Source organism: Chamaea fasciata, unplaced genomic scaffold (assembly GCF_029207755.1).
Source record: "Chamaea fasciata isolate MVZ Bird 193981 ecotype frontalis unplaced genomic scaffold, bChaFas1.0.hap1 SCAF_9, whole genome shotgun sequence".
In the NCBI taxonomy this organism is placed as follows: Eukaryota; Metazoa; Chordata; class Aves; order Passeriformes; family Sylviidae; genus Chamaea; species Chamaea fasciata.
In genome coordinates, this window is record NW_027094094.1 from 5,085,838 (window position 1) to 5,157,926 (window position 72,089).

The following is a 72,089-nucleotide window of genomic DNA, read 5'->3' on the forward strand; positions in this document are numbered from 1 at the left end:
GAGGGAGGTGTCAATGTGTGGTGTGCCAAACACGTGCTATCTCTGGCAGGAAAGATTTTTGAAAGATTTTCCTGCCAGCAATAACTGAGCTGAGATGCTGCTCTGGAATGCAAGAGCTGCCCTATTACAGTGATTGCTCTGCCACTGGTCATTAACATTCATCAGTAAATATTAATGCAGGCTACTTGGCCAACTTTCCAAGTAATTGATGCATGTTCTTTCTTGGGTGTTTCCAGACTTATCACTCTGGGGACTCAATTTTCAGTTTTCATTTTTAATCTGTGCTGGGTAATTCAGGACAAATTAAATGTAGAGGAAATAAAAGCTGATTGCACATTAACTGTTGGTAAAAACTCCAGAGGTACAGAAGCACCACTTAGGAAGCCAAAATTTACAGCTCCTGCCAAAACCCATCTGGTGCTTCTGCTGTCCAGGAGGCAGAATCCTCTGGAGCACAGGATGTCTGTGCCCAGGCTGCCCTAGGCAGTGCTGCTCCCCAGCTCTCTGTTCCTCAGGGTCTTCACTTTTGCAAACCCTTCCTTCTCCAGAGGCACAGGAATGATCTGTTTTCACAGCACCATTCAGGCTTTCTCTGAGTGGAACTTCCATAAGCAAGCTACAAAATGTGCTGTCGTGAAAGTGTCAGTCGTTGAGCATTTAGTTTTGCTTTTATGATGTGATATTCCCTTTAAAACGCTCTGTTCTTATGGTCACATGAGAAATACTGATGTCACCTGCAAGGGTTGACTGGGTAAATGGAACATGATTGGTTCTATGAAATTTAATATACAAGAAAAAAAAATAGAGATGCCTCTCCTCTAGTGCAGAGGTACTCAGACAGGTAGTTCCATTCTGCACTGCCTTGCTTCCTGGTTTTTTGTTTGTTTTTTTTTTTTTTATTTTCTCTTCATCTCAAGCTTTGCCAGGTATTTTACAGGTTCAGGGTCAGATTTCTTGCTGCAGTCACATTGTATAACGCTATTTTACTTTACACATTGCTCTGATTTCAATTTTAGCTAGAGAGGAAAAAAAAAAAAAAAAAAGCCATCTTAACCATATCCTAAAGGGCCTGGAGCTGGGAGCCAGGGAGTCATTACAGGACATCCATCCAGCCAGGGACAGACAGATTCATTTGCAAATGAGCAACCCAAATTCAGCCTGCGTGGTTTGAGGGATGGAAAAAAGTTTGCAGGATAATTTATTTGTGTCATTGTCTGCAGCTTTCCAGATGTTCTTGTCCTGGAGCATACACAGAGGAGAAGCTCCCAAATACATCAATAAAATAGTTGAGAGATGTTTTTCTGCTAGGAGGTATGAAGCTGAAAAAAATTAAAGGTGTTCTTCCAGAAGCGATTTAAATTAATGAACGACTTCAGATCAAGGCCAGAGGGAGGGAAAAATGTCAGCACAGTCCTTCCTGCTTGTATGGAGGTCGAGCAGGTCTCTAAGCACAGGTAGGGAAATAAAAGAGGCTTTCCCAAGGGATGGGGTGTACTTCCCTGAATGCCCAGGCTACCCCAGGGTTAGCTCTGTAATGCTCAGTGCAAATAAATTCTCTCTAAGCTGATGATATTCATGCAAACATTGTGTGAAATACTGCCACACATCCAGCATGGCACAAATATTTTCCTTAGAATGCACCATGTGAAAGAGGAAGGCGTTTTCACTGGACTCATTTGAACAAATAATTGAGAAAAGAACAAACCAAAAACTAGCTCCTGCCTGTTGGAGTTTAATGCCAGGAGAGTGGAAGGAAAGATGAGAGCTGCTTTCATCCCTCAAGCTCTTTCATGTCCTTTGGATGGTATCAGGGTTTTTATCAATAAAATCAGAAAAAATAACCCCCATAGGTAGTAAATGTGATTCAAGCCGTGTTCAACCCAGATGAACATCTTTCCCCCACCTGCATTCACTGGGCAGCAGGAAAGAGTAAGAGCCTATATTAGACCTCGAGTACCAGTTTGAATAATTGACATTAAGATTTGTTGAAATGGAACAATTTGACTGACCCACTTTCGGACTTCAGGCGAGTTTATCTCATGCAAAGAGCTATTTTGAGTTTATGATGAGGTTTTTAGGAGCTCTGTCATGCCTGCCAGCTCATCTTCCCACAGACAAATTCACAGAAAACAATGCACAGTATTAATGCCAGGATCCCCAAACTTGATTTGGCCTCCACTGATTTCAGCAGCGATCAAAGTCCTTTCTCCTAATCACCACATTAATTTCAATATAAACTTTTCACTGGCAGGTTTGTAGGCAGGTATCTGCATTTGTCCTAATCAGGGATTCACTTGCAGCTGTAGGTTTAAAACTTCCTCTAGAGAAGTTGAAGTACAGAGTTGTCTGTTGGCTATAAAAAAACCCCCGAAACCTCATTGAAGGGCCTGATGTTGATGGAAACCTGGCTCAGCCCCTGCTCACATGAGCCAGTTCCAGCCTCTCTGGATAGAACCTGAACTGCTCAGCTGTGCCCTGCACTGCCGAAAGCCAAACAGAAACCATCGTTTAAAATAGTGAGAGCTTTGCAGGGGAATCTCACTCGCTCAAATAATCACCTTGGGGGATCACTGTTTAATAACAGAGAGCAGTCGCTGCACACTACAGATACTGAGAGACCGTTTTAAAAAGCCTCACACCTGAAAGCTCGGCTTCTAGACTTTTTTCCTGTGTCACAGCCCTAGCTCACGAAAGTTGCTGGGGGCACTAATGCAAGGGTTTAGAAATGACAAAACATAAAAAACCAAACATAATTTAGCCTGAAGAAAAGCACGGTGTGTTTCCTGAAAGCACATTACCGGACCATAAAATATGAGTTGTTATGCTACACTGAGGGCAGGGATAGAAGAGAAAAGTGTCTGTGAATGTCTCTACTTCCCTGAGCATTGTGTGATTAGCTGCCCCCTTTGAACCTAACCTTTATTCCTTTAACAAACCCAGAGAGTCAATTACACCTCTTTTCTCCCTTTGAAACTAAGTGAAAATTCACCCGGACGGGGAAGTGACAGAAAAGCTTTTAGTCTACTTCAGCTGACAACAAGATGTATTTTTGTCCCACTCTCTCTCAGCAAAGCCATTGAAATTCATGTCATGGGATGGTTTTAGATCCTACTGCACCTGTTAGTTCTGGTGTTTAAACAAATTCTGCACGATGCTGATGTACCTGGGTGAATATCAGCAAAGGCAGAGCAGAGGAAAGCAAACTCACAGCCCCTCATGCAGGATTTATTCCCCCAGCTTTGGAGGGGGTTACAGCTCACGTAAAATTCTGAGCAGTAATATTAATGGTTGCACTGACTCTGGCTATTTACTGCATTATCACAACATAACAAGGGAGTCTTGCTATGATTTACCTTGTAAGCACCTTTCTTCATGGCTTCATTTACGGCTTTATAAATGCTTCTTATTGCATAGCCATTACCAGTGCCATTAAACTCATTTAACCATGCTCTCACCACTGCACTTTTACAGAAAGATGGCAGAGGAAGTAGTGTAACTTTTCCTCTTTATGTTTGCAAGGACAGCATTATGGCAAAACATGTATTTACTTGCATAATAGTTCTTTCTAAATCCTGGGAAAAAAAAGTATTAAATACTGTAATTATTAAATAAATACATGTTCAAAAACCCAGTTGGCTTCTTCAGTATAATCATTTGATAAAAGTAAGGCTGGGAGAGATTTATAATATTGATTGGTTATTAGCCAGTACACCTAGAGTTAAAAGCCAGCCTTTTTTAATGTCAGATAAGAGAACACAAACATTGGTTAGAAGAAAAAAAAAGGGATGAAAAAGTTTCTTAGGTGATAATTCTCCTTCCCCCTGCTGCAGAAACGTCCAACAAAGTAAGGGCCATACAGAAACAAGGTCAATATTTCTGCTCCCCCCTTCACCCACAGCACATAAGCTGCCCCACAGTCTCTCCACGTTAAACCATGCAGTGCTTAAACTTCACAAATTCTCAACTGGAATGCGCTCACAACTGATCTATTTCCATTTCCTTTGGGAAATCCCAAATACAGCAGAGGTTGCTTTCATCCCCTCATGGAAAACATAAATCCACTTACTGATAAAGAATTTCTGTGGCACCTCTTCCTGCCCCATCCACCAGCCCTCTGTGCCTCTCCTGCCAGCTCTTCCTCCAAATACTGCTGCAGGAGTTGGGTTTTTCTGTGACAACCCTCATTCCCCATTAGCCTGAACCGAATACTGAGATCAGCTGCGCTTGCCCCTTTTGGGGTCAGTAGCACAGGAGTTTTATTTCAGTATTTCAAAAGAGGAGACTACAGCTGATGCTGAAAATAAACTGGTCAAAAATGGAAATGAAACTATTTTCCCATCAGGAGAATTCACAGAAGCATTAGTGTTGCGCTGAAATTCCAAGGGAGATTATTCACACCATAATGGAATTAGGGAAGGAGCAAATTAGGAAGGAACAAGTCACCCACTCAAGAATAACCCTGTTACTCTGGGCACTTTCTGATGTGAGGAGGTTGGAAGCCTCAAATAGCAAGGGTGAAAATTATTCTCCCACAGTCTTTATATACTGAGATGTAACAAGAGATTATGTTTTTTCCATTAGCACATTCTTATCATGATGAGTTTTGTTTACACGTGAAATTAAAAATATTTCCCGACCTTTATGAAAGGGAATTCCTGTTTCCCAAACAAGCCTCAGAAATATGATCTCTATCCCTTTACTCCGTGCAATGACTTGTTTGAAGAAGCCAGCTCCAGTCTTTTCCACACTCAGTGATCCACAGGATGTTTGAGTTGCCTTATCTTTGTTGAACAATGCTGCAGATATGAATTCCATCACATTCACTCCCTAGACGAGTTTACACCTCTCAGATTAGAGTGACATTGTGACACTGCTGTAATGTTCTTTTCCCCTTCCTTTTGTACGGTGTTATATTGGTTTCAGCAGGAGCCCACATCTGAAACTTGCATTGTGGCTTCAATCTGTTGGACTGGGGATGAAGATGAAATGGGTTTTTGTATTCACAAATGCTCTGTAATGCTGATAAGGGGTGATGTGAACAGAATACAGACTGACACAACAGAATTCTGTATTAAGTCTGCCTGGTAAAGGAGATATTTTTCAACAGTCTGCCAAGTAGCAAGAAATGATTTGTAAATACCACCCTCAATAGAGTGGGGACTCTTCTCCTAATAACCCTGACACACACACAAAAAAATTAATAAAAAGCTCAAGGAGACTTTTAACAATAATCTGACCCTTGGGAGCCTTCAGAGCCACCTGCCCAGTGTGTCCAGCAAGGGGCACTGGGAAAACCTGCTGGAACTAATAAATCAAACTTCTCCTGGCTTAGATCTCTTCCAGCAATTATGTGATGGGCTTGGATCTCAATTAGCAGCTCTTCTCTCTTAATCTGAATGGTGTCAGGTCACTTCGAGAGTGATGCTGACCAGAATGTTTGGAATTGTTTTCTCCAAACCAGAGGTGTGGCAGGGGACTCACCAGTCCCTCACGCATCTCCCACATCAGGTGTGAGTTTGCTGAGCCTGTAACCTGAGAAATGGGAAGAACAGAGATCTGCTTTGGCTCCAGCTGTGAATCAGGGGTAAAATTCACCTGAATTCGAGAGTGAAAGTGCGTTTGGAAACTTCCCTTTACTGACCACCTCTTCTCGCTGCAACACTAAGAACTGTAAAAGCCTTAAAATTCTTTAAAATGCCCTTTGGCTTAAAAAGGGAGAAGTTCTGTGTATTGGACAATGGCAACCTGAGCTCTCCTAAGAGCTTGTCTGGATTCAGCTGGGCAATTCTGCAATGACATCTGGTCCTTTGTAGAGCTGCACTGTGTTGTGGGTGCATGTTGCTTGTATATAATGCACTAATTAGATATGGAAAATCAAATTCAGATGAAAAGAAAGGAAGACAGACACCATCCAGAAGGTGTGTGCATGTCACCATCAATTCTCTTCCCCTTCTTATCACCAGGAGAGAGGAAGAAAGGCTGCTCTGCAAATGGAAAGAACCAGGGATCCAAAGGAGCTCAGACAACACAGAGATTTGGGTTGTAATTAAAAAGTACAATTATATTTGTGAACAAAAGGCCAAATAAAAGCAAGCCATAGATAATTACTGGAATAAAAAACAGACTGTCCTTGTGCCTGGCCCCATCTACTCCTAGAAATAAACTTGTTTCAGACCACGTTAAAATCCAGTAGCTTGGCAGAATAATGCATGGCTGCTGCAAATCTGCCCAGTGAAATTAAGAGCTTTTTTGGCAAACTAACAAAGAGACTCGCTCCAAAGGTTTAAGGTTTATGGCGCTGCTTCAATCGTGTTTCATGCTTGACTTTCTGCAGTCCTCCTGAACTGGCTGAATGCATCACTCCCTTGTTTTTACCAAGGCAAAGTACTGGCTGAGGATTTTCTATTTCACGCCCCATTCCTACCTTGCTACTCAGACTACCTAATGTGGGTTATCCCAAATGCCTCCTGCTTTTCCCTTTGAAAGATTTTTTTTTTTCCCAGAAAAGAATAATAGACAGGTATTCACTTCTGTAATTTCAGCATACATCTGTTGCAGCTCAGGTGTTTTTATTACAGTTATCTGGGTTCAAACAAGGTCCAAAGTCTGGACCAGTGTGAATGCTGATTTTTATTTTTTTTTTTGGTTATTTCTGCAAGTTAAAGCAAAAATCCTGTAGCATCTGCAAAAAGAATATCAGTTAATTCAGCGCATCAGGAGTTACCCACCCAGTCTTGTCATTTTAATTTAATACATGTTGAGCAGATTTTAATTTAATGGCAAAATGATAATGTTTCTTCTCTCTTCAGAGCAAGTTCCTGAGCAGGGAGTAATTTGCACACCTGTAGAACAGGAGTACTCTATATAATAAACTGAATTAAACTGGGTGCATCCTAGTGGAAACTTCTAATTTAGTTTTAGCCTCTTAGGACAGCAATGTAAGCATTCTGCTTATCAGACAAGTATGGAGTGTACTCTGAGATAGCAGGTGAGACTCTGTATCTTGTAAAGATGGGTAAGAGTAATAAGAAATTTGATTTCACATAATGCCTGTGGGTGCTCCTCCTAACTGTCCAACAACATGGTCCTGCTTAGCAATTTTAAGACAAAAAATTTAAGATTGTGAGGAAAATCCATGTGAAGGCTTTATTCCACGTACAGGATGAGATGCGCTCAGTGATCCAGAGCAGCTCTCCCAAGGTCATTAGAATTTTAGTACTACAAAACAAAAATATGGCTTTTTCATAGGTTTGGGTGTTGCACCCCTCCCTCCCCCCCAGTCCACAGCAAAGTATTTTTTGCCATGTCTAGGAAGAAGGAAAATGAGGTTCTCTTTTCACATTAAATATAATTTTTTTGTTCTATGCACAGGGAAGAAAAAATAGAGAGCCAAATTAGAAAAAGCAACAAAATCTGACTGAATCAGCACAAACACTCTATTCCTAACCCAATGCCTGAGATTTGCATTCACTGTGGGGACGTTTTGCTGGTTCCCAGTCTCATGGTTTCAGGATAACCCTGCTGTGTTTGATTCCATATTGTTCTCCTGTTCTAGTCTAAGCACATTTGTTGTTAAATATGGCACTTGCAGTGTTATTTGGGATATGGAACGGGACCAGGGAAAGGGACCCGTTGTGTTTTAGCTGGGTAACAATGACAGAATTTCAGCCTTGCAGACTAACACTGAACCTTTGCCTGGAGGAAAGCTGAAGAACATTATTTTGGTTAAAGGTGGGAGGCTGTTCCATTTTAATAGCATCAGTAATAATTGTTTATCAGTACCACTGTTTCTTTAGGGCTTTTTTGTGTGTGTGTGTGTGTGATGCTCAACGTGATTTATTAATGAAAACCACTTGCTAAATTATATTTTTCTCAAAAAAATGATAACACGCAGATGTACAAACCCACATTCATGTGTTGTTTTATTGGTGCATTACAACATTACATGTCCTTCACACTGAGAAAGCATGAGATTAAAATACATTGATCCACAAAAATGCCTTCCCTACGCTGACTTTGCACTGGTGATTGTGGCACCTACAGATCCCTCCACAAGTTTCATTCCATTAAGTCTTTCATAATTTTAATTGCCTTTTAATCAAACCTTTTACATTGTCTACTTCATGACTCTAGATTTAATTATTCCCATTAAAATGTGTTATTCTTTGCTGCTTTTCCGAGGTCACCAATTACTCTTGCAATTTCAGGTTTTATGCTGTATTACACTCCATGTCCCAATCCTTCAACAGCCACTACTCACTTGAGGGCTGTATGAGCTTTTCCTCATCCCAAAGACAGCTTGTCTGTACCAAAAGCCATTAAAATACTGAGAATGTGTACAGCACACTTAGAAGGCCCCACTCCATTTTCAGAATAAGCCAGATCTATATAAAAACATGCAAAATGCTCTATGCATCAGTATTAAACTTCTAATTTTGATTGAAGATTTTTTTTTTTAAACATTTGCATATAACCTGGAAGACTAGGGTTCCTGCTGAAAGAAAGAGCTAATGGCTAAGCCTTACCCTGACTCTGGGGCTTTCAGTAATCCTCCCACATGGAGTAATAGAAAACTATATTTGTTACAGAATTCTGTAGGATGGTTTAAAAACTTTGTAGGAAGATTAAATCTCCATTGAACTCTGTGGATTTCTAGAATAAGATCTCAACCACGCCAGAGGAGTGTTCTGTCAAATCCAGTGCAAATGCCAAACAATTTTGCTTTGCTGCTGCTGGCATTGTGAATTACTGTATATTCACCAGGAAAACCACAGCTAAGTTCAACTGCCTCTGCTGTAGAGCTCAGAATTCTGTAAGTGAGACATCCTCCCTCTGACACAGTTAAACTGTACCAGCTTTGCAAGGCCTGATTTCTACAGAACCTCCCGGGTTCACTCCTGTTACATTCTGTTCCTTAATGTCACTTACATTTAGAGGGTATTTATAGCCATTTCCAAATACCATTTAAGTTTATACACAGTAAGGTTGCATCCTCTTGTACACAGTTATTAGGCTTAGTTTTAATGGGACCCTAATTTACTTGCTTTTTATAAAAATTCAAGTGTTGCCAATCAGGAAGCAGCTCTTCTCCAAAAAGAAAAAAAAAATCTACAAAGCTTAGCTTTGAGGAAAGTAAATGACAAGCCTTACATAAAGACACTGAGCTGTTTGAATCACAAACTGTCTACGAGGCCGATGCATATTCCAACAGGAACACAGAAATTATAATCATGGCAGCAGTCTCCTCCAGTCTGAAGCACCGTAATTGTGGTCGTTGATCAACATTATCTTGATTGCTCCAAGAAATGTTCAACTGCCAGGGTGTGGGCTGGAATATTTTGCCTGCATTTTTTCACAGGATACCTAAGGAGAGAAAAACCTGGAATCTGACATTCTGCCATCCCAAAGGTACATCATCTCACAGGAATGTGATGTATACTGCATAGTGCATACGCAACAAACAGAATCCCACTGATAATAAATTAACTTACGTCACACACCCATCAACCTCCTCCACACCAACAGTGGTTTGATTCAGGTGAGTTACAATTCAGGTACCTTGGCAAGCACCATGCCCAAGAGCATGGTGAGCCGAAAATGTGGGATGGGATAGGTGGAAAACTGTCGCCAGCCTTCCTCTGGATGTGTTACAGTGCTGGAAAACCACCACAAGCATTCGTGGTTGTGTGCCCAAAGTCACGAATGAGAATCTTTGCATTTCCTCAGATCACCAATGCTGCAGTGAGTCACTACACAAGAATGAACATGGCACACCGAGATCCACAGAAAACTTTGTGTTTCTTTATCCTCCCAGTTTTAGGGGGTTTTAAACATCTGTTTGAAAGACTTCAGCTTGTTAAATGCAATGGGTGTTCTTTCCTTTCGATTTGTTTTGACGGTAAATACTGCAAGACTTCTCAAAAAATTGCTGATGATGCAATACCAGGTTTCTAATCCATCCTGGATGTTGCTCTTAGTAGGTAATTTTAACAGCATGGAATTTCTTGAACGTGAGAATCATCCTGTGGAACTACTAATGCGCAAGGCTTGGCTCTTACAAGCACTTCACCATCCACACCTTTCGCCTTCTTAGTCATTAGTAGCTCAGAATGACCTTGGCAAAACTTGACATGTCAGAAGGCAGCAAGATAAACGCAAGGATGATGCCCTAAATTATCAAATTACAGATGTTGAACACCTGATGAAAAGTGCTCTGTGTACTCGCCACCCATCGAAATCAATGAGTGCTGAAGATGACCAGAACTTTGTAGAAGATATTCAGTACTTCAGAAAATCTGTTTCCAGATCTAGTATATGCTCAACCACATCTCAAAATCACTCTCTTAACCATTCCCCGCACGAGTTTAATAATGTTCTCTCCCCTTCCCTCGAGTAGTTCTACCTGTTTGCAGTAGACTGAAAACAGATAATTCAGCAAGTCAGTATGAACTGAAAATTTAACTTTAAAAGTATGATGGTATCATGGCATTAAAAATAAAATATTTAAATTCCCTTTATAAAAAGGAAAGAAACCAAAGAAAAAAATGTACAGTAAGAACCACTGTTAAGAGACCAGTTTGGAGGAAATGTGAGAAGGCTAAAAGTTCATTCTGCACATTTCTCAAAGTCATACGGGACCTTCAGTTATTCCCTCCAGAGGCAGCCCAGTAGCATTGTCTGCTGTAGGTCTCTCTTCCTTCTTCACTGAGTTCTGATCCAGCAGGCTGACGTAAGATTTGTGACAGGCTGTATTACCCAGAGGAGGGTAGTGCTGTCTGTAGCAAATATAAGCAAAAATGAGGCCAATGATCCCTCCAACGAAAGCATCTGGAGGGAAAAAAAAAGGAACAAAACCAGAAGCACGTTACCAGGGAAAGAGCAGCCAGCAGTGACAATTGCAAATAAAAGACATTTGGTTGACGTGAAAGTGTTTAACACAGAAAATGTGAATTCTGAATTTTCCTCAAGAATTTGGAACCACAATAAATATCACAAATACCACAATCACACCAGACACATAATATCAGTCCTTGGGGGGCTTGTGTAATATTGTGAACACCCAGATTGTAGATGGTTGGCTAAGTTTTGGGAGATAAACACTAGGAATAGAACAACCTCCATGGGGTATCAAACACTCCTGATGTTCCAGATCACAGCTGACCATTTGTGGGTCGGCAACCCATGGATCTTCTCCCACTTACAAAAGCAGACTGCCAAGAACAATTTCAAGCTGGATGAATTCTTACCAAAAGCACCTCAAACGTCAAAGACTAAGCATGCCTGTTAACTGATATAATACCTTTTGAATATCTTTCTTTGATGTTTTTTTACTACCCCATATTCCTATCAGAAAATAAAGATAAAAAAAGTCTATTGGATGAGATATTTTCAGTTCTCACACACAGGCAATTTTAAATTTTCTATGGAGGATTCCTTCTGTTTCTGGCTCTGCCTCTTACTAAAATACTCACCTCACCTTGTGTTTCATTTACAATCAACGAGAGAAATATTTCACTGAAAATACACGCTCTGTGAAAGCCTCAGATTTAACACAAAGAATAATGAAGTGAGGCAAAAGGCACTGGTTAAAATATGAGCTGATAACACATTTTATTTTAACAAGACTGATTCAGCCCCACATCAGCTCTGTATACCTGTGTTTCCATTCTTTCAATTTCAAAAACCCGAGTGTAATGAAAATGGTGAATCACTGAGTTTACTGGCAAAGAAGGGTAAGTCAATACAAGTTATTTTTGCCTAAAGTCCTTAAATACAGATTAAATACTCTGGTTTCTCAGTGTGATTTTTATTACAGCAAACATGTCGTTCAGTTTTCAATGCGTAATAGTTTGTAATCATCAGAGGAGTGAGATGCTTTTTAGCAAGAATGGCTAGGGCAAGAAAAGGCAAGAAAATCTGAAAAATTTATTACTGAGGTGGATAAATATAAGAAATGTAACTGTAAGTCACATTTGAGGAACAGGACTACATGGAATGACCCCGGAGATGCCTCCTAATCCTATGTTCTCTTCCTCCACACAAAAGAACATAATGAATCTATCACAAATTAATGTAACAGGGGCTCAAACCAGAATTTAAAAGGTGATTGTGTGCAGACAGTAACTTATCCTACCCACACTGGAAGCTGACTGATTTCATCAGCCTGTTCCTACCAAACTATAATGGTATTAAAAGTACTGAGGGCAAGAATTTTCACTGCACAGCATCAATCAACTTGTAAGAAACTTAGTTATTGCGACAAGATTAATTTGCTATAAACCTTTGTTGGGTGCAATTCTCAAATTATCCTACTTTGACTGAATAGTGTTCCAGCTGCTTTTTTTCTTTTGCTTAACAATCAGGTCAAGCCTATGATTACTATTTTTAATCATGGAGAAACACCAGACTTTTCAAGTCCTCTTTAAGTTCCCTGGGATTTTAAGGCTTGCTGAAAATTTGCCCAGATAATTTCTTTTAAAACCTTTACACAAATTATGCAACTCTGGACCTCAGCTTGGGCGCCACAGTAATAGAAATTCACTACATGATTTATGCCAAAAGTTTCTGTCTTACTGACCTTACTTGACTGGGGGTAATAAACAAAAAACACAGCTATTTTAACTCCTGTTTTCGAAAAAAAAAAAAAAAAGACAAACCCTATTCTGTCTTTTGTTTAATTTCATGGTAGGAATAACTGTCCTCTCTTTATTTTTTCCTTTTTCCCCCGCTTTGTCTGTAAAAGAAAAAAGAATATTCTTTCATTCTCTGTAGTTAACTTCACTTTTTTCCATACAAACTTCTCCCTTATTCCATGAGTAAATTAATATTTTCAGAATTATAAGCCTGTACAGGAGCTTATATATTGGGAATTGATATATTCAGGAAATCAGGATTCTCAGTGAAATATCCTAATACTCACTAATAGCAACACTGAAGCCTTGAATATCACTCTCTCCGGCCAAACTGAAGGGAGCTCATAAAGCTCTCATAATACTGATGTTGTAAGCACGCTCAATGGGTTTTTAATGCAGGGACACTCCACTCCATCTTTCACCCGCACTCTGCTAAGTCTTGGACTCAAAACTAATGGTCCCTTCTCATTTCCCACAGCACAGTTAAGGCTCCAGCACAAAGCCACCATAAATAATTTACCACAATTAGCTAACTCTGCTGAGCATAAAAGCCAAGGCCTGAGGTTCTGTGCTGTGCCCAGAGTGAACAAGTCTCTCCCTTGGGAGCACAGTTCCATCAGGGGAAAGCAGAGGTCACCTGCAGGATGACGTCTGCCAGCACTGCTCTTCGGAAGAGATGAGTTTGCAGCTCCATCTCCTTAAAATTCAAAGGCAGAACAGGAGCAGCTGTGAAGAGCCAAGTCACAACCCCCGGGGTGCAGTTTTCCTCCAGCATGAACAACGCACACCATCATACCCTGCCTCACAGCACACACCTCAGTCCATAAATAATTCTGGTAAGAGATAGTACACACTGCAAACACGTGTTCCAAACTCCAGGGTAAACCTGCGCCCTTCCACATTTCTTCACGCTCCTCCTTTTCTCTCCAGCAGAGAGCTCAGGCCAAGTGTGGACTGTTTTCAGTGCCTCCTGCCAGTCTGGTGAGGCAGCCCCTCGCACTCAGCAGTTTTGTGCTGGAGGCTCTCTCCAGCCCCAGTGTCACTGAGAGAAGGAGAGTAATGAGTCCTGAAACAAGACAAGGCTCTGCTGGAAACCAGGAGGCTCCTCAGGGAACATGTCAAGGCCAATGGCTGGTGATTAGGCAGCTGCAGGAGACCAGCAGGAGCACAGCAGGATGACAGAAAGCATGGCTGAGAGTTGGTTCTGGTGCTCTGGCTGCTGGGCAAGACAAGAAGGTGCTCGGAGGGCGGGGGGACAGAGCAATGCAGCAATCAATTGAAATTCTTCCCCTGTACTCAGCACTGGTGAGGCCACACCTCGAGCGCTGTGTCCAGCTCTGGCCCCTCAGTTTAGGAAGGACGTTGAGACACTTCAGCGTGTCCAGAGGAGGCAACCAGGCTGGTGAGGGGCTGGGAACACAAACCCTGTGAGGAACGACTGAGGGAGCTGGGGCTGTTTAGCCTGGAGAAAAGGAGACTCAGAGGTGACCTTGTCACTCTCCACAACTCTCTGAAAGGCGGCAGTGGTCAGGTGGGGTTGGTCTCTTTCTCCAGGCAGCAGCTGACAGAAGGAGAGGACACAGCCTCAAGCTGCACCAAGGGAAATACAGGCTGGACATTAGGAAAAAGGTTTTTACAGAAAGGGTGATAAAGTACTGGAATTGTCTGCCCAGGGAGGTGGTGGAGTCACCATCCCTGGATGTGTTTAAAACGAAGACTGGATGTGGCACTTGGTGCCATGGTTTAGTTGAGGTGTTAGGGCTGGGTTGGACTTGATGATCTTGAAGGTCTCTTCCAACCTACACATTCTGTGAATTCTGTGAAATTATGTGCAGGAACCAACAGAATGCTGTGCCTTTGTACTGGGATTTGAGGCCAGGATTTGGTAGCACAGGGAGCTGCTGAGGGGTGGCTTCTGTGAGAATCTGCAAGAAGCTTCTCCGCGTGCAACAGAGCCAACACCAGCCAGCTCCAGGATGGATCTGTCGCTGGCTGAGCACAGCAGGGATGTGGGAGCATCTCTGGGACAACAGATTTTAAAAACTGGAAAAAAAAATCTGGACAACTGCAATGGCAGCTGAAGAGAGGAGTGAGAACATGTGAGAGAAACAACCCTGCTGCCACCCAGGTCAGTGAGGAAGGAGGGGCAGGAACTGCTCCAGGCACTGTGACAGCAACTGCTGAGTGATCTCTTCCTCAACTTATCTCAACTCATGAACCTCTCGCTGCATTTTCTCTCACCCTTCCAGCTGGGAAGAGGAGTGACAGACCTGGTGTCCAGCCAGGGTCAACCCACCACGGTGCTGGCAAACAGGAAACAGCATGTAAGCAGCGTGAAACTGAAATTTCAGGTAATTGAAAGGAGCTCTCAAGGACCTTGAGGGGAGTTCAATTTACAAGTCCGGCAGTACAGTACTGGCAATATCACAGAAAGCACAGAAAAACAGCATCAGAAATAACATGCATGCAATTTCTTATAGGAATATAGGGACAGATAGGGGAAAAAAGTAATTACAAGCTGGTTTACTTAGCAGAAGACATGAGTAAAGCAAGGAAGCTACAAAGGTGACCATAAAGAGGGTCAAGAAATGGTAAAAGAAATAACTGATGGCCGGGTTTTCTGAATTGTCACACCTGAGTGTATAATTGATAAATTACACACTTCCTCCTACAGCACAGCCTTCTACATCTGTTACATCTCACACCTGAATTTTGGAGGACTCTGAGACAACAGTGACAGATGCAGCTGATCTGACGGGGTGCTGCACTCCAAAAGTGACTGCTGTGAGGGAGGAGAGGATGCTGTGGCAGAGGCCTGAAGCTCTGAAGGTCAGTGCTAGCTAATTCAACCTTGCTAGGAAACCCCAGCATCAATCCAGGAGCAAGGAAAATCCATAGCACACCATCGTGTTTGAACTCGCACAATGTGCTGAAAAAAAAAAACCCCAAAAATCGAAGAAATACATGGCTAATTAAGAAAAAAGAAGTGTAGGAGAAAGGGGTATGCCTCTGTCTCACCTTGCCAGTGATGTTTGTAGTCGCACATCCGTGACAGGGCGATCATCATGGCACAGTAGAGGGGCAGGATTGCTGCACAGAGCCTCCAGCTCTTCCCCCGGCCGCTCTCCGTGAAGCAGTGCAGCTTCCCAGCCAGGTAGAAGGTGGTGAAGCCAAGGCCTGAAAATGCAACTGATAAAGCAGAGCACATCACTACAGTAAACTGTAATTGGCACTGGGTTGGTTGGTTGGGTGGGGTTTTTTGTTGTTTTTTTTGTTTGTTTGCTCGTTTGGTTTTTTTGGGGGTTTTTTTGTTTTGTTTTTGTTTTTGTTTTTATTTTGTTGGGGGTTTTTTGTTGGTTTTTTTTTTTTTATTAAAGCAGTCATGACCTTGCAAACTTTAGGAAAATCGCATTTTTGGGGAAGTGAATGGGAAAAAACCTTCTCCAACAAGATCCATGACTTACATATATTCTCCACAGCAGTGGTGTTACCTATGGAACAATGCAAGCAACCACACAAGAGAACACTCAGAAGCAATTTTTTTTCCTAATATATATACTCAGCTCTCACATAATCTGACATGTCTGCAAACACTGTGTTGTCTCTAGACATTCACCTATCCCATAGAAATTTAATTTTTTTCTTCCTTCAGCAATTTACCTTTTTCCTCTGAGGGAGACACCAGCCACTAAATTCAACATTTAAGCAAATTTTTAACAGGAGTCACAAAAGCTTTCCCATGCTTCAACCTTCAGCACATCTTTCCTGATTTTAGACCTATTCTAAAACGTTAAGGTTCAAAGCAGAAAAGGATTCAGACAGTTTGCACTGTAATTGAATTACATTTAAATGAGATTTTTAGGTTCCATTACCCAGATTCTATAGAACATGCACAAGTGGCAGTCATGAGAGAACTCAGGCACCAAATTTCTGCACTGAACTTCTCTCCTGCTGCAGCTCTTACACCTTCCAGAGAGACACTGGACAAGGAAAGGACTTGTTTGTATCATTTTATCTTCCAGATAAGTAAATGGAGTGATCAAAATGAAATCTGTCTTGGATTTGCAATATCAAATGCAATCCTGAAGGAAAAAAACTTTCCCACTCCAAAGATACCTTTCTCTTGTATTCTATTTTTCACCTCAGGTTATTATTTTTTAGGTGAACTGAAATCTGGAGGCAGTACTCCCAGGCAGAAGAATCAATTGCTTTGTGGTTTCATTTTCAGGCAATCTAAACTGCCCAGCAATTTAAGAGGACTTAAAGGAATATTGTCCAAACTCTAAAGTAGGTGTTCAGTTCACACAGACTCATATTTAGGATTACTACCATTTACCAGGCAATTTTACCAGCAATTGTCAGCGTGGTGCACAGCAGCAGCAGATTTAGCTGAAAGGGCTTTAGAGAGAATTTGGCAATATTTTAAAAAGACTATTCCACCAAAATCTGTGGGGTTCTTTACAGGGTCTGCCACATCTCCAGAAGGAGGTGCTCATGAAGAACATGGAAATTCAGCAGGATCTGTATTTGTAATAAACACAGAGGCAGATCTTGCCTTAGGTGGCTGATGTGTTCCTCTAAACTAAAAAAGGCAGAAAAGAGAGAGTCACAAACACTCCTCTCTGAGGGAACCCACACCTAACATAAGAAAGAAAAGAAATATATAATACTCTAATAATATATTAATATGTAATACTAATGTTGTGGGTGTAGAACTAACAGTGTGCAGAGAAGCCTTACACTGCAGAATTTCAGATTGACATCCCTCACCCTTTTTGCAGAGTGCAAATCCAGAAAGAGCTGCTTGACCCAACAGCCCCAGTGCATGCAGAGTCAGCAGCAAAACCCACGGAATTAACAGCAAAATGCTCTGGGATGTGAAATATCCATTATAAAAGTAACTGCAGAATTCAAGACAACTCAATTGCTGTGCACCCCATGTGGGCGACTTTGCCTGATGGCTCTATTTTGAAGATGTCAGTCAAGAACATTAAGAAAAACAATTCACTCTTTGAGAATCCTTGGCCTAAAGGTGATATTTACACTGAAGAATTGGTCCATCACTAGAATATATTTGAGCACTTTTTCCTGCACCAGCTGGAGTCAATACATCACAGCATCATGAAGAAATTGCAAATACACACATGCCCTGAAGGGTTACACCCTGCCTACTGTCCTAGTAAAAATTACTAAGAAGACAGATCCCAAAGATTCAGCAAAGCAATACAAAAAAGCTTCTAAGATGCCTTCTTTCAGAAAATAAATCCAACTCTCTTTATATAAAGAAGGGAAAAGCAATATAAAATACCAACCAGCCCCTTTTGGAGACATTGATGTAAATAAATAGAAGATAATCAGTCTGATTTAGTTTAAAACACAGTCAACACAATAAACATGTTGATTCAAATTCCAGACACAAATATTTAATTGATTTTAAATATTGTAAGAGGAGAAAGGAATGAGGAAATGAGATATTTTTTACAATTGGTGTAGCTAACTCAAATCAAAGTCCTGATTTGAGCCACAATTTGCTGAACTAAGGAAAAACTCTCATGAGACAAACCACAGGTTCTGTCATGGCTTGTTAAATTGCTTTAAAATGCATTATCATTGTTTGAATAAATAAAAATACATTAGACTCAACTGTTCAGTTTGTTTCTATGATGCTCTTTAAAAAAAAAAAAAAATCTGAGTTCACACAAATAAGGAGGATGACAACACCTGGAGACACCGCAGATCCCATCCTGACACCTGATTCCCTCCAGACAGGGGATTTAGGTGAGTTGAAAAACCTCTGTGTACAGACCAAACCAATTACCACGCTGAAATGCATAAGGTGAGAAACTGTAAACAAGAATCTGATCTAAAGCACCCCAAATAAATTATTCATTTAAAAATGTAATTGCTTTTGTGAGTGTTTCTCGGAAATTTAAACTACCCCAGGAGGATCTTCAGCCTCTCAAGTTTTAATGGATGCTTTGCTAAGCACACAACAAATGACTTTTTTACATTAAGCAGTTTTTGAACTAAAGAAAACCCCTCAACTTGCTTAAGTGACATCAAATTACAAAACAACCATCCGAATGGCCTTTGTTAGCACCAGATAAAAGTGGATAAAAAGGATCCATCCCTTTGTCTGCAATGCTTTATTTCTGCAGTGATTACTGTACATTTCCCAAGTGCAAACACAGACTATTCATCAGTGGAATTGCTTAGCAGCCTACTGAGGAATTCCAGCAGCTAGGGCTACTGCTGAATATTTTCAGCCTCACACTGTTCAAAGACTGAAATGTTTATCTTTCTTGAAGGAAAAAGTATGATACCAAATGAGTGCATACATTTTAATGCTGGAATTCAATTCAAAGAGCATTTTATAGAAGTACAATTCCCAAAGAATGTTAAGAGCTTATTATCACAAAATATTTTTTAAATTATTTTTTCCAAGTGGGACAGTCAATCACCTTCCCTTTGGCTTAGCTTTATTAATTTCTTTTCACAGAGACAGTTCAGCAGAAGCAACATGAAAAGCACATCACAAAATACAAATGTATGCAGGGACTTGGGAAATAAAAAAGAGATGCTGGAGACAGAGACATGTTAGAACAAAAATAGACTTTTATTATCTGAAAAGCAAGAGCATTTGTCATTAGATTGTTTTTGCAACACTGTCACAGTGAATTCTTATGAACTTTTTTGGGGTTTTTTGGTGACATTTTTTTAATGTATCTTTCCAGATACCTCATCTCACCTGAAATTCCTAAGGTGGCCTCAGGATGCATCTCATTGCCACCAAAAAATGAGAACTAAGTTTTGATTTGTTCAGTTCATGACACCTTTTACAACAAGTCCTAAAAGCAAAACTGTTCCACAGCCTACTTTTCTATTTCTGTGGGTAGAAACCTTGAAAAAAATCAGAAAAAAATCTCCTTCTCTGAGAACATAGCAAAGAGAAGATTAAACCAGCTCACATCCTGGAATTACTTTTAATAATTTCTCTTTTCAAGCACAGTAACTAAGCACAAGCCTTAGATCACTGTCTCTTCAGCTCTAACACCAATTATGGCCATGTGGGCATTTATGAGGTATTTAACAACAAATAATCCCTACCAAGAGCAATTTTTTCTTTTCCAGGTCAGCACTGGGAGATATCAAGTTCCAACCAACGGGTCAGGGTAACTTCTTGCTTTCCTGCTTTGCTGTAATTATACCATCAGCAGCATTCTGGATAAGGATCACACCCTGCTCAACCTCTTGGCATTCCATTCACCATGCCAAGCATTTGCATCATTCATTCAGGGATGTGAACGTAATTTAAAACTTGTTTGAAGGAAATTGGCCCAAGCATACAGATTAGCATGTAAAATACAGTTAGAAGACAGGCTGCGTAGCCCTGGTTCCATGCCTGAGATGTTTCGGTTTTCTGAAATTCCTTTCCAAGGAAATTTTCTGTAAACAAGAGACATGTTTTGGTAACTGTAAATTTGTTTACATTTTTTCCCTGGGAGGGACTTCTTCCTGATGTCCCTCTGGTATGATCAAGGTGATTGAAGAGGTTTGTCTTTGTTTCACCAATCGAACTGGTCTGTGTAGAATAGTATATAAGGGAGATACATCCCAAGAATAAAAGAGTCATTTTCAGCCTTCTGAAGTCGGAGTCTTTGTGTCGTTGTAGTGTACGACAGCGTCAGGCTGAAAAGTATCTCCATGGATAGAAATTTTTCACAGTGGAGGATCAGAATGCTTCTGTCAAACTCATAGTCAGCAGTGTCAAGGAGTTCACTGGAATACGCCAGTTTTAGTAGTGCAAATAATCCCCCTAAATCCTTCAAAAAGGGACTAAGAAAACGCCAGGACTATGCCCAGCCTGAGCAGCAAGGGTTGTACAGAAAATCACTGCTTCTTTTTTCATGGTGTGACACACAGCAGGAATAGGAAAATGTTATTTATTCCTGAAACACTGCAAGATGCAAAGCAATGAAGCCTGATCTACCCACCACCTGCAAGAGGAACTTTTCATTGGGGTTTTATGTACAGGAGTTTGGACAGGGGGAAGGCAAATGACTTTGAGCCTTTTTCACCCCCACTTTCAAAGTGAACCAGGACAGCAAGGAGAAAGTGGCTGCACAGCAGCATTGTACTGTCACTGAATCCAGTGGGCTCCAAACTTGCCAGAAACTCTCTTGAGAGAGACTTCTGAATAACTCTCTTGGGAAAACCAGGGACTGGACAATTGGGCATCTTCATTCCCAATTCAGTCTAGAGGTTTGTTATTTGAAGAGGGCAAAACAAGTTGCTCTGCGTTCTGGAGTACACAGTAGATTTGGGATTAATACCTTTAAACACGCAAAGAAAAGGGAGAAAATATAAACTTTAAAAGTGCTAAATGACTGAGTTGCTCAGCATGGAGAAGAGAAGGTTCTAGGGTAACCTGGGACAGTGGGAGGTGTTCCTGTCCATGGCACGGGGTGGAACTGGATGATCTTTAAGGTCTCTTCCAACCCAAACCCCACAGTGACCCTACACCCTTTGTGTCAAACAAATTCATAGAACATGTTGGCCAGGTAGGATAAATCCAGTGAGGAACCACTGTTTTACACTATCAGGATTCCTGTATTAAAAACACACCTATTTTTTTTTTATTTATTCAGAAAAAAAGGAAGATCTTTTTGAGGTATACATGTAACCTGAACCTCAAACAGGCTCAAAAGAGTTGATTTACTGTTAAGGCTGGAAAACTAAACATTAAGGAGTTCATTTCACAAGTCCCTCATGAATTCCAACAGCCCTTGTTGTGGAGTATTCACAGGTAATTATGTCAGAGAAGAGGCAGAAGCATTAAACATAACCATTCCTGAGAATACTTAAGAGTTTGAATTAAGAAGCCAATAAACCCCACAGGACTTCTGTTCTTCTTTGCGTATCTACGAAATCCGTTTCATATTTCCCTGGATTCTTTTATAAAAGGATGAAGTATTTCAGTGAGACAGTGTCACACAGCTGTTAATTAAGAGATTTATCTTGAAAATAGGGGAGTAGCAGCAATTACTGCCAAAAACCTGTGGCTTGTAGCTCATTTGTTACTTAAAATGTTCATTTTCAAGTGAAGGAAATATGATTATCCTCCATAAAATTCCTAGCAAAAGATAATTAACAGTTCAAATTTAGATACCCAACTATAATTACAAGTACTGAGGTAATATTTTATAAAAATTATAGGATAGCAAACATTTCTATTGAAATTCAATCATTTCTTCACCCTGAAGCACATAAATCACTTTAAATTTTCAAACAAATGGATGACTTTTAACATGTAAAAATATTTTCGTTCTTACAACTGACAACTTTTAATTATTTAGTGGAAAAAGGGAGGAGGAGCTGCCTGTCCTTTCATTCCAATGACATCACATTTCCCAGTCACCTTTTTTGCTTTGTAGTGGCACAGCAAGAAACACCACAAATGCAACGTTCATTTAATTAGCGCTTCATCAGGCAAGTCTACTGCGAGCATAAATTAAATAATCAGCTTTAATATCATCAGAGAAGGCAACTCCTTGGGGATAATACAACAGTAATGCTCTATGCAGTGACAAACACTGGGTGGAGCAGTCAATTGTGAAGAGATAGGACAATAAAATATTACCAACAAAGGTGCTGGGATGTTCTGAAAGTTGTTGTAGAGTCTTTGCCTGGCTAAGAAGACAATTCACACCCAGGCTGCTGTCCCAGAATTTATAACTGGTTCAGAGAAACAAAAAATCCAAGAGATTTCTCTTTTCTTCTGCCAAAACCGAGGAGGGGACTAGAGAGAAATTTAACTTAGGAGTAATTCTGAGAATGCTTTCAGAGTTCAGCTGCGGGGAATGGGGCATGTCCAGATAAATGCTGAACTGGTCTGTGAACCACTTATCAGGACTACAACTGCTAGAGGTAAATTCACATTTCCAAGGAGTACCGTAGAACAACACATAGAATCAAGGCCAGATCCATGGATATTCACATCCAAATTATTCTCCTGCTCCTCATATTTAACTTCTACCCATCACCTGCCCTGCTGCAAGAGGCCTTCTCTGCATACAGTGATATTTTTAATTGAGATTCCAGCCTCCTTGCCATAGCAAACAATACCAGAAATTGAGATAATTTCCTATTGTTTAACAGCATAAATATCTTTTAAACATTGGCTTTTTTTATATTTACATCAACTAGTAGTTCAACTTGTTTAGACAGGACCTTCCTGTGTTCATCCACACAAACTCACTGATTTCAAGCAAGTGATGAAGGCAGACAGAGCAGGGAACATGGAGAACAGAACAGAAAAGAAGAGAATATTTCAGACAGAAGGGACCAACAATCATCATCTCTTCCTACAGCCTGACCACTGCAGGGCTGAGCAAAAGCTAAAAAATTATTAAGAGCAGTGTCCAAGTGTGTCTTAAACAGAGACAGGCTTGGGAAACACTGCCCAGCTCTCTGGGAAGCCTCTTCCAGTGTTTGGCCACCCTTGTGGTAAAGACATTTATTCTAATATCAAGTCTGAACCTACCCTGGCACAGCTTTGAACCATTCCCCTGTGTCCTGCCACTGGATCCCCGGGTAAAGAGACCAGCAAAGACAGGCTAATAAAATGAAGAATAAAATAGCTTTTCATGTGGTAGAGGACTTCTTGCACGACTGAGCAAGTGATGCTTTAAATCTTTAGTGATATTGAAATATTTTTAAATAAGACTCAGCAGTCATACTAAATCATATTTAGTCCCAAGTGTCTGTGGAAATGCTATGATAGTATAAACATCGGCTCAATCATTCTGATTTCTATTTTCTGATTAATTCCCTCAGTAAAATCATGCCAAGATTTCTTCCTTCCCCCCACCTCCCCTTGAAAGTGATTTTTTTTTAATATTTCCCATGCTACTTCATCCACAAATCCAAATTGCATTGCCTTCCAACATGATTAGAAATGCCCAACATAATCATTCTCCAAAAGTTCCTAGGTGCTTATACAAAATGTAGGAACCAGACTGAGAGACTTCTAAACCCACTGTCTTAGTTCAGGCTGAAACAAAGGAAAAAATGAAAGCCTCAAGAGAAAACCACCAGACAAATCAGTCATTTCCAACAAAGCAGTATTAGTTTTAAAAAAATTTTGTATAAATATTTGTCATGTAGGTTTTGTTTGAGAAAACACTGATGTCATTATTTGTTCAAGCTACTGCAGAAGGAAGGGGGAAAAAATTACCTGCAATAGCTCGTGTTTTCTATGTAGAACTGACAGCATTAGCAAAATCCAAATGAGGCTTTTGCAGGTGCTTTTTTTTTTCTTTCTGGCATAAATATACTTGATTTCCTGCATTTATCTCATAGCTTTTATCTCAAGAGCCTTTTAATATCCCCTTGCTTTCAAGAGACCTAAATTAATGTTTTCAGAAAATGTTATGACTGAGATTTCTGCCGTTTGATAAATCAGCCAGCCACCTCTAAAGGAAGATGCCTGGCATTTTAAGTTTATCATTCAATTTCAAGGGTTTTATTGAGTTATTTTTCTTTTGCTTATAGCAGAATTGTAGTTGGTACTCCTGATTTAAATGAAGTAATTCTGGACTGATTCAGATTTATTTGCCTTAGAAGAACGTGATCTTATGTGAGTCAGGTCTATCACTTTCACTGCTCAAAGGGGATTTGAGTGTGCAAGGAGGATTTGGAGACTGATCACAACTAATTCTTTTAGGGTGGAAAAGACCCACCCCAACTTATAAAGATGAGTGCTCTGCAGGGAGTTTTAAATCCTCATGGACACAGAATATTCGGGTTTACTTCCAAGTAGCTCTGACATAGGTAGGACACTCTCCTGCATATTCTGACTTATTCTTCCCATGGGCTGGAAGACCACGCCATGTGCTGCAATGGCTGTTTCAAGGAATCTCAATATTCGCCAGCACTGTAGCGAGATTTCTTCCTTAAAGATGATCAGAAAGGGATGTGCCAGCCTCCTCTGAGTTCACAGCCTTCCATTTTCAGATCAAACTTGTGCTTTCTGACCCATTTCACTCCAGAGAAGAGCTGTCACTACAGTTGACAGATGGAAATTGATCTTCAGATCTCGGGTGTGACTCAGAGCCCTTTTAACTAAAAAGGTCAGGCAGAAGAACAATCGTCTTTACTTTAGATACAGCTGAAATCTACAGCATCACAACAGAGCCTTCTGCAGCCTGTGAAACCAAGCCTTTACCTTGACCTTAGCTTAATTTTTACCTAAACAGATAACGTTAGGCAAAAAGAAAGAAGAATCAGATTGAAAAGTAATTAAGCTCCTTCCCTGCACAGATGAAAGCAAAGTGAACAGATATATTCAGCAAGAAAGAGCAGCAGCTACTGGGAAAACTGGTTTAGTGGAGCTAAGATCAGAGATTTACTTACATTTGTAGCTCACTTTTTTAACTTCAGCTTTTTACACGTTTCCATTTTGTCTGTAAGAGTAAACTGTAGCTCAAAAGGCAAAGAAAATAATTTTCTTTTTCACTTTTAAAGGGCCATTACTTTCTCAAGCATATCAAGACACTTTCATTCATCAAGGAGGTAATTAAAAAACATATGAGAAGTCACTGTTATTGTCCCCACAGCCTCTGACTGCATTCTTCATTTCAGGTTTCTGATTGAACTCTTTGATTTCTTCAGTGATATTCAACAGTAATCTCTACAAACCTCTTTCAGCAACATAATAAAAAGAAGAAAAACAAGAACACCCACACAAGAAATGAAAGCTCTCGCACAGCTTTATGTTAACATTCATTCTGTATAAAAAAAATTGAGATCCTATCACAAAATCATTTCTTCAAAACTCCATATTTCCTTGCAAAAAGGAATCTCCAGACTCAACAGAGATTTTTTATTAAAAAAAGAAAATCAATGATACAATTTAGCCAAAAGTCAACATTTCCAACTAATTTAAGTAACTAAATGGCAGGTATAAAAATAAAAATCACGTGAGTGTTTTATTTTTTTTGCTGCTGATACAGCAATTTTATACAGGATATGTTAATTTTAAATAGATTTTATTCCCATAAATCTATCCAATCCAACGTGAAATTTTAAGTTCAATTATCTCTGCAGCCACTATGTTAAAATGAAAAATTTTTAGCGAGTTTGGCTTCCAGTCAGTTGATAGGATCCTTCTCTCTGGGATCAACAGCCAGGAATCTCCTGAAATGCAAATTCCTGGACTGGGGGAGGAACATCCCAGCTCTGCCGGGTGGTGGCCAGTACGAGGTGAAGAGACAACTGGCACCAACTGAAGCTCAGGAAATTGCATTTAAATTTAAGAAACAACGTTTTCACTGAAAGAGTGGTCAGGCACTGGACCAGGTTTCCCTGTGAAATAGGTTGTGGACTCTTCACATTAAATCAAAACTCAGCTGGGAGTTTTCCTCTAGAACCTTCTTGCCCCGACCCTTCTTTCAGTTGTGGCTGCAACTGCACAATTTCCAGAGGCACTTTTATCCTCAGAGTTCTGTGAATCCAACTATAAGTTGATATAAACCAGACTGGCAAATGATTATTCATTTTTCTCACAGCAGGAACACACCAGTTCCAAGATGTCTGTGTGGGTATTGATGGCCAGCATGGGCTCAGTCTCCCCCTGACCACCAACACTCACAGCACAAGCTCCAAGGACGTTAAATTAACCTCTCACCAAGCCACTGTTTTTGCTTCAGTAAAAAGGTACCAAAATCAGGTTCATGCAACTTCCTCTAATCGAATTCCTTAGCTGAAATAACACAGCTTCATAGTTCTGGCCAATTCAGAAATAACACATTTAAAAATAGTCACTAAATAAAGCTGAAGCCAAAACTGGCAACTGCAATCTGCTCGCAAATGTTTTGAGCAGAAGAAGAGCCTAAAGGGAGTTATATCATGAAGAATTAATCACTTCCTCTAAGAAAGCAAACAGGGTCAAGAATCTGGCATTAAATTCACAGAGGATTTTTGGTGTTTCTAAATAAATTGTGTTGTGTTACTATTATTTACCCATAGTTGCTTGTACAAGGACTCCATTACTACAATCACAGCAGCATAGGGGACATCTCCTTGTCTAGGATTTAATTCTTTCTTTTAAGCTAAACAGCACATTTTACTGAACAATATTTGAAGTGATGCTAATTTGCTACTTACTGTTCTGGTAAGCAACATATGAATATAAACATTGAAGATGTTGATGAATGTTGTCCTGGTTTTGACAAAAAGTCAAGACTCATTTATTATCTATTTTAACATAAACACATACTACTTTTGCAGCACTTTTGTTTGCTGTTGGTGGCCTGTCTTCATTTATACAGGTGAAATCTGGATCAAAGACTCAGTTAGAACGCAAAGGATCAGGTCTTTACTCCTTTGAGTATTTATCCTTTATTCCTTTGAGCTCTGAATCCAAAACTTGGTATCACCAACTCGGAAAGATGATCTGGATTCATATTTTAAGCTGGAATTCATTTCAGACAGCAACTGGAAAATGATGTGGACAAAACCCAACTCAAAAAATTTGGTAGAACCAGTTTTTATTTGTGCCATTGCCAGGACATAAAGTGAAAAGAGAATTTGCCCTGTTATTTTCCTCCCTCCTTCCAGCCACCTGACTGGTGAGGTGGCAACATCACAGGTAATTTACTGCTCAGGTTCTTCTGCTCTCCTCTGAGAACTCTTTAGAGGTCCAAGGGCATTGCAACAATTTTATGCTGCAGCTCACAAACCCTACTTGCTTTCAGAACTGTGAGCTCTCATATGAAAAACACGCTCAGGATTAGTGTCACCTCAATTAAACATGTTCTTGACATATGGTCCTCTGCTTGCAAGCAGCATCAGCCTTCCTTGTGCATGAAAAAACCCTGGTGGCTTCTAGGCTGAACATGTTCCCTGAAAAAACTTAGATATATTCTCCAAACAAACGTATTGACCCAATTACAGCAATTAAAACCAATTACAGCTAATTTAAGATTAACAGAGGATCTAGAAAGCTGACACTCTCCCTCATGACCCCATGGCAATAATACAAACTCCGAATTCTGTCACCAAAATAAACTCAGACCTCCCTGTCCACACAAATATGGGACAATCAAATGCTCACCTCTTGTAGCCTGTATAAAGAATGGCACACTGGGAAATCTTCCTTGAGCTGGCAAATGCATGAAGCTACTCAAAGTAATAAAGAACCGCTAATTAAATGAACACTACTGATTTCTTTTCCTTTTTAATTACTGCATATCTGGCCTACCTGGGATAGCTCCACTGGATAAAAACCTGGAATTACAAGAATTTATTTCCCACGCACATTGATTTTTAGATAAATAACACTCCAGGTCTCATGAGTTCCTATTTTGTTTGTGGGGAGATTTTGTCAACCTGACACAAATGTCAAAATGACATCAGACATGAGATGAAAAGGAAGAAAAGCTGCCTATCCATCCCATTAGTATAATACATGCCTGCAAATTCAGTGATCTTTTCAGGTCCCAGTTGTGTATGTGGCTTGTCCAATTAAATGCTCTGTGTTCACTCACCCTAATTTTCCTCTTGCATGTGTTGCACTCAGTTAAATTCTCTTTATCCATACATGACATTTTTCATCAGCTGGTGTGCTGGGTAACCATCACCAATAAAAGGTTTCTACTGATTTCTGCACAATTTGTCCTGATTGTTTCACTGAATGCACCCAACCATTCTGTCCGCACGTCCAGCCATTTGGTTGTTCATTTTTGAGCTTGCTGCTGCTGTTTCCACCTCGTTGCAAGGAGGGAAAAATACACCTGAAGAGGTGGGAACGCCATGAGGCCTCTCCAAGGCAGGCTGCCCAAAGGTTCTCTGCAAGAAAACTCTTCAGAAAGCCCACAGGAAGGACACAGGCAGGAAAAAATGCTGCATTTATGACCTTCATAAACATCTGTTTTGATGAAGGATGGGCACGGAGAGGCTGCATGGTGCCATCACAGGTGCTAACTTTGAATTAGGAGAAAACTGCCAATGGATTATAAAACCACAGAAATACTAAACACAGAATAAACAAATGCGTATTTTGGAGTTATTTGGGGTGTCAGAATAGCGACATTTGTGCCACTCAGGAACACCTCTGAGCTACTGGACACAGGCAGGAGTCTGGACTCCCCACAGCCAAAGGTCCACTCCCTCATCCAAGATTGGCAGCACATTGGAAAAGCAGCAAAATGGGCTCCAAACAATCCAAAAGACCATGAGATTTCTTCGATCCAGTGGAACATGCAAATCACTCTTTGGCTTTATTAAACAATCTGTGCTCCACGCGTTTTTCTTCTTTGTATCACGTGCACTCCTTGGCCCAGGTGAAGCCAAGAAAATCATCTGTGCTCCAAGAAAGGAGAACTCTCCTCCAGTGCACAAGTGGGCTCTGAGAGCGGTAACAGGTTGTTCACAACATTTTTACGGAGTAAGCAAGGTCAGGCCAGGCCATCTCGGAGTGTCAGTGCTGTCACTCTTGATACACATCCCTGCATTTTACACCCTTACAGCTCCCCATTTACAGCACCAGAGATTTTCTTGTTAAAGGCCTCGTCTTGCATGGGTGAGGTTTCAGATTCTGGTATAACAAAGCTTGTGATTGACAGCCTATCCTAGAAATACCTCAAGAAAAACTGTTTTGAAGATGAGAATGGTTCTTGACTGAAGCTTCTAACCCCTCTTTATGAGCTGCCTGGCAGCTTTTACTTGTGATTTATTTTCCTCACGGGTTCAAGTGAAATAGGAAATACCAAACTGTAGTGGGCTACTTGTAACCATCATACCAAGAGAGGCACTATAGTTTATGTCAACTCTCATCCTCGCCGCTTACATTTCTGCAGTCATGAAAATGGAAGAAATAAGCCCCTAAACACTAACAAAAACCAAAAAAAATAAAACTCTTTTTGGTGCTGTTTCATGAATTTCACAACACACAGTGAAGGGATGACAGAAATCTGAAGACTGGAACTCCTGCACTTTACTTCATAACAATCTTGTGCTGAAGGAAGGGAGAAAGGTGCCAAGAAAAAATTTTGTACTGAGATTATGGAAGGAAGATTCATAAATACCTACACATTAAGAAGAGAGGAAGGGCAGTTTTTAAAACTGAGCTAAGAAAATGGAAAATTATACCACATGCAAACATGAATCATTATATCCCAAACATCCTTATCATTTTAGAGGTGTAGGAAAGCAGCATAATGATGTGCTTCCCGTAATACTATTTTGGTCTCCACTCTTTAAACTACTGGTAAAGAAGTAATAGCAAGAAACTAAATTAGTGATCACAACTATAAACTATTCTTGATAAAACTGACAATTTTAGTTATCGAAATAATTTTGCTGCAGAGAAGAAGGGTTAGCATTGTATGACTGTCAAATTAAATGCTTTCCTTCTCCATTATGAGACTAAAATATGGATGTATTTGTAAGGCTTGTCAGAGACTTGGATATTATAACATCAGGCTTCAAACAGCTAAGTAGTTCAAGCAGCTGCAGAATTGCCTCACTCTAACACACACTTACCAAGTGATAAAAATTACTGAATATATAATATCTCTTCATTCTTATCACATTTTAATGAAAGGCTCTGTGGTGGGAAATAGAGTCAACTCAGCCACATGCTAATCTTATGTCAGTGATGGAGAAAGCTGCTCTCATAATTTTGATCTAAATACTCTGGGACATCATTCTGCTCCAATAAATTTGGTGTGAGCTGCAGCACCATAACTCAGTGCTTATACAACCAGTGCCAGGTAAAAGGAAAACCCCAGGACTCCTTCTGTGGCTGCCCCACTGGCTTGGAACTAATGCTTGTAACATAACCACAAACATCTACTACTCTCTTATTTATTTCTGCGACTCAAACAAGATAGGAAGAGCAAAATCAGTTCACAATCTCATTCATCTCATCACCCAACTTGTTTTCCATATGTACTTCTGCACAATTAGGCAATTTGAAGTTACCACTTTCAAAAAAAAAAATCCATAGATATGGTTTACTGGTTCTCAATTGGCAGTTCTTAGAACAGCTGAAAGCAACAAATATTACTGGCCAAAAAACCCCAAAGAAGCTTACAGTGATCCAGTTATTTTACAGATGAAAAGAAGTTTTATCAGACACGAAACGCACTAGAAATCATATTCTCGAGACAGAGTAAGGACCTTTACAAACATCTAAGTTAGTAAAACTGTTTAAATCAGACAGATAAATCCTCAAAAAGCCACTTAAACATCTATTAGGATTCAGCCCAAACTGGGGGTATCTGTTCAAACCATGAGACCTAGATTGAGGACCAACTCTAAGCCAAAAGAAGAGTGACTGTACTGTCCCCCTTCATACTCCACTGGGATATTACAAAATAAATATTTACTATTTAGCCAAAAGTCTGCACTGGGGAACCGATTCCCCTCAGAATCACAATGTTTTGTAACCTTGAATTTGTTTCACTCTGCTGACAGTCCTGCTAGGACTCTGAATGATCTCACGTGGTTCCCAAGATAAGGAAAGGTCACAGACTCACAATTTTATTTTCAGAAGGAAAATTCTGACTTTCTGAAAGACACAAATTCAGACTCCTCCAGCAAAAATCAGGTTCACGATACAGAAGAAAAAGAGCGACCCCAAACCACAGGAAGGACAGCTTTTTACAAAAGAGGCACTGTGTTTAAGTGAACTTACAGGAAGAGTGGATGCTTGGAAAGCTTTTTCTGCCTTCAGAGACCAGGTCTGGATCACCTGTGCAGTGCATTTCAGAGTTCATTACTCCATCTGGAAAGCAGCGGTAAAAGAAATCGGGACGCGGTCTACAAAAAACACCATGGATATTAAAAATACAAAAGCTGTAGTAACAAATAAACCTCAGAGTGATTATTACATTTACTGCTTATTTACACACATGCAGGTTACTCTTGCCTAGAGTGATCACTTTTGCTCAGAGCAAAGGTAATGACTCCCAAATTTTCACAGGTCTTGCCAAAACACCCAGCTCAGAACATCCTAAAAACAGCCCCCAAAATCTAAACCAGCCTTGATGCTGACTGTCTCAGTGCATTGAGAAAACCTCTGAGATTCTCTGACCCTGCTGTGAGCTGCGCCTGTAGGTTTGGCTGGTGTCAGACTGATCCTGAGCTAACAAACCACATGGAGAAGGAAAGCGAATGATCAGAGATTCAGACACAAGCTGACAGCAAAATACTTGGCTTGGAGTGCAGGGAAAAGCAAGCTTACTCCTGTCTAAAGAAGAGGGTATTATCTTAATTGTTTTAAAAGCACCCATCAAATAAAAGTGCCAAGTGCCATTACTGTCAGGGCATTCAGTCCTGCAGCAGAGAGGGTTCATCAGAAACCAAACACAAATATTGCTTCCTCAATGCTGCAAAACATCCCAACAACAAAAGCAGCACTGGACTCTGTCAAATAGCGTATGAATTCAAGTCAGATGTGTCTTTTTCAGCTGAAATCATTCAAAATTTTGATAAACAGACAAGAAGTACCTAAAAACATATTTTCCAGGGAGTTTTGTTAGCTAATTTTTTCTGAGCCCCTCATTCATAATAATGCTTCCCTAAATAAACGTTCTACCTAGAAATTCATTGACAGCTTATCTCCCAGGTTTGTTTTGCCGTGGATGTTGGTGTCACCTGGGCACAGAATATGCTTCTCACAAAACGCAGGTGTTGGTTTACAGAGACTCAACTGATTCCTGTTTAATCAGACAAGGGGCAGTGGCATCCAAGCTCCCACATGCTGCGGCTCTTCCCTCCCGTGTTGCCAGTTTAATGAACTGATTTCTGCTTCCACCATTCCTCTCCAGCCCCTCGCTTGCCTGGGTCTGCCAGCGAGTCAGGCAAGCAGCAGAGCACAGGGCCATGGATTCCTGCCACAGCAGGATGTCACATAATGGAGTTGTCCAACACCTGCACCAGGCCAAGGACGACTCCACAGGGGCCCCCTCTGACTCCACGTGCTCTGGAACAGCAGCTCTCTATTTACTGGGATTTGTTGTAGCTCTCAATCTGTCTCCATTTCTCTCAACAGTTAAACCCATCATTTATAGCTTGACAGCACTTACCTTCCCACTATTAATTTAATAGTATTTGTGCAGACACCGTTCAGAGCTAGAGCCAAGGAAACAGCTACAAAACAGAACGAAGAAACAGAACAATAACCTAAGCACCAAGCAATAAATTGCAGAATTACAGCTTTTGATTTACAGACTTAAACCTTTACTGGACTGAAAACTGAATGATCTTTTTTGTTCAGCATACTGTTTTTCTTGTTAGCCAGACTAAAGACAGACCTCAGAGCACTGTAATAAGCCTGACTTACTTTGTTCTTATTTCCCTACACAAAGCCAGATTTCCTATCATGCCATTTGCACAGGAATAAGTCAACAAATGGGAAAAACTAGAGAATTAAGTACTGTGGGTTTGCAGTTTCTGAATCTTGGAATTTATGAGGTTAAATCCTCATGCTCTTTATGTCAAGCAGAATTCCTGTTTAGACCAATACACAAGATCTATAGATATATCTACACACACATCTATATATATATATGTGTGTGTGTGGGTGATGCAATTAAAAACTTCACTTTCAGGCTAAAGAATTTCCTTCTAGCTAAAACTACAGTTGGATGACTTTATTTCTCTTTCAAAAGGATTTGGATGTTTTGATTAAATATTTCCGTGTTTTCCCCTTACGTTTGCTCCCATGATTAATATTTTTTTCTAATAAAATTGGAGAACAAGAAGGAACTGTCATGCTAGATAAGAGTTAATCATCTTTCCTATTTGTGCTTGCATGCCAAATCCCTTGACTTTCCAAAGAACCTCATCTCAAGCCTGTGGAGATCTTTGCCTTGATTTCACTGGCACTTGGATCCTGTACATACACACATTTTAGATTAAAACTGATTTAATTTTGCAGTCCACACTGTAGCTCCCTGTTGCAAACCAGGAGCCAATGAATTTTATTTCCCATCAGAAAAAAAAATGTCTGATTTCCAGAGGAACATTTACAGTAATATAACTTGGATTATGACAGCCGCATGAGCTATTTTCTCCTTGGGCTGCTGCCCCAGATGCTGAACTTCAGCAGCATTCATCCTGTCTCCATAAAACCTTTGCCTGAGGATATTACAGATCATAAATATGTGTTATAGAATCTGGGTTTTTTATAGTTAAAAAAACCAAGTTTTTTATTTTTGCTTCATCAAAGCAAAAAATAAGGGTTTTCTCAGAATATAACAATAGCAGCCAGCAAAAATAAAAGAACAAGTCAATCCTAGAGACACCCATACTGTTAAAAAAACTCTTCCTCTTTCAACACCTGTGTTCATAGTAACCACTCAATCCCGTGCTCTGTCTCAGTTTTTTATGGAAATTGCATGGGGAAATTTTCCATAAAGTCAAATGCAGATGGCCAGCAATGCCAGAGCACTACACTCCCCTTCTTAAAAAAACATATCTGCTTTTGAAGACAGGCAGTAAAATTGAGTCTTTTTGTTGAGTTTTGCCTTGATTGTTCCCTGCACACCTGACAGAGCTGTGCCTTCACTGCTGCACACTCCTTACAGTGGCAATCCAAGTATCAAGTGACAATGTGAATGTAGGATCGTTAAAAAAAATTCTATTTGCTCTGCTGTTGTTTCCTTTAAGAAAGATTCATATTGCCCATCTAAAGTCGTATAACCCAGTAAGTGAGAGATTTAGGTACTCCAAGGGGAAGGCTTAAGGGCACCTAAATTACAGCAGGAGCATTGAATCCCCTTCTTTGTATTAATGGCTATACTGGGGACAAAGAATTTTCATATATTTTTAACCTTTTCTCTCCTCCACGCATCGTGCTTAAGGGAATCCACCATTTGGGGTCCTCCCTGAACATTCTCTATGAAAATTCTGTGCCAAATCTCAGCAAATCAGAGGCTCACCACACCTACTGAACCTTCACATCACCAGACACTGAACCTCATTAAATTAGTGTACAGTGCACTGGAACGAAAATAAGCCACAAGTAGTTCCACGCTTATGGCACAAACTGAAGAGAACATCAAGGGTGGTGTCTCCTTAGTCTGGGTACCAAGAGGAATACTGGGGAAGCTGGCAACTTTTCTCCTAGATGTTATAGAGGCAATAACAACAGAAGGCAAAACAGCAGGAAAAAGAAATAAATAATGTCTTTTTAGAACAAAAAGGTGAAAAGAAGTGATGGAGAAACTGAGCCTAAGCTCCTTTCCTTCTTACACAACAGAAAGTGAAGCTCAGAACTGACGGTGTGTGTTTTATGAATGAGGAGTTATTTCCACTGAAAGGACTTGTCAGTAAAGTATGAGTCTAAGACATTTCAGAACTTACAACAAATGACTGGCAGCAGCCAAAACACACCTAGGACCATTTCACATTTGTGTGAGAGCAACTGGAGAAAGAATAATCTATGGGAATGAAGCCCTGTCTAAAAATCTTTTCCGAGGCAGATACGCAATGCCATTTACATCCTGTCTGGTTAAGGCAAGGCTGAGCACTGCTTTGATTTTACTATATTGGGGGCAATAAATAAAGTGTAAATTAGCCAGTAAAACAGAATTTCAGGATTATGCATATTTCAAACATTAGGCCAACAAAAACATTTGCAGTTCTTAGTGCTTCAAGGTATCCCTCGCCAGTGAAAGTGTTTGAATCAATAGTGGTCTCTGGCAATATCTGTGTAAAAAAGGATCTGAGGATGTATCACTGTAAGATTTCAAGAGATAGGCACATCCAGAATTAGAATTAGTTGGAACAGCTTAAAACTTACCCTCACCATTGTCCTCTACTCCAATTTTCTGCCTATAACTGTAATTAGACCTCACCCATAGCACAGTCACTACTGCTCACAGTCCAGGGTTAAGTGCACAGCTAATTCCATTGGCAGTTTAAGATGAAACAACAGCTTTTAAATAGAAAAACTGAGCCAAGAGCACGGATTTTGCAATGGGCAACAGTAATTCCAGGAGAATATCAGAGAAAACAATGAGAGGTGTAATTTCCTACACTAAACAGCTGAGCTGCACAGGACTTTCCAGTCAAAGCCATAATTTAGAATAGTTGCAAGTATAAATAAGAGGTAAACCATAGATGGGGTGTGACAGAAAAAATATAATCTGAACAGTCTCTCAGATGGGCCTGTCTTTGCTGATCAAATTCCAGTCCTCAATGGCTAGATTGTGGAATTAAGGCACAGAATTTGTACAGCTGAAAAAACAAACCCCAAGGCCTGTGTGAGATGCCTTGAAACTGCACTGAAAACTCCTATAATGGACTGTAATGGAGACAGGTTTTCTCCAAGGCTTGGACTACACTTGGAATCAATCTCTGAGAGCTATCACACACTTTTTCCACCTTGAAGTATGACATACATTACCTAAGAAAGCCTCTTTAATTTCAGTCTTGTCTGTCCGACGGATTATTTTCACCACAAAAATGACTGCCAGTGGCGTGAGGAACGAAATTGCCTGTGAGAGATAACAAACACCACGTGTGAGAGCATCAATTCCTCCTCAGTCCGACTGATTAATAATTAGCTGCAGCCAGTTCCATTTAAACTGAAAGGCTGAACGATCTTTATCAAACTCCTGACCTTAAGTAAAGTGGGATGATTTGTCTTCGCAACTACAGGGTGACGAGCACATTAATATTCCAATATAGCCCTCAGCTGTAATTGATTTGTAATTGCCCAGAGCTGCATTTAAAATGTCAGCTTCTCCAGTGAAAAAGTAACAGTCCAGAAGGTCCACAAAATTCATACACTGAAATTCAGACAAAATCCATACAGATTTTGGACATTTTTTCCTCAGCGTGCATTGTTGAGGAAGGCAGCCCACCCACCCAGGCTGAGTGCTCAGTAAGACCCTACTCAACACAACAGACTGCAGCATTTTAAAAATGCTTTTTCTCTTGCTTTTTGTTCTTTTCAACTGTCACGCTTGAATGCATTGGGAAGATTGTGTCTTTATGACTCTTTTGTTTACAAGTGTCCGGATGTGGAGCAAGCTGCTTTATCTTTGTTCAAACCCAGGGAAACGGCACCTGAGCATCTACAGGTTTAGTCACTGGTTAAACAGAACCTTATCCTGCAATTGTCAGTGCTGGAGGACAGGAATCCTCCTACAAGGAACCTGAAATGGCATCTGTGCCTCAGTGCACACACTTCATTCGCTTAAAAAAAAAAAAGTGAAAATTACTGGTTGACGTTTGGGTTTGTTTGGGGTTTTTTTTAACAAGGCAAAAATGAAGCTGGAAATGTCACAAGAAGTGTCAGGTCTTAAGTGAGATTATGTTTTCTTTATGGAAGCTGAACTGGGCCTTGCTTCTTAAATAGTCCCACTGACATAAAAACCTGACCAGACAGATATATTATGGCAAAAGACACGCGACTCAATCTTCTTTTTACACCACAGATTAATGCCAGTCCTCACTTCATGATTTTAGACAATCTGAGTAGGCAGCAACACTAGTGAGAGTGCTCTACATTTGTTATTTTGGCTCTGCATCTTGTACCAGATTGTCCTTGCCTGCATCTGCAAAATACTATCTAACTCAGTGAACCAGGCAGATTAAAGCACAGTCTGGAGTCTGTTCCCCTTTTCTACATTTAGGAAGGCAGGCACCAGAATTTGTGCAAAAAGAGGAGTCACTTCCACTTAAAATCTCCCCCTAAGTACGTGTGAGATTCAAGTTTGGATGCCAATGCCACTTCACCGCTCCAGAAATATTCACTTCTCTCTATCCTCATCAGCAATTTAATTTCTGTTTTCAAAGGCAGGTCATGAAATTAAAAAAAAAAAAAAAAAAAAAAAAAAAAAAAAAAAAAAAAAAAGTTAAAGCAAATCCTAGAATTTCTAGTTTCATTCAAAAAATCTAAATTCCAGTACTGAAGAACATGTAGAAATACAGCCATGGCTGAAAGGTTTATAGTGGTGGTTTAATGGAGTCAGAAATCTTTTGAACAAGCAGGAGCAGCAGACATTATCAACAAAGAATATTATTCAAGTGGCAGCTTGTTCCAAAGTACCTCCCCCATCCGTCTTCAGAAATCTGGTAAAACTGCAGATTTCCTCATATTTTACAAGCATGTGAATTTTTGAGGGAGATGAACTATTCTTGTTCACGGTATACTGCTGCTCCTTACACAAAAACATTAGCTGGAAGGTGCTTTTTATTCTGCAGCAAAATGCACACACAAAGAAATTTTGGCTTGTGACCGACTCCTTTTTATTTATTTTGCAAAAAAAAGTTTCTCTGTGGCTCGTATCTAAAACAGATTTGGCAACACTCTAATGAGCAATACTCTCCTCAGATGCATCGCAGCTATGTTGCCGTTTCCAGCAGTGAAATATTCCAGCATTGCCAGGCTTTTGTGAAACATGGGCAAAATCTCCACCATTTATTATTCATCCTGGCAAGCCAGAGCTGTGCTGAAGCTATAGGGACTGCCACACACTTCCATTCATCCAAGGGAACGCTGGCAGTTGCCTGCACTTTCCAAGACAAGGAATATCCATTGATAGAGAGACAGAACCAGGCTCAGCTCCTTCCAGCAAAAGCTGCAAGCCACCCATGCAGAAGTCAGCTTTGTCCAATTTGGATGTGTGCGTTCACAACACTTCTCTTGAATTCAGGTCTCTCAGAGCAAAAAAAATAATCTGGCAATTCATAAAATCTAGAGATTGCCTTCTGATAAGCCACAGCTTATCAAAATGTGTTTCAATATCAGAGTACCACAGTGGCAACAAATTCTTTCCATAATGAAAGTTTGTGGTCAACGCTAGAGTCAGATTTTTCTTCTTTTAAATTTAAAAAATAAGAAAAGATTAGAGACATTACCTATGTTTCTCAATTTAAGGAGCTGTTCACTGTTTAAAATCTGAGCCAGAAAGAGAACAGAGGCCATACAAATGTTACTGACACAGAATAGCCTCAAAGTTCCACCCACCACAAACTCTGCCAAAACCTGGGGCTATGGGAACAGGGGAATATATTATAATTATATCCCAGAATTGTGCTTCCCAATGCCTACTGCCTAGGGAACAAGAGGATGGACTAATGATTATCCCAATTGGTTTCAAAAATAGTTCCACCACTGCAGCAAAACCCTCTACAACGATTCACTCTTGGTTCTTGAACAGTTATAAACAGATCAGAGGAACTATGCAGCAAAGTAATGTTGAGCATAAGGAAAAAATGACACAAATAAACTCAGTCTTTCCCAGCACAACAATTTAATGTTTAGCTTGGGGGTCATGTTGTTCGTTTGTTGTTTGATTTTTAGTTTCAGGGTTTTTTACACAGTTGTCTTCCATTTCTGGAAAAACATATATTTTCATCTATCCAGGATGAAAAGGTCCTAAATAGAGCTGTCTCTTAATGCAATATAAACAAACTGATTCTTGTTTATAAAGGTAAATTTAAAAATCAAGCATTCAGCCTCTGTCTTAGAAGGCTGGAATAGATATGGTCTCCTCAAATGCAGGAAGTGCCTTTACATTATTCCTTAAATAAAAATTGTTTTTAAGTGAAGGTTTAAGTGTTTATTAAAAAAAAAAAAGCTGAAAAGAAATGATGTGGCTGATTTGCATTTAATCTGAATTCAAGTTTGAAAAGTAAAACCCTGGCCTCACTGAAGACTCAGGAAAAGATGACTTTGAGGCAGCTCTTGGAAAACACTGAACTTTTACAGCCTGAAACACACCCATAATTTCAGCATTTCTGAGGTGGTCTGTCTTACTGAGCTCTTGTACATAGAAATTATTATGACTCTTAATCATAGCTAATGAAGGTTATCAAAATTATGAACTTTGATAACCAAATTCAGCCATCCAGTCTGCATGTGCTGAGCAGGGAAGAGCCAGAAGAGCCGCGACAGCAGGGAAGCCCTTTGATATATTTAGCGTTGGCAGAAGCTGAAACAAAGGTTTTGCCTTTAGGGAAAAAAAAAATATTCAGAGTCCAGTATCTCAGTGCGTAACATGCATAAAACAAATTTGATTTCGAAATTTAAGCACTTAACCTTATCAGAGCATAGCAAGGTTTTGTCAGGTCACCCAACCAGCTGATTGAAAAATCTTCTCTACTCATTTCTCTCACGTCCCTCTCAGCTAACACAGCTTTCACTCCTAAACTGAAAAATCAACATTCATAAATTCAGTCGTCTGATAACGCTGCTTTTTAAAGACTTCCCATCATTTGCTACATTTGGGACAACATTGGAAAAGAATTGCCTTTAGGATTAAAGGAACATCCTCTACTTGTAAAATATTTGCTGTCGCTTATCAAATGAAAATTTACTCAGTTTACAGCCATCAAGTGACCCACAGGCCCTCAGTACTTACAAACATGAGCCGTGTAGGGATGTTGTCTGATTGCACCAGAGGATTTTTGTACAGCCAGATCTCTTCTGGCTGGATCACTCGCTGGAATGGATCCAAAAATTCTGTAAAACTGAAAAAAACAATGGAAGGTACAAATTTTTTCACAATTTGAAGTGATGACCAAAAACCCCCAGGAGAGTTCTGCTCATTTAGAACTTCCCCCACATTTGACTATGACAGAGAATGCACGAATTATCCTTATTAATAAATTGCTACATTGTCATCCTACTTCACTGCAGTTTAGTAATACAAACTTTATAAAAACACCCTTCAGAAAACAGGTTTTTAAAAGTCTACACCTTTGAAGCTGTTCTACAACTTTATAAAAGTTCCATAAACACTTTTTTCTTCTTTTTTTTTTTCTTTTTTTTTTGGTGGGAAAAGTGTGCGAATAACACTGCGAGATTAAATAAATCATGTAGTGGTTTATTATCAACTTACAATCATGTAATCCAGTCTTTTACCCTGAAGAAATCATTTAACAAATGTAAACTAAAAAATGTTATTCAAATGTCAAGATTCAGACTTTGTAAGCATGACAGTTGCATTTGCAGGATCACAAAGCAAAAGAAAGAAGCAGCCCAGAAAATTTCTTCTGCTGATAGAAAAAAGAGATGACTTTAGAGAATATCTCCAAAAGAGACTTACTCATAAAACAGGATGGGCTGTCAAGCTTAAGAAGAATCTAAGTCTTCCAGAAATGTCTCATTCTACCAAAACAGTTTTAATTTCATTATTATGTCTATTAACTCTCTTACAAAGAAAAAAAAAAACCAAAAAAAAAAAAACACTACCCCCAAAAAATCCACCCAAACACACTAAAAGAACTCATCATTCTATAATTACGTTATTTTGCAATTAAGAACATCAAAATAAAATGTTGAGGTCCCACTGTTCTGCAGAAAGTAGTTTGTGTGGGTATCTTTTTTCATACACTGAAAGAAAAAGCAGGAATTGTGATCTCTGGCTGCAGCAGGAAGTTTCAGAAGCTTTTCACGACTACCTAAATTGTCTCACTTCATTTAAACCATACGCCTTTTTCCACAGAGTCCTTCAGTGCTCTTTAAATTTTCTTGGCTTTGAATTAAGACAGTCCGGGAATACTAGACAGCCTGGGAAGTTCGGCCCTGGCTTTCCAGTGCTCATTTCAAGTCTGGTTTATCAGGACTCGAGAAATTGGTGCTGAGGGAAACACAGGGACCAGTTTTCTGCAGACTGGTCTCACCTGATAAACCCACAGAGCCAGAACACAGAGGTGCAACTGCCCAAAGCTTTTTTTACTCCAAATTTTCCAAGGCCAAGGGCTTTAAACCTCCCCAAACCCAGGTTTTTACATCACTAGCGGGTACATCGAGTGGCTTTGCAAAGAGAAAAAGCCCAGAGCAGTTTGTAGAGCAGAGTAAAATTAAACCATATTCACACACGGAACTCTCCCCAGGGAAGACAAGCCCTCAAACCAGGCTGGGTCAGGAATTTCCTCAACAGGAGCAAGCCACTGGCTCTGCCCATGGCAGGGGGCTGGAACCAGGGGATACAATTCTGCCTGGTGTTCTTAGCCCCACGAAGGTGTACCAAGCTCTGAGGGCTGCCAGCAACCTCCCAGAAATGGCTGAAGAATAATTAAGCCATCAAGAAGGACGGCTTGATCGGAGGTGTTTTGAAAAAGCAAAAATGGTGTAATTAATGAGAAAATAGCAAACTATAGAGAACAAAAGAATAAAAGCTGTGCACAGTGCAGGGACGTCCCTTGAACCTGCTAAGACACCCCGAAAAGGCCCCGAGAATCTCTGTGCTCTCTTAAATAGTCAACGATCTAGGAGGGGTTTTTTTGGCAAGCTGCCCAACAGCAAATAGCAACATTCCTTGAGGAACAGTTCAAGGGTGCTTTTGTCGAAGATTCTGGTTCATCTTCCTCATAAATTCAGGGGTGAAACTGAAACTCTTTTCGTAATATGGAAGCACCTGCTCTGGTGTGGGGGTGCAGTGCAACACCAGAGGATCTTTAAAGTGATGCCTGGGGAAGGCTGACCTGAAACACAGACTGGACAGAGCAAGAGAATAAAGTAGGGATTTATTGAAAGGCCTCCAGGATCCACCTTGGGCAGGACAGGGCCTGACTAGGGTTACACCCAGGGTGGACCCAAAATGGTCACACAGAAATGGCTGCCTGGTCATGAGGTCTCACACTTTTCTAAGTTCTGGTCCATTTTCATATTGGGGTTTAATTGTCCAATTCCAGCTCCAGGTTGTGAGGTCCCATCCTTCTTGTTCCTCCCTTCAGCCCACCCTTGTTTGTGCTTTTGGGCCTGAAAGCTGCCCTTGGTCTTCAGCAGGAAAAGGATTTGTTTTGTCTCCCTGCTCTGTGAAAAGAGCTGACTGGCACTTAATATGAGTCTCAGACCTACACCTAAGCAGCACAGAACCTGAAAACATGAAAGGTAAAACTTAAGGTGTCGAAAGGTCCCTTCCAACCCAAACCATTCTGACCCCCTTTAGCTAAGCACAGCCACACTCCCCCTACACAACATTCAAAAGAGCCCAACTGACCTCTTCTTCCTCTCCTTTCTCCTTTCTAAAGGAAAACAATCACATTTAAGGACCAAAGAAGGTCAAACACAGCCTTGTCACTGTGTCTGTGTTTCCTATACTGGCCTACATAGACAACAAGATTATTCCGGGAGTTTAAGGATCTGGCTTTGCGAAGTGAATATTTACTGTTACACTCAGCTTTTCCAAACCCAGAGTCAGCCCGTTCTCCCAAGAAGGTGAATTTAGAAGTGCCTAAAGAATTTGTTTCAGTGTTTTCAAAATGAAAACAAAGCTCTTTTTTAAGTTTAAAAGACAATGGCTTGTGCAAGACAGGAAAATAGGAAACATTTCTAAAGAAGAATAGTTCCAGGTAATATATCACCCACATGAAAAATTCATTTTATAGCTTTCAACTAGAAAAATAAAGGTCAGCTCCTAGACAATGCAAGCAGGTTTGGTTCCAAACTTCAACTAAGAGAGAGTCCTAAAGTATATTATTTGAAGTATTATTATTTCTGGTAACTGCAGAGAGCAAACCACACACAAAGATCTGTGCTTCGAGGTGACCAGGACACATCCGTGCACCAGTGCACTCTTGGACAATTTGTCACACTGGATCAGAAATGTAATTAATTTGATGTTAAGACATTTGACATTATGAACAAATGCCAACAGAGTTAAAGGTTTGGGGCTCTTCTTGATCTTTTGTTTCCTGCCCCTCGTGATGTAAGAAAGCTAAAATTATTGTTGTTTACATGTGAGGAATTAAAAAAAAAATCAAACTCCAAAGTTCTCACAGGAAACATGCCAGGACACTGCAGATACATACTTTATAAGATTTAATGCCTTTAAAAGCAAAATAACACATGCTAAAGGGATGAAAATGCAATAAATAACATAAATAGTATCTGATTTCAGATGAGGACTGATTTTTTGACTAACATATACTCATCTGTACTCATATAAAGAATGAGTAATTTCAACAAATCCATCAAGTCCTGTAGTTATTATTATTTTATGCAACAGCAGCAGTTTTGTATCCACTATATATTAAATCTGATTAGGTTTTCATTTATTTCTTTGACTTGTGTTCTGAATATCTTCCCAAAACTGTGTTCAAATTTAGTGCAACAGAATGCAAAATAAAACCAACACCAAAAAAACAAACAAACAAACAAGCAAACACATTTTCTGAAACTGGGCAAAATAATTTCAAAATCTGTTTTTCAAATTAATTTTCAAAAACTGTTGAAGGAGAAAAAAGAATTAGCTGCAGAAGGCAGCAGATGTCTCTGTGAACAATACAGAGATAGAAAGTAAACAGTTAAAGAAAGAAACTGTAAAAAAAGAAATAACTTTTTTTTAATCTTCCCAAAGAGCTCAACTGCTAATTAAATTTTTATGCCAAGACTCATAAGAGAACAATTCTCTTCTTTTTTTGAAGCATCACCAATGGGTGAGTGGATATGAGATTTCACTAGCTTGAAGGCAATTCCCTTTGTACTCTATTAAACAATCATGAGGACACACTGGTTTTTAAGCTGCCTGACACTTGGTGATTTATGTTCCTTTGTCCCAACCAAAAATACAGTCTATCACTATTCATAAGTCAGCACAAGCTTGTTTAAAGGACTAGATGTTATGAGAAATGAATGCAGGCCTTGGACAAAGAAAACTGGTTTGGATCCTTTTGTGTTATGGCCCAAAGTACCACCTCAGTCATGGAAGTGTCCCCTGGCAGTACGTGGGCAAAAAAGCTGCCTTTGTTTTAGTACAGAAAAACTTAGCTTTTGCATTTTGGCCTTTTTCTTCATTTTTACATATTCACCCAACATTTTTAACAGCTTAGCAAGCAAGATTTCAAACACTTTAGCCTGATGGTGTGTCTTTAAGGCATAAAAGGGTTCCCATTAACTTCGAGAGCCTTTAACTGCGACTTTCAAAGCAGCCCAAGGGAAAGAGGGGCCCAAATTCCATTAAAAACATCAGTGAGCAACAGGTGCCCCAGTCCCTGGGGTTGCTTTGGCCATGCCAACAGTGCTGCTTACAGCTCCACACTGAGTAAAAACGCTGCTCTCTTCCGAGGTCTTCGAGGTACATTAACTTCATTTCCATTTCACAGCGTGCAGCCCTTCAGGATCATTTCGTGCCAGCACCACATCACAGCCAGAGCCAGGTAACAGCACACTAAAAGCAGTTTTGTGATGATATGGACTAATAACTTGGGGTTATCTTTTTATGAAACCATTCAGCGATAGTGAAGGAAACAGACAGAGCATAAATATCCTCACAGAGGTTTCGACCTGAGCTTCCACAGTGGTTTCATCTCCCGTGAGCAGCAGGAGGATATCACTTGGCACCTCACCTTATTGTTTCCACCACTGCCTGGCCCTCAGCTGCATCACACAGCAAGGTTTTAATTTCTGCCTGATCCTGAGCATCAGCTAAAGGGTGGTTGGTTGGTTGGTTGGCAGGAAAGGGGGAAATTGGGTTTTTTTTGCCTTTGACTTTTTCTTTCTCACAGACAAATATTGTCCCAAACACCAAGTGACAGTAACTGAGAGGACAGAGCAGTACACATGGGATGGCAAAGCACCAGGAGAGGATGAACAGGAGCTTGTGATTGTGACACTCAGACTTTCATTCCAGACACCTAATGAATGACCCTCCTCTTTTCTAAGCTTCATCTGTTGATAAGCAGATTTGATCCTCGAATAGCTCCCTCTGCATGTCTCCATTGGGGCAAACAACAAAAAAAGAGCAGATGTTCATGAACTTCTCTTACAAATCACCTAAAATACAAAATTTTTTTAAAAAATGGCTTAGGTTAACTGTGGTTGGGCTGTTGGAACTCTATTCGGCATGTTTTTACATGGATATTTCCTCTAGTATTCCCCAATCTGGATCTCAAAGCTAGGAGTAAATGCTTGTCTAGTGTACCTGCCATGTTAAATTGGGCAATCAGTTGTTCTGCAAGGTTGTGAGCGGTGTCAGTGGTGCTGAAGTTGGTAATAATTGGCCCAATTACAGAGTATGTGAACAATTCATAACACGGGATTTGCTTTAGGGACTTCCCACAAATGATCCAGGCTAGAAAGGAAAGAGCCCAGAGTTTGCACTAGCTGGGTGCCTTGAACACTCTTTGTTCATATCACCTTGGCTCACATTAGAATTCAAGACTTCAATTTACCCTTTCTGAAGCACACCAAGAGTGGGGGAAAGCATTCATGTCATGTTATTTGATGTACCTGGAGAGAATAACTTATTCTCAAGCCATGAGAAAACCTAGGTTTATTTACAGCCTACAGATAGTATTATGGAGAAAAAAAAAAAAAAAGCCCATAGGTTCCTGCAAAAAAAACCCCCCAAAATACGAAAAGCATGAAATGTTCTGTGGCTGGCATGTAAGATTAACAAAAGTGAAGGAGAGGGGATAGTGATGAGGGGAGATAAGGAGCAACGCCTGTGGTTTATCACCACGATACTGCTCTCCATGGAGCTGGAGCAATTCAGGCTCTGAAGTGCTGCTCTCTGTGTGTATCAGCACGATGAGATAGCTTTGTGTCAGCTCAGAGGTTAGCACAAGCAAAGAGGTCTGAGCCATTTAATATCTAAAGTAATTTGGGACATCCACAGCTCAGCCATCAAGGAAGGTTACAATATATATGGCCAAGACTCAATTATGAATGATGAGCAAGGAAGAAGCTGGCATGAATTAAAAATATAACTTCAATAATATAAACTCTACTTTGATAGAGAAAGGAACGTTCCCTGTAGTTAAGGCACGCTACTGGGTGTCAAGAGATTTGCTGTTTCCTGACATGGTTTTACAGAGCAAGGTAGAGAAAACCATTTCAGCACCAGTATCAAAGTAACTCTTAATTCTGAAGTTTATTTATTAACTGGACTGGTACCTATAAATGCCAAGTATGCACTGCTGACAAACACCCAGCAACAGCTTTAACTTCTCCAGAGAAATCAAAAGGAAAGAGTTAACTGTAAATATAAATCCGAATTTACATTGCAATGGGTACTGAAGGCAAAAGAAGTGTTCCCATCAGAACAGACCAAATGTTTTACTGGTTCTTCATAGACTTTTATGGAAGTGAGTTACAGTAAATATCATTTTTTAACTGCACTAAAATCAATTAAGTACTGTACACTCTGACACAGGAGCACCAGTATCAATAAATTATCCCTTTTTAGCAGCTAAAAACTTTTTATTTCCCAGTACAGTGGCATCAGTGCATACACCTACTATTTCTGATTAACAATTTGAAATCCCCATGAAGAGCTTTATTGGAACTGATAAAGACAAAGGGCATGGGCAATGTTTTGGGGCTTTTATTTAATGTCACTGGCAAGTAAAGGACCGGTTCTGGAGGATAGCTTTGGCTTCAGATGAGTCAGTATGACTTGATGGAAAGTATTTCTGAATACTTTAAATTAGCTAGCAATTGCAGTGTGACATTTAATTAGCACATATGCCTCCATTAGCCCCTCAGATATACAAGAAATCATTTTGATTAAGAAAAGATTGAAAATAAATTCTGATGCAGTTTTAAAGTACACAGCTGTCATATTTCCCTGAAGTGCTAAAAAAGGAGAGTTTCCAGTATTTTTCTTCAGCCTTACCGACAGGTTTCCCAGATTTGCCTCACCTATCCACTGATTTTACAGATTTATATCAGGGTATAACTTCTTCCAAAGATGAATGGCCACCCTCTGTACTCTCCTCCTTGCAGCCAACATTGCACCCAGCAAGGAGGCAACAGCTGTGGAGCCTGGGCTCACTTTAAAGCTCCGATCTCAAACCAAAAACAGTGCAGACACAACAGGAGTCCTACAGCTTATGTAATCACATAAAAATGAGATATATACTTTGAATACTTAATACGAAAAAGCAAACCAACAATCTTTTCACAATGCTGAAAAAGAAAGAGCGGCCTGGAGTGGAGTTTTAGAACCTGATGTTAGTTGTCTTTGCACTTGTCCCTGTTTCCGCAGCCCCTGGCATTTGAACTCTCTCTAAGTAAAAAAATTCCCTTCCTGTGACACAGAGGAATGGGAAAGAATTATCATGAGCATGAACAGCACAACAAGAACAAAGGTTAACACAGGTAGGAAGTTGCTCTTGTGCACCTGGAAGATTCCAAAAACTTCCAGTCCATTCATTATTCTTGTTAGGGGTTGAGTCTTTGCTAGCAAGTAGAGCTAAATATCACTGAGCATCATTATTGCCCCTGTGAGTCAAGAAAACTCCCATTCCATGGGAATAAAAGGGGTTTCCAGACCTTAAAGTAGTTAATTAGCTTTAATAAAGCATTTTCATCATTTTATCTTCCTCACAGAAGGAGGATATTTGGAAATGAGCAAAGTGAAAGGAAGAAAGAGGGAACAGTTGGTCATGCTGCATTGCAGCTTTGATCAGAAGAGCAGGAGACAAGAGTGCCTATAATGAACCATGAAAAAAAAAAACCTACTGCAAAATGAGTCCAAGTCATATATTTCGACTTGTTTTTAATTTTTACAACTTTCCTTGACCTAATAATGAAAGTGATCTTTGCTTTCCAGTGAGCAGAGTATAAAATAAACCCTTGTGAAACAAAAACAACTTTGTTTAGGCATTTAGCTGCTCCTGGGGTGAAAGAGCCTCTCAGTCCTTGTGATCCCTGCTCACATGGAGCAGTGCTGCCTCTGGAAAACAAGGCAAGGAGGTCAGAGCCGCTGCTTATTGTGTCAAGGTGCAACTCTTTAGGCCATCCAGAAATAATCAACAGTGGTAGTTTTACAGAAATAACCAATATCAGCCAAGTGAAAACAATTAGCTTCTGTTTTCATTTCATTATCCCTCATTCATGAAAAAAAATTATTTATGGTATTAGTTGTTGCCTCTCTCCTCTATTTTTATTAAATACACCCTATGATACGAGATATTTCACAAAAGCCATTTTAATGTGTGTTTGGGGAGGAGAAAGTAGAGGGAAGCAAAATAATGAGTTCTGCAGCCATTAGAAGTGTCAAAGCTGGCAGCTGTACATTATCCTAAAGTGAAAAACAGAATTCATATTACAGGCTTAAATTAACTAAGCACATGTCTGAATAATGAACCCAAACACACTGCAGACAGTCAAAATTTTCCTCTCGATGTTTTTAATGCTTATTTTGATTACATCTCAAACTGTTTTCAGTCAAACTCTCCGCAGTTCCCTCCACTACCACACAGCTCCACAGCAAATTGATGGAGCTGAGTCTGGTAAAGTTTCTTTCTTTTTATTTTTCTTTTCATACCTGCATGTTACACTCTAATGATTATGTTTGGACCCAAAATGAAAGTTGGGGTAAACTCACAACCATGATGAGTTTCTCTCTGTGACAAACGCTCTCCCTCTCAGTTATCTCTGTCCCTCCCTCACTCCTCCTCCAAACGATATTTGCAACAAAATCCAACTGTATTATTAATCACTCCATCCAAAAACACTTGAGTGAGAACTGCATGTTCCAGAGTATTAGTAATGATTAAAAAAATAATAACATTAAGAGAAGAAGATCTAGTAATGGGGAATGGGTGTCGGGATGCAAAATCCCTCTGGGCCCTATCCACACAGGCCCAGGGGTGTTCAGAGATGTGAGAGCTGAATTAAAACCCTCAGAGAAACTAAAGCACATAAATCCACACAGACATGAGGTAGAAATGCAAGTTTAGTTTCAAACAAGCAGAGAATCTTTTAAGTGCCTTAAACAAATAAGAGCCTGAATTCGTTAGTAAGAAAAGGCCCCAAAACCTTGTTTAAAGTTCAGTAGCTTTACCTTTTACAAAGTTAACTAAGCTCTAGACATAATGAAAACAACATACCCTTGCTAGCATTCCTGGCTGGAACAGAGAGAGTTACACACGTAGAATTTGTGTAAGATTACTTTTGCACATCAATCTCAGGTTAGGATATGTCCAACAGGACTGTAGAAAGTTCGTGTTGGTACCTGATTGGTTAAAAATAGAATAAAAATGCCCTGCTTAGAGAATGCACCCATGCACGCTCACTCGCGGGACACCTTGCGGTGTTGTCACTGCTGCTGCTGATAGATGCTGCCGCCTCTGCTTGGGACATGGGGACTTTATGCTAGAAGGTTCTCTGCATACTGCCATGAACTCCAGCACCTTTTGCCTTCACGAGGCTGATTTGGCCATGCAATGAAAGGACATTTACAACTACCCAGCTTCTGGTCTTCAATGAAGACACGCCAAAATCTCGGCATCAAACAGGAACTTTTTGCATTTTGTAGTGCTCGCTGAGGTCCAGTAGCAATAGTTCCAGTCCTAGAAAGCACCTTGGACACTGATGAACAATTATTAATGGCCTCTCTGCGGGCTGTGAGAGCACAGACAAGCTGTTAGGTCAGTTCTCCCATCCGTGAGAATTGGCAGCTACTGGAAATAGAACGCTTTACATCAGGTGACACTCCTCTCTGTTGTTCCCCCTTTGCAAGGCTTCACAACACTTGGCAGGGAGCCACAAACCCTTCCGAGCTGAAACACTTCTGAGCTAGCATTTGCACCTCCATTATACATGCTAAAGAAGCAGTAAAACCCACCCAATAAAAGCTAAAATGTCAGACTGCAGAGTAAAACGTTGCACCTAATCTAGGATTGCATTTTTTTCCAGTCTGGTTAATGCAGAATATTCAACACACAAACTTTGGCAGGGAACTGCCCTGCAGAAGAGACCATCAGCTTCTGTTCAGTGTTTGCTGAAATATTCTCCAATTTCAGATTGGTATCTCTGTTTCCTTTCCCACCCACCAAGATGAGTCAAAAATCTCTTACGAGAAATTTCACTTCAAACTTTTACCCACACACTGGGGCACTCTCAGGCAACATAAACCTCAGCCAGCTCACAGGACCAGCCAGTCTGTCTCCCAACAGCAAAATAAACTTGATATAAAATACTCCTAAAACACTTCAGTGTAACTTGCGTTGTAGAACTTTCATAGGTGGAGATTCTACCTTTCTTTGGGCAGTCTATCACAGTGCTCCAAGTCCTTAACATTAAAATGTATTTCCCCACACTGAACCTAAGTTTCCTTTGCTACAAATTTAAAAATCTTTCCTTTCTGTCTAATTCCCAGAGGATGTGAAGAGCAGCTTGTTGTCTTCATACACATTTATGGAGATGCTTACCTGTGAGGATCACTGCCATGTCTCCTCAGATCTTCAGATAAAACAACTGAATTATCTCTACCTTTTCCAGAAAAAGAAAATGTTTTCTATACCTCTCTTACAATCTTCCTCACTCCTCCCCCCAGCTCTCTGGAATTCACCTGAATAATTAATCTCAATCAGCTACTTACTATGAAAACTCCAGTTATCACCCTGTTGCCTACCCTACAGTAAAACAATTTCCACTTATTGCATTCCTATGCAATTTTAATTCAAATTCAATGGTATTTTAACAAGGAAAATATTTAGATAGTAAAACTAGAAGTGTTCGTAATGCAGAGGAACAAATACAATACACAGTGACTATAGCAATCTGATTTTAAAATGAAGAAAAAAATTCCCAATCTAGTTTTCTACAGAATCATATCAATCAATCACAGAGTTTTTGACATATCAATGACTTGTGGTTGAATGAGGACAAATTTAACATGTAAAGGCAAGGGAAAAATGTGAATGGAAGGTACTTTAAAATCTATTTAGTCATGAAAATCTTAGTTCAAGTGCTAGAATTGATGACAGCTTTGTCTCTTCCATGCAATTGGATCTACTGTAAAGCTCTTCCGACCCAGAAACAAGGGAAGCTTTCCTTAACCACCAAAGCCTAAGCCCCTGCTGCTCATTAGTGGATCACAACCAATACTTTAATTAGTATTTGATTAGGGATATGAGTGCTGCCTTCAGCTTTCTGTCCTCCACTCATCCTTGCCAATACAGATGCAGCACTCAGGCATTCCCTGTTCACTACCAGCGCAGTCCTTCCTACACAAAAAAGTTACAAGACACGCTAAATATTATCCTTAATTCATTTTTAGCATCAATAATTCTGCCAGCGATTTCCAAGTATTGGCTTTTCAAAGTCACTGATAGATTGGGAGACCATAGAGATCTTGATTTACTGTGCCAGATATGAGTACATTCTCAGCAGTAAGACTATAATTTTTATTAAATTCTTTCCCACAAGAATCACAGTTGTGCCCTACCTTGACTGTGCTTAGATCCAAGTATAAGAATCAATCTGTTAAAGAAAAAATTTCCCCCCAAGGAGCCCTATCAGTAGCATTTTCACTATAAAACATCCTCAATCAGGCTAGAAGCAAATAAACACGAACTGCCAAAGCCTGTGAGTAAATGGGATTCAATAACAAGATTCAACAAGAGACACAAAGTCACCATTTACTTCTCAAAAAATCTGGAGCAGATGCTTTGGCATTTACAATAGCATCCTCTTTTAGCTTGTATTCAGCTGTGAGTTTAGCCATGGAGATCAAATGTACATCCTATCCTAATAGCAGGACAATTAGAATTCCTGCCCCTTCCCTCTTCCCATGCTTTCACTCCCTCTTTCCCCAAGACTCAGGGAAGACAAATGAAATAACTCAGCTCCACAATCTGGAAGTATTGCTACAACAGGCTGTAAAAACAGCCTGTCTTTTGCACAGACCAGAGTCTGCACAAAAAGACAGGCAGGTACAATTTCTCCTGAATAACTGTTATCAAAGTCAGTAAAACCCTGCCCCATTCCAATAAATAGAATACAAAAACAATGGAATCAGAAGTCTCAGCTAACTGAAACAACCAAGTAGGCTGAACAGCAGGATGACACTGAGTGAGTGGATGCTGCTTCATCACTCCCCTCCTCAGGTGGATGGGGGAGAGAAAATACAGTGAAAGGCACCTGGGTGGAGGTAAGAACAGGCAGACATCACTCAACAGTTACTGTCACGGGCAAAACAGACTCGACTGAGGGAAACTAATCCCATCACGGTAGGAAAATGACAAAATAAAATCTAAGTCTTGAAACAGCTTTCCCACCCTTCTCCCCAGACTCAGTGTTGAATTTCCTTTCTCCCTCCTCCCCTGCAGTGGTACAAGGGGATGGGAAATGCGGACTGAGATCAGACCATCACAGCCACCCCTGCAGCCCCCCAGCCACCAAAACCTGGCCACAACACCCAATCCAGAACCAAGTTTCCCTGTGAGTTCCCTGGTAATTCATACACATCAGGACAGGCACATGGTCATTTTGTTCTGTGCCTCATATGACACCAGGTATAATTGGTATTTAGAGCCTTTTGTTTTTACAGGAACTTGTCAAGGACACAGTGCAGAACAAAGTTAAAATTCAGGTTACTTTGTGGTACATCAGGGAGTTACAGGAGCTCCATGTCATTCCAGCTCTCCCATCACTTCAAAAGTGTGACCGACTCTGCTGAGCACTGGAACAAGTCCTTTACTCAATATGCAACCTCTGATAGGTCTTATCATATCCTAAGCACCAGAAAAGCTCTTTTCTTCAGCAGGTGTTTCCCTTAACTCTTCATTGACCCTACTCAGTGATTTAGACTTCAACCTGCACCACGAAACAAATCTTTCCCTCACTTTACTAACGTGTAAATTGCAGTTTACAATGACGCACTTATTTTTAAGCAGGTTAGCAAACACATTGATGTTCTCATTTCCTATTATCATTACTCTTTGTGAAACTAACACTGAAAAAGCTCCAAGAACGTTCAATGTGTTCGGCTACCTCATGACAAAGAATTTATCAATGACCTGAATGATTAGGGTGAGAAAAAGAAGGATTGCCCTTGTTTTCTTGATGAGAAATTAGGGTACTAGAAATGAAGTCCAAGACTGTGAGGATCAGAAGCCAAAAATCAGGTTCCAAACAAAGTCAGAAATACGGGATATTCAAATCAAGAACAGATGACACAAACCCACTAAGAACTGGCCAAATACCTTTGGCCAAATACCAAATACTAGAGAGCTAAGGGTTAAAAGGCGCTTTGAATTCTTGGTCCAACTGCTTTGTGTAAATTCGCAGCATTTGAGTCAGAATGAGAAAATTAATCTTAATGTCTCAGTCTGGTGATTTCTTCTCAATACCATCTTGCTTTTGCTACCTACAGTCACAATTTTCAGCTCAGTCTATCCCCCAAAAATCCTGTCCATGCAAGAGGGAAAAGGCAAACACAATCTGGGAGAAAAGCAATGCAAACGTTCAGCATTGTAGAACTTCCTCGGGTAATTGATTTTCTGTCTGTGTTAACAAGACAATACACAGTTTCATTTATAAAGGCAACATATGCAGGATATCCAGAAGACAACATCCCCTGACAAAGAAAGCTACTTGAAAGAGCTTTGTGCACCAAATTATTTCATGCATATTCATAACTTGATTAAAATATTAATACTGTAAACCTGTAAGAAACACAACACGCACAGAAACAGCTTTCATTGACTTGCAGCAGAAACTGAACATGGCACACACACAAAGGATGTCAGCATTAGTCAGTGCTGTAAACTCACACGTGTGCAATATATATCTGTGTATTAGCCTGCAGATAAACATTTATTCCCCAGGGAGGCTGCTAATGAGACTGTGCTGTGGGGGAGATATCCAATTACTCCAAACGACATTTATATTTTAATCACATCACATGCACTGAAGAGCTCGAGGTTTGATGGAGCAATCCTTGAAAGACTTTGCCTTTTTAATCAATTAGCTCTCTAAACATCAGTGACGTGCTGTTGACAATTCCTTGGGTTAAATATCCAACAACACACACAAATTCTCTCTCCCTGCCAAGGGGCAACAGTGTGGTCTTCTAAAACTTTTGAAACAGGTGCAAAAAGTTTTTCCTCATAGAAGACACCTAAAACAGAACACGAAGAAATAAAGACATCCCTCAGGCTCATTCCAAGCTACCACTCAGTGAATTCATTTCAGGACAGATGAAAAACTTTGTTTTAAGGGCATCACTCCTGTGTAAAACTGTCAGACTTGCTCACAAATCCTTTTATAATTGGTTTATCTGAATAAAACCAAGGCAGTCAAAACAATTTGCTTTCCTCAAGCAACCTGCAAGTGACAAATGCCACTGCACACATGGAGACGAAAGTCTGGTAATTTTAAATATATTTTAGCATTAATCAGGCATTTTAAGATGCTCCAAGTCATAGAAATAAATACAAAAATGAAGAAAAACAGAGCTGCAAGACCCTAATTCAATCATTCTTCAAATTAGCTTTGGATTTTTCCTGTAAACAGAGTACATCCTCATGGCTGTTATAGTAAACAATAGACCATTTCTATTTCTGAGAGCTTACATGAAAAACCTCACTTTAAAAACAAAACTCAGTTCTGTACTCACAAATATTTCTTGGTAAGTAAAAACCTAAACAAAAATATAAAGTGGGAATTAATCAAAGTCAAGATTTGATTGGAAAATACTTGAAACTTCTTAATAGTCAAATTATAGCGTGAGAAATTTCTTCACTTTGGAATTAACAAGCCATCCTTGTTCCATCAGATCAGTTCAACCCAACCAAAAGGTGCAAGGATACATATTTCGAAAGATTAATTTGACAGTTAAGAAACTGGGAGAAACTGTGGAGCAGAATAGAAATATCACTATCCTTGCAGTTTGTAACTTGCAGCTTGAGAGCTATTTTGCTGAAGGTACTCAAAGAATACCTATTTAACTTTGCAGCAAAGTGCGTATTTAGGTATAGTTTTTACTGCAACCACTTGTTTTTAGGTTTTGACTGTTTGTTGGTGGAATTTGGGTTTGTTCACTTTTTTTTTTTTTTAACTCCTGCTTCTCAATTTCAGGCAGACACAGTCCTTCTAATAAATCTCTTCTAACTAATCCCTCCTTCAATACCACTTAATCCTGAGGGCTAAAATGCCCTTTAGCGCAGATCTCTGTAAAGGCAGAGAAGCTTGAGTTGCTAAATTTCAATACCTAATCCTGTCTTTAAGTGCTATGTGAGCTCTCAGCAATTGCCATGAACACAACACCTAGAACTGAATCAGTTGTTATCATTATCCTCCCTAAATGGCTGCTGAATTCAACCAAATCAATACTCAACTACCAAAAATGTGCATTGCTTCTAAGGGTGCCCATCTGCAGGATAGAAGAGATCTTATATAACAAGTATAGGTTTCTGCCTTTGATGGAATGACTGACTTTGATAATTATGGCAACTGGAGGAAAAAAAAATGCCAGTCTTAAACATAGAAAACATGGTTGTTCTTGATCTAAAATACATTCAAATTGGCAATACGTTCAATTTCAGCAATCATCAACAGAAGTTTTCACACCTCCATTTTTATGAAATGACATTTATTACCAAGCAAAGCTCCAGCATGGAATATGCACCTTTTTCTTTTTGCATTCTACGGTACAAAATATGCCAGTCCATTGCTGTGAGTGATATGAACTGTGAGGTCGGAGCTCAAAGACATCTGGGAGGCACAGATGGTTCAGGGCTCTCAAATAGCTGTGGAACCATTACCTTCAAGGTCAGGCTTCTGACACTCCCAGGGTTGGTAATGACACGAAGCCATCAAGACCTTCTCAGAGAGAGCTCCTTCTCTCCTGTCCAGTTCCTCATTTCCTGGCACTCACCACAGAGATGAGCTCAGACCCAGCCACAGCTCATTTCTGTTAATGGCATTCCTTTCCAAGGGAGGTGGAACCTCTGCAGCCTTTTCATTCCTAGAAATCCCTTCTGCAGCAGAGCTCAAGTTGCTGCTGCCTGGATTCCAGTCCCAGGGGTCCCAAATTCACCAGTGAATGTTCACTCTTGAAAGGATATTCCACTGAACTCAGTGCTCCATAAAAATCCTTGCCCTGCCTGTCTATAAAACCACAGGAAACACAGTGTTTAAACCTCTGCAGCATAAAAGTTTCAAAATGTAAGTAACTGCCACTTTAGAAAACTGAGATAACTACTGAGTGCTGCTGCAATAGCAAAAGATTACTTCTGTGCTGATATTATCTGAGCAGAAAAGCCCTTCTTTTGGTCTACCTAGAGACTGTATTCTTGCAACCATTACCAGCAAATAAAGTTCAGTTCTTCATGAAACTGAACACTGACCTGAATTTGGAACACTACCCTGCCCAGTACTTTCAGATGTCAATGAATGCTCTGAATGACCCACTGAAATATCAGAATTGTTCCCCAGAATCCCAATGCGGCAGGAACTGAGCTGTGTGAAAATACGAGGAATTCTTCCATAGGCATTTGCCATTATGGTGACTCTAGCAAGAGCTTTTCTGTTGGCTACCCCTCCTCAGAGGAGTTTGGAACCACAGCATAAAGAGCAGTGAAAATAATGGAATCTTTTAGAGAGGAAATAAAAGACAGAAGCACAACCAAGAAATTACTAATTATGATGGCTCATGATTTACATATCATAGTAATAAGCTACGTGAAGAGATCTCCTGCAGGGGTGGTGTAGGTGATGAATTACACACACAAACATCAAGAAGAGAAAGGTTCTGATGTAACATCAGCTCCTGAGGTCTTTGCTCACCCTGAAACTCCACGTATTCCATAAAGGAGTTCTGTTGACAGGAACGGGTCTACTTTCAAAGTGAGATGCAACTGAGCTGACAGATATCAAAGGCACCTTACAGGGTTTTGTTGCAAATCAAAAGATTTGCATCAATATTCAAGAGAAAGGAGCACCGAGGGAAAAAAAAATCAAACACCAGTAAATTGGACAAGCTATTAATTAACCATGAAAGGGACTCATCAAAGCAGTCAGCTTCACCAGGTCTAAGTCAATATCGCAGCTTAAACAGGTGTCCTATACTGCCTGTACCTGTGACCAACAGCATCCATCCTCAGGAAAACAAACAGCAAAATCTGATCCTGGTTCTGTGGTACTCCTGAGAGACCACCAAGACTGAGGACATTCATTTTTAAACATTGGGCAATGGAATTGCAAACTTATATCGAGTGGAACTTTTCACTGTTGAAATGCCTGAACACAAACGGCATGAAAGAAAGGGCTGAAATACACAAAGCAAAACAACGCATAACTGCTTTCTCCGGAAGGAAGGCTAAGAGAAAGAATGATCCTGCAGTCAGGGCTGCACATCTTTCAACAACCAGATATTCGTGACTTTCCTCCCTGCCCCACAGCGTGCGGAGAAGCTTCCCAAAGCCGCTCTCCCCTGTTCCACCTCACGCTCATCCCGCGGTCGGTCCTTGCTCAGCTCCAGCCCCGGCGCTGCAGCTCCGCGGCCCCGGGGCTCTCGCTGCTGCCAGAACCAGCTGTTGAGGCGCATCCACAGCCCCGCCAGGTGAGGCTTTACCGCACAAACTACAGCCGCCACAAGGAAACCACCAGCACCTTTGAGGCTGCATCGCTTTGGCTGGTCGCTTTTTGCACGCTTCTCTCCCAAACAGCAGCTTCTCCGAGAAAAAAAAAAAAAAATCCACTCAGCTCTTCGGCAAAACCGCGGCGCTGGGAGAGTTCCCTCAAAGACTCACCTCGGGGAAAAAATATTCCACCCCGGAGCATCCCAGAGAGAGGCCGGGCGGCAGCTGCCGCTCGCTCGGGCATCCCGAGGGGGCTGTCCCGGTGGGGTTCCCTGACCGCAGGAGCCCACCGGGAGAGCCCCGTACCTTCATTCTACACCTCTACCCGGCAGCTCCATCCCGGACCTCCATACATCTCCATCCCGGAGCTCCATCCCGCACTCCCCATCCCGGTGCGAGCGGCACTGTGCTGTCAGAGCAGCCCCGGAGCGAAGTGGCCGCGGTGCCGCCGCCCGGCGCTACTCACACGAAGACCCCGAAGAGCAGCACCCGTATGCCGATCTCGATCGCCAGCTCCCGCATGGTGGGTCCCGGCGCTCCCGCAGCCCCGCGCCGCCGCCTCTCACGCCCGGGGGCAGCGGGGCCGCCTCAGCCCGCCCGGCCCGGAGCTCCGGGGCCCGTCCGGCCGCAGCCCCGGCCCCGCCATCCCTCGGCCGCCGCGGCTGCCGCGCTGTGCGGGGCGCGGCGCTGGCGCGACGGAGCCGAGCGCCGGGGGAGGGTCCCGGTGACTTAACGCGGTGTCCCCGCTCGGGGGGAGGGTCCCGGTGACTAACGCGGTGTCCCCGCTCGGGGGGAGGGGGCCGGGGATCCTGGGGATTTCCCCTCCCCGCCTCCCCGCCCGCCCCCGCGGCGCTGCCGAGCGGAGCCGCAGCCGGAGCCCAGCCGGGGCCGTCCCGCCCGCCCCTCGGGGCCGCCCTGCGCCGCCGCCCGGCACCGGGATGCTGCCTGTCTGTCCCCGCCGGACGCGGGGAAGGGGCGCGATGAGAGCGCTTTTTCTGCCCCATTTAACGTTCCCCATCCTTCCCCGGAGAGGCGTGAACCCATCGGTGCCAGGGACTGACATCCCAGGGCACCGCCGCCACACGCTGGGTTGCAGCTCCCACCGTGGGCTGGCGTTCCGGCGTTCGTCTCTGGGTCGTAAGGAAGCCCCGCGCTTCGAAAGGATGGAGAAAAAGGATAATAAACGGGGCCGGCGGGAGGGAGCATCGCCGCACACGGATAACATCGGGTGCTCATAAAGGGCAAACACGCACCAGAACACCCGTGCCGGCGCTGAGCTTGGCTCGTTCGCTTTATCTTTGCATAAAGGACTAACAGCGTTTGAACGCGTTCTATTGGACGTATTTATGTAACAGACTTCCCACCTGCTCACACATCTGTGCTATTTTGAACCCTACTCTTCATGGTTAATGCAGATAACCCAGCATGTCACCCCTTGGTCAGATTCTGCATAATATGTGATATTATAGGCTAAAGATGTCATTATTTCAGTGCCTGTTCGTTCCCAGAGACGGGTTTAGCTAAGCACGCAGGAGGGGTTGTAGCTATATGGGACCCCAAATTGCTGGGATGGGAGAAAGGCAGCAGAACAATTGAGTTGCGATTCCTCCAATCCATCCACCATTCCTCTCAGTGGCATTCTCTGAGCTGCCCAAATCCTTGTATTGCCTTAGTCTATTTTTGCACAGAGTTCATTTAACTTCCTAAGCATGGAGAGACTCCTGAACGTCTTTAGTGTAAGAGAGTTTCAGCCTTAAGTCATGAAATGTAGCAAACTAATTCACATTTAAATGTATTTAATTATCTGCTTTCTTGGGGTATGTCCTTCAGGAAACTGTTCATAGCTATTAACACTGCACATAGCTACAGAACAGCCATCAGGACTGCAGTAGAAATCCAATCCACTTTATTACATGATTATTGTTGGAGAATTAATGCCAGAGAGGCTTTGTTAAACCTATCTGGCTAATATATGCACTGTGCATTAAAGGGAAGCCTTGAACTCTGAATTAACTACTGAGTAGCAAAACTTTTATTGACCATGCTTGTGGAAGAACAGAGACATAAGATTCTGTACTAAACTCCAGTGCTAGATTTGTTGCAAGGAGCATGACTGAAACCAAGAAAACCCAGATGTGTGACTGGCATTGGAGAGAACACTAAAAACCTTACTTAAAAGAGATCTTTCTCCCTTGTACACCTCATTTCATTCATTTTCAGACAAAGCTCAGTCAACCACTTATGGAGTCTGGATTTCAAAAACTGTGATTTGCTCTCAGGAAACAAAGCTAAATTGTGGAAACCCCCATATTAAACTGGTGGTGGTGGTAAAGGACATGCCACCTTCCTTTGAGGACACTCAGCTGGTCTTCTGTTGTCAAATACTTCTGCTTCCTCTGGTTTCTGCCCCCAATGAATGTGTACCTACACTCTTGGTAGGTGTGCATGGGAATAATCTTTGTTCTTATTCATAGACTGAAATAGCCTCATCATTTGTGTGAATCAAGTCAGTCGTGAATCAAGGAGTTCTAGTTACAAATGACACAAGATTTGTCCTGCTGCAGCGATCTGCTCGCAGTGTTCTGGCTCTCCAACATGTTATCAGCTGATGGTGATTTACGAAGCATAAATACTTCAGACTGATTTTTTTTTTTTTAACTAGACCCAGCTTGCAGCTGGCTGCTGAACAAAATCTTGCTTTGACTTTTAAATTGAATATGAGTGGCAAATAGCAAGAAAAAGATTTTGAAGCTACGCTGTGGAATTAAGCTACAACCCAGCAGGAGGTACAGCACAGCCACTGCACTACAGCACATTCTTAGTGCAAACCACAGTGACCCTGGGAACATCCCAGGTTTTTCTTCATCCCATCCCTACATCAGGCATGGCAGGTACCCTCAATGCTATTTATGATTTTAGAGTGACTGCAGAGGAGAAAGGACTGATCCCACCCTGATGGAGGCAGCTATCGATCCTTTTAGGTGCCTAAATGGGGTTCCCAGTGCTTTTCTCTCACAAAGATTAGATTCTCTTTGAGCCACCTGCAGCAAACTTTCAATCCTCAAAGAGATGTTCACAGTCAGAAAGAAGAGCACAGCTGACCTGGCTTTTCTGGAGAGTACAGCCTTTTGCCAGGTTGTGTGCATGCTTCTTACCCGCTTTGGGGCAAAATCTTGCAGCCTATGGTAAGCTGAACTTAAAAAAACTTGATTTTCTATCAAAGCAGGTAAACTTCATCCTGCCAAGAGGCTGTGGAAAATAGCAAGCTTGCAGCAGAAGGGACATGACAAAAAAAACCAGGTGGTAGTAACACCTGTTTCTGTGAAACCAGGCAAGAGTCTCAACACAACCCATAAAAGTGAAATAATGTTGTATATTTTAAAAAGGATTCAAAAGATGTTGAATAAAGTTTTCGTACCTTTCATCGTTCTGACACAAAATCAGGAGCAGCTTGGCAGACAACTTTCATTTCAGAGTGATTTACACTCAGATTTGTCACAGGACATAAAACTGATGTAGGTTCAGACCCACTGAGAACAAGTATTAAGACGTGACTGGATGAATAACATTTCCAGTTTTTCATTGCCTGAATCTGTAGACAACCAGATGCTTAAGCAAAAACTGCTGACCAAAGAAACACTAAAAGCCAGCCTGACATGACACCAGGGTAGCTTTTTATTCTTTACCAATTGCAGTCCACTAAACAACCTACTTATTCTTTCAAAGATAAATGAAGGGCGATTTTAGCTCTTTCTTACATTGTCTTTGCTACTGTTAGTATTTTTCTCTTTTTACCTTTTGCCACTTCTTTTCCTGCCTGTTTGAGTATTTAAATCTAGGTTACAATGGGGAAAAGCCTTTCCCCCCCCCCCTTCCTTTCCTGCATACACATTCCCTGTGCGTTGCCTGATCTGCGCTGCACACCCAGATGCAGCGCACAGCCCTTGGCTGTAGGTTCAGCTCTAGAGGAACTCCAAAGTCGTGGAGGGTTTTGTTTAAAAAAAAAAAAAAATTAAAAAAAAAAACAACCAAACCCAGAGTCAAGACTGATATAATTTTATTTATTCTGTAGATGTCTACACAGATGCATATGGCAATGGGAATTTCCCATTACCATTGGCTTTGGCTGCTATTCCACATACATTACTGCTGGTCTCTTTCCTGAGTGGTTATTGGTACTCTGATGGACAAAAGAAGCTTCAGGCAATAAAACTCCAAAGGAATTAAAAACCACAATCAGCATGATGCAGCCATGCACATCTTAACTGCCCTGGATATCATATTTAAAACATTTATAAAAGCAAATCGTTAATGCTGCTGTTTAGTTACTGTGCAGGTGCCTACAGCTAGCTGCTGATTGTGCCTAATTAAACAGTTCTAAACATGAATGCATCGGCGATTTGCAGCAGTTGCCCTTAAATGAAGTTGTGTCAAATATTTCATCGGGGAGGTTTTTTTGGGGGGTGATTGTATGTGCTTGGGGCCATCTGGTGGAGCAGAGCTACAATGCACTGAACGAGCTGTTGCCCATCCCGGGGCAGACTCACCCGGGCACTCCCTTGGTCGCTGGGAATTTTAGACTTTCTGTGCTGTCAGGCACTGACCCCCAAGAAAACACTGCATTTGACCTGAGGTCGTGGAAAAGGCTTCCAAAATTGACTGATAGCACTGGGACTATGGGTGTGCAGTTTGAATAGCAGTGTGTGATATCACATGGTGGAAAACTTAGAGTTCAAGGTTTTAGAATATAGTAATATATATATAAAGCAAGATGGAGTTTTAGGGCATAGGCCAGTCCTTCTTTTTGACCTTCTTCTTCATGGGTCTGGGTAGGATTTTGTAATTGGACAGAAAAGTCCACACTGTGGGCCATGAGCCATTGGTTATCGAGTTAAAAGTAAAAAAAAGTTCAGGTGTAATTTCTTAATTGGACAGATTACCCTTAAAAGGCCTTGTAGAGGAAGAGATATGGCTCCATTTTTCTCTTTGTTAGCTAGAAATGCTGGAGAACTCTCAGCTTGCGAGACTGTAATATAGATAAGAATTAATAAACATCCAAATCCGAACACGAAATACTGTCTCGAGCATTTCATCCCAACCCTGGCAGAAAAGAAGATAAAAAGCAACACCCGGGCATCCCAGACATCCCAAACATCCCATTCCCATAGAGCAGCCAGCCCTGTGGGCCCTCCCCTATCTGCTGTCCATGGAATTTCATTACTGAATCCTCACTTGTTTCAAAATGTGTCCTTTATAACTTTTCCAGACCAAGAATTGATGTCTTTTCAGCCAGCACACCACTGCCCCTAACAATCAGCATCTTGGGGAAATTTGATTAGTGTAAACAATTAAACTCATGTATAATGCACAATGATGCAGGATAATTAAATAGAAGAGAGAAATGGAAGAACATGCTCTACATGAGTGAAGGAAAACAAAGTAAAACGGCCAATTTTCTTGGACAGGAGTGAGCTGCAAAACAAACAGTCCAGAGTTTGAATGTGGCCTTATGTTTTAGAACTGGTAGCAATAGAGGACAGTTTGTTCATGTTTCACTTGGATTCTTGGAAACCACTAGCCATTTCTCCTGGATTCTGTGTAATAAAGAAGCCAAAGAACTTTGAAGCTGCTCACAGCAGGAATTTGTTCTAACCCAACTGTGCTGGAAATAGCCCCAGAAGGGTAAAGTAGGGTGAGGCAGTGTATTAATACAGTTTCAGGCTGCATTCCCTCTTCAAGCATGCCATTTGTCTTGCTCTGCCCCAGGAATCTCACACTGTGTCTGCACAGGATCTGCGTTCCCAGCCCTGGAAGAACAAACACTGAATTCTGGGGGCTCTGCTCACCGCAGTGCTACCTGAGGGCTTCAAGCACAATGTGCCAGGGGTTTCAGAAATCACGTCTTGCTGCTGTTGTGGGGTCTTCCTCAGCCACTGATCATGTCACAGATTTGTAGGAGGAGAAAACCAGGATTTTCTGCTCGATGAGAACGAGACCAGTTTCTAAGTTGTAGCTCTGAGAGACTGCAAAAGCAATTTCCTAACCCAGGAAACAACAGCAGGGACCTAATCCCTCTTTAAATTTGGTGATGCTGTGAGATTGGGTGCAGTGTGGTAAAAAGAGGATTTTAATTTTTCCTCACATCAATTGCAGGCTGAAGTGCCTGGTCAGTAACTGCCGAAGTGGAAGCACCCGGATTTCCACGGCTAATTGGGATACATTGATGATGTTTTGGCAGACCCATAGCACAGGTCAGAGGAGAGCTGAAACATCCTGAGTTAAAACCGGGTTCCATGAATGCCACTGAAGGCAAATTAAAATTAAATTAAAGTTTGCAACTGAGGTGGCAAAACTTTGTTTCCCAACTTGAACCCTGGAATTCATTCTTCTCAGCACTTATTAAGTCACAATTTATGTGCTTATTTAAATACCAAAGTCATTTCTGTCTGGCCTATGTAGGCTACTGCCAAATGAAGATATTTGGTTTAATTTGTATCATTTTCAATATATCATAGAGGATATATTTTACCAGTGCTCAAGAAGAAGAAGGACAGAGAAATCATTGAGGAGTATTAACTTCTGGATGCCTGGAAAACGCATTCACAATTTCATTATTTGCAGAAAGATAGGCTTGGTGCTTATTTTTGCACCGTGACAGCCTCTGTATTTTCTTTGCCTTCTATATTATCTATATTTAAAAAAATCAGCAGCTCTGCAAGTTGAGTAGGCTAAGGAGCTGATTGAGTCTCTGTGTATGCGTGTGTGTCAGTGCTAATTTTACACATTTTGCTGCAGTTCCTCAAAGTAAAGACTCCTAATTAATTAAAGGGGGATTGAATCCCAGCTTACACCACCAAGCAGTCAGTGTTCCAAGCCAGTTTTGTCATTAATGTTGCCCAGCAGGGGAAGTGTACAGCATTCCTGTAATAATCCTACAATTTTGGACGCCCTGAGCTGGCAAATCCGGATGCATTTCTCTAGGTGAGCCAGAGATTGCCCACCATACCTAGGTGGAAAATGATAAGAGCTGTTGATAATGATGAAATCCAACCACAGGCAGCTGATTTAGAGTCTCCCCTGAGCTTGGTGCCATCAGTGTGCATGCTGGTCACTGGTTATGTCACCAATATTTCGGTTTCATTTTATGAGACAAATTTGTCTCATCTCAGAAGCAGAAATAAGGAATTTCTGTTAGTGGGCAACTTCCCCTCAGAAAGCCAAAGGCAAATATGAAATATTTATTTAACTTTTTAAACACATTATGCAATTTTATGCATTGATTTATAAACAGAGATGTTCATATAACTGAGCAAAATCGCTCCATGCATATTTTACTTTTTAAAACCGCAGACAGATTTTAATCAACTGGTTTTAAGTAATGTTTGGGGGTAGAAAGGAAGCTGTTTAACATCACCAGCACTGCTGTGTGTAAATATTGAACTGCAGAACTACTTTTGGCAAAATGGTGCCTTTCTGCCGGGCAAGTACCCACAAAAGGATCCTGCTGTGGATTCGGTCACAAATTTCCTGGTTTTGAAAAGGATATCAACTCAAACTAAATGAAACAGTGCAATTCCTATAGAATTCCTGACTGACCAAAATTAGTTCTGTGCATTTATCACAAGGGCAATGATGATTTGCTTGTTGGGGTTTAGGGAAAAAAACCTAATATTTCCCTGAATGCTTCATTTCTGCAAACAGAGAAGAGCGGGGCAGCTCTGTTGGCAGTTCAGCCCTCAAATAAAACTGAATCTCTCTGTTGGAGTTTCCAAGGGTTATAATGGAAGGTTTGACATGTTCTGTGCTCTAATTTGTTCTAGAGGGAATATTTAACTCAACCTTAGTGGCAGTGGGCCGCAAGAAAGCAGCAGGCTCTTACCAGACTTAAGTTAGAGGCTCTTTACCTGGGTTGCCACTGAAATTGCAAAGATATACATGAGCTAAAATGCTTTAAAATCTTCAGGAAGGCATTTAATTAATCGCACTGATAAATAAGGAATAAAGCTCCTTTTTTATTTCTTTTTCATTAGGTTGACTTCCCTGATTATTCTGAGGTGTATTTTTTTCCATTTGCTATGGAAAAAATGGAATTTTTTATTTAAAAGAATAGCACAAATAAAAGAGAATTTTTAGAGAAAGACATGAGAAACCCAATATCTTCAAGCATCTATTTATACATTTTTTTCCTGAATAATTCATCCTTCTTTGGCCCCCAGTGTAGTTCATGATAATTTTTAAATGTGCTGAGTAATCAGTTTTGCTAGATTTGTGTTGGATATGACAAAATAAGGCAAAAAACCCAAAAATACATGAACACATCTGATTACTTTCTAAAGATTAACAATTTTAAAAGAATTTCCTTTGTTAGAATCATATGTCTGCTCATTTTGCCTTCCAGTCTTGTAAGTTTTGACTCTTAGGATTCATATTCTCATGTCTTATTTTCTTGCTAGTAAAAAATACGGAGCATTTTCTAAGTAGTTCGACATGAACTACCCATTATTTGTATGTACCAAAATGGAAGGTTAGCTTTAGTAAAATAATGAAAAAAAAAAAAGAAAAAAAAAATCTTTTTTTTTTTTTAGGTGGTTCCAAAACTGTGTATCCCCATTTTGCCCAAAAATCACGAAATGTGGACATGTGTTTTTGGGAACTGCCATTCCATCTAAGTTTCCTACATTCAGGAAAATTAATTCAATTAATGCATCCTTGGAGCCAAATAAAATGTTCATTTATGCTTAGTTTTCATCCTCTGTCATCTTTAAATCGCTTTTTTTCCCCATGTTTCTTCTTCCTCTATCTATTTTGCTTTTTTAATTCCTTCAGAAAGTAAGTACCTTCCCCCAGCCCCATTTTCTTGCTGTGGATGATCAAATTATATTTAGTGGACTGCAGTTTAGGTCTTGGTGGAGAAAGGGGATAAATTTCCAGCTGATGTTTCAATGCTGCTATTAACACAGTTAATAGGACTGATCCTCTTCATGCTCAAGCACTGGAATTGAGACAAGTTTAGATTTACAGTGCTACAAAAATATCAAAGCATTCTCCCATCAATGTAATCCCAAAATAACCTCAATTTCTCATTACTTCACAAGGGACTATGACTTGCCCTCAATTGTAATTTTCTGCAACTGTAAAGAGCAGCTGAAAGGCTCTGTCTCTAATTCCTACTAGAGGCAGGGGGGAAAGGAATTCTTTAGATTTAGAGTTGCAAACAAAGGTTTTAGCAGTGGAGTGGAGAAGGCCACTTTTGAATAAGGGAATTATCTGGTGATTTGTTTTAATGCTGCTTTCAATCCGCGGATTTGAGCTGAAAATTCCCATCCATGCTTTCAGGACTAGGGCCTTTAGATCCTGGCCCAGAAAACTTGTTTGGGTTTATTATTTCCTTGCTTTTGAAGGAAGCATCTGGATGCATCAGGAAGAAAATATCACGTGGTGAATTTGGTACAATGTGAGGGTATAGATACTTCTTTTTAATGAAAAGCTGCCGTTTTTAACTGACAAGCTGCTCATGGGCACACCACTGAATCATCAGTGGACTCTGAAGGATTGGAATGTTTCCACCTATTAGTGCAGTTTTATGACACAACAATTGTAAATTTTAATTAGTGACTTTTTGAGAAGGGCACTAAGCTCTGAGTTTACGAGGTTTAAATTTAGATGTACATAGGTGGAGACATAAAAGAAGCATGATCTCATCTGACTTTAAACTGTGAAAATACAGTGATGGAACTTTAAATATAGTGATGGAAAAATTTAGCAAATATTGTAGAACAAATACATCATTGTATAGGTATAAAAAGTACATTTTTTTTATTTGCAAGTACTTATAGGTCAGGAGCACTGGATATTTGCTCAGAATTTTCCTTTCTGTAAATGAGGACACCATAGATTTCTGCAATTGAATGAAAGTCACAGACCTGGCAGAAAGAGAAATTTGTAACTTTGGTTTACCAGGGATCATCTGAGGGGCAAGTTCTGTGCTGGAGGACTTAAATCTTCCAAAAAATTGAGAGTGTGCTACCTGTTGTAGTAATGGTGATCCAAACCATGGAATCATAGAATCATTTAGGCTGGAAAAGGTCATTGAGCCCAAAAATTTACCCATCACTGCCAGGCCCACCGCTGACCCCTGTCTCAGACTCAGGATGGAAAAGAGTCCAAGCACAAGTTCCTGCAAGGGAGAAATCCATAATTCCCGATTGTGGCACAGAGCTGCATCTCCTTTTGAATTTTCTGTGCCTTTCAAGCCATCCAAAGAATCAGAGCAATATTAAACTCCTGTCAAGAGAATGGAAGAGTAAGGCTAAAGCTTCAGGAGTTTTCCTTCTTGACAATAAACCTATTACAGCAACTCATTTTGTATCTAGAGATGGCAAATAAGGCTCAGGAAATGTATGAGCAGCCAGGCTGGTTGTTTAAAGTGTCTGATTCACTCTCTGAAGTGTAAAGTGCCTTGAATAAAGAAACGCCAACAGAAAAATACAAAGGAATCAAAATTGGGTATTTCTTCCAAAATCGTAGCTCTGTATAGATGATAATGATACAAGCAGATGAAAATGAGAGGGAGAGAGTGAAAAAGGCTTAAGTTCAGCTCCTGAGCTGTAACTGGATGTTGCCATTATGCTTTATAACTTTAATTGTGTCATCCAGCCCTTTTATAAAGCCCCTTCTGCAGCAGACTGATACATTCGATATTCAAGGGATTAGACACAGACAAAACCAGTCCAGTGCACAGTGGGCACCTGTGTTACACCAACACCTCGCAGTATTTACATCAATATTTTACTATTTAGAATGCTTTCTTTACTCAAAATAGGGTGGGTTGTTTTTTGGGTTTTTTTTTTTTCAAAACAGCTACAAGATGAAAGGGACAAAAAAATAAAAAGCTCTTTTTCCTTTGAAGAAAATATCGATTTCAAAGGCACAAAGAGACATCACAGTCTAAATTATTGAGATGAAGATAACAGTTCCTAACCAAAGCAGCACAGCCTAAGAACAGGAGTTCTTAGGAATCATTAAAAGAATTGCATAAATATTAAAGAACTTGAATATTACAGAATGCATCATATACACTCGATTGCATATGTATTTATTATGAAAGTATTAGCTCAAATTGTTGAATGAATCAAACCTTGTCATGCCATATGGGAAAGCCACCAATTATTTCATTTATTGTTATTTCCTGCAACGTATCTGTACTAAAATAACTGCCAGAGCAAACATTGTAACATGTGCTCTCAAAACCTCGCCTTTCATTTTGCCACTGCTAGAACAATGACATTCAGTGCTATTTCACACCATAATTAAAATCCTTCAGAATTAAAATTTTGCAATAATTTTGAAAGAGCTGGGTTCTCTCCCCAATAACTTCTGTGTCTTCAAACTAAATCAAGCACCTTTAGTGGGAGCCAAGAACCTCCCAAGGTGATTTTGAGTTCTGGGTGACCCTTCCCAGCCAGAAGTTTGACCTGTCAAACATGAACAAGAATATCCCCCATATTTTGAATATATTTACACCTGCTAAGCAATTGTAGAGCTTATGTCACAAGTGGATGTAATTTTTAATAAAATTACTTGTCTATTTAATAGATATGTAAAAATGTGAAGCAGAAGTTGTCATTCATATGTGGTCAATGTACCATTTCAGTAAATTTAATTGCTTTGTTTTAAAATTCCTCTCTGGTTCAAAAAATAATTGAAATAACAAGTAGAAATGTCTCTATGAAAACTGGAAAATGAAGGGTTTCGATTCAATTAATTACTTCACTGAAAGGATCCAATTTCTGGAAAATCTGCTTTTATTTTCCATGCAAGGCAAACAGTAGAAACAGGAAATGGGATATTTCAGTGTTATATGCAGGTTAATATCTATTTTCCATCTAACCTTACGCAAACATCTTGGCTAGTGTCTGGCATTGTATCTGCACCAAGAACTGAGCTGAATTACAAAAGAGGAAGGAGTTTTGAAGGATTTATAGAGATCTTATTGATCATCTAGTTATTAAAAAAAGGGAGGGGGGGAGGAGAGAAAACCAAAACAAACAAAAAAAAACAAACAAAAAACCACAAGAGTGTTGGGCCAGAGACCTATTTGAGAATGGCATAAACAACAACCATCATTATCTCTTCTGCAAAAGGGAGAATCACACTCAAGTGTAGAGAGAGGTTAAAGTGACAGGTCAGAAGTGGCTCAGGAGACAAGAGGGAATCTTTCAGAGAGGTTTAGCTGAAGCCCTGGGATTTAGGGTCCAAATCCCTGAAAGAAGATGAGAGCAAATGCTGCTCTAATGAGCTCTAATGCCAATTATAAATGGCATCCTCTCTGCTTGGTCATGAAACTACATGTGGCAGTTGCAAGCAACACGTGGGCTTTTTAAATCATCTGGATTTCTCCCACAGAGGAAAAAAAAAAAAATACATCCCTATTACTTCTTTTTATGTGTTCCACCTCTGGTGCCTTCTGCTTAATGATCAGTGCAGTATAAAACATCAGTCGGTGCAACAGAAAGGGGCGCAAACAAGCCGTGTTCCCTGGCTGATTGATTCCCTGCCTGGCTGCAGGAGGGAATGGAGGAAATGCCTCTTCCTTGCCCTATTAGAAGCTGCAGATTACAGTGAGCACATTTTCAATATTTACTCGGTGCCTCTTGGCTCAGGGCTGGCGGTGTTTTCAGAGAAAAACCTCTTGCATGTATTCATAACTTAATTCCTTCCTGAGACCCCTCAGATCCGTGTCAATGAATGGATTTTTAAGAGGCTGATACTTTTTAAAATATTTAAATTTAATTTGAAAAAAAGGCCTCTGACTTTTCAGATAGGAATCAATTTTTTTTTAATGCACTGAAGAGTGCTTTCAGTTCACATTCATGGGACTCAGGGAAAGGGGAGGAGAAAAGTTATTGTCGGCGTTTTCTCCTCAGTGTTTCCAACCTTTAACGTGTTTGAAAATGCACCAGCAAACAAAGCAACCTACCTAAAGTGCTTTAATAGCCGCTAAAACGTTTTTTGTCCCCTCCCTGCACTAACCCCCACACATCTTAGAGATTTTTGTGGAAAAGCTCCCATTTAACAGCAAATGATGTCCAAATTATGCTCTTTTACAAGTTGGATTTCTGTGGAGTCTCTTCCCCTAGCAACTTCTGCTACTTTATAAATTATGTTGGGCCAAACTGACTTCATTGCTGTTCTACAGAAGTCCAGAGTAAAACCAATTTTAATTCTTTATTCAGTTTTGTCTTTTTTTTTTTTTTTTTACATTTCCATGCTGTAGCAGATTGGAGACTGTACATCCATTAATAAGCTAATAAATACAACATGAAAATTTGCCACGCACTCTATTTATCATTATTTATGAATCCCATTACAAAGAGCTCTTAGAGAATTAAAAATTAAATCAGTGCTTTTGTCTTATATGGTGTTGATATAAAAGCAAACAATGCTGGTCCAGGAATTTTATGTCTATATTGGCTGGTCAGAGAAGAAATAGGGAAGAACTAATGTATGGTGTCAGGTATAAAAAGAGTCTTTCTGAAAAGAATTTCTCAATTAAGCCCAGTCAACTTTCCTAGAAATTGGGATCTTAAACAAGCTCTAGCTCTGAATGTTTATCCAAAAATCTGAATTCAACATGGTATTCATTTCACCTTAACTTTGCGTTTCACATGTTGTGTAATTTAAAATGTTCATTTACACTCCCCTTGCATCACTGCAGAGGAGCCCATCCTGTCTATTCTTGGTCTATTCAGATTTTATGACGGGATGAATCTCTTTATGAGCTGTCCATATGTGGAGTATATAATGGCTGAGTATAAAATGCTATTCAGGAATATAAAAATAAAGGCAGATGAACAGAAGTTAATCAAAATGTTTTAAGGCTTTAGTTCCCATGAGGATTAAAATGCTTTCTAATTTTGTCTTTTTTCTTTTATTATTATTTCACTTGTGCCTTGTTTTAAGCTAGTCTGACAACATTTATTAGTCAGGCTTAAAAATAATCCCTTTGTGGAACACATTTAAAAATATGCATGGATTTTATTCAATCACCTACTTACATGTCTGTTTTGTGCCACCTAGGCTCACGAACTTGGCACTAAGAGCGACATTGCATTTGCGAGAGATACCTTAAACTGATTTACAATATCTTGATAAGGGATGCAGTCA

General features: G+C 40.5%; 1 protein-coding gene across 1 annotated transcript; it reads right to left on the bottom strand.

Moving 5' to 3' along the window:
* Window positions 1-7,909: 7,909 nt before the first annotated feature.
* On the bottom strand, window positions 7,910-58,546 carry PLPP4 (phospholipid phosphatase 4). The gene is made up of 8 exons (XM_066190819.1): window positions 58,390-58,546; window positions 40,019-40,127; window positions 36,052-36,142; window positions 32,726-32,789; window positions 31,333-31,457; window positions 15,651-15,821; window positions 10,639-10,827; window positions 7,910-9,363 (listed from the first exon to the last, which is right to left on the bottom strand). The coding sequence occupies exons 1-8, from the start codon at window positions 58,443-58,445 to the stop codon at window positions 9,353-9,355; spliced, it is 816 nt and encodes a 271-aa protein (XP_066046916.1). The 5' UTR covers window positions 58,446-58,546; the 3' UTR covers window positions 7,910-9,352.
* Between the last annotated feature and the right edge of the window lie 13,543 nt (window positions 58,547-72,089).

Bases quoted from the DNA above. Each gene is read 5' to 3' on its own strand.
- PLPP4 (XM_066190819.1), bottom strand. From the start codon at position 58,445: ATGCGGGAGCTGGCGATCGAGATCGGCATACGGGTGCTGCTCTTCGGG. The intron at 15,822-31,332 runs GTAAGTTCACTT...CTGCTTTATCAG, and splicing joins TCCAAGCATCCACTCTTCCT to TTGCATTTTCAGGCCTTGGC. The intron at 10,828-15,650 runs GTGAGACAGAGG...TTTTCCCTCCAG, and splicing joins CTACAAACATCACTGGCAAG to ATGCTTTCGTTGGAGGGATC.